The following is a 56,955-nucleotide window of genomic DNA, read 5'->3' as shown; positions in this document are numbered from 1 at the left end:
CCTTTTCCTCTCTCTTTTCCTTCCCTTCCTTCCCCCCTTCCCTTTTTTCTTTTCTTTTCCCCCTTTTCCTCTCTTTTTTTCTTCCCTTCTTCTTTTTCTTCTTTTCTTTCCCCTCTTCCCCTCTTTTTCTTTTTCTTTCTTTCCCCCTCTCTCTCTTTCTTTTTAGCCGAAGGGGGGGGGGCAAGGCCCCCTCGGCCCCCCCCCCCCTATGGATCCGCGCCTGCTTGAAATCACCCATTGTATAATTCAAACAAAAAGACAACAAAAAGAAATGGTGAGTGAGGGACATAATCGATTCTATCATTTGCATATGACTAAATTGTGCATATATATAAAAGAGCATTCTCACTGTTTAGATTTTGCAAATATTTTATCCACTTTATTAGAACCGGAAAATAATAGTCACTTACATATTGTTTAGGTCATTATATGAAATTTAAAACTTAGCTCACGCTTGCAGTTGCAGGGGCTAGCAAAGCTACATTGAGCCTTCGTTGTAAGTATGTCGGCAAATTTCGAACAATGCATTCGCCCAACATGTTTTATTGACGTGGTGATAATGCTAAAACGTCCCCCAAGCCAACATAAATTTAGGAAATTGGACCAACATCAACGGGGGCCATCATTGCATTATGATACGTACTCATATATTTGTACGCATAAATAGACCTCTATATTGTGATTTGACATTTTATTTCTTCTTTTTACATTTTAGGCACCATGGATCATTCGGGAGTGCCCCACGGAAAGTGCAGAAAAACGAGCGGTGCTGACCCTTTAACGAACACAGAATTTTACGACATTTATCTCTGGGCATCGTCTAAAGACACAGACCATTTTCGTAAAATGAAAGATTGTTTTCATTCAAATGGATGGAAAATGACATCTTCTTTTGATCATAAGTTGGGTGAACTAGTGACGCAAAGCATCGAAAATGCTCTCTTGAAATGCTCCCACATGGTATGTTTGATCACGAAAGATGACTGTAAAACAAACAACCTTGAACAGCGTATGACGATAGAGATGGGGTTTCAGTCGCTTCCAAGTACGACAGAAAAAGGATTAGAAAGCCGGGTTATTCCTATTCGTTGTGACGTTCCAGAATCTTCCCTTCCTCCTAAACTCAGAGCCTTGACAGGAGCGAGTATTGATGATCGCGACCTTGAAGAAAGACTACGGAAAAGTATTAATAAGAATATCCGGATGAAGAGAGAAGAAAATATTCGGAATGTCACAGGTAATTTGACAGACTTATTATTTTCTCCATTAACCCTTAAAGGGATGGTATGGGCTAAAAATGTTCATTTTTAGATAAATAGAGTAAAATTCATAGGGCAAAATGTTGAAAATTTCATTAAAAATTGGATAACAAATATAAATATTAAATACCATTATTTTGTGAAAACAGTTATATACACATCGTCATGAATATTCATTAGGTGGGCTGATGATTTCACATCCTCAATTTCCGTTTTCTTATGTTATTATATGATATCATAAATGTTCATTTTTTCATATATGTGTATTAAAGTGATGTGTCTCTATTTTGATTAAATAAATTGCGGCAATAAAAAGCTATTCAGTTGTCAATTCAATTGTTTTAGTTCTTGGTCATGTTGGTAGAACAATTTTTAATTAACCTAATTTTCATATAGTAAACTATAAACGAATAAGTGGGGATGTGACATCATCAGCCCATCTAATGAATATTCATGAAGACACGCCGAGAACTGTTTCACCGGAATGAATGAGCATTTTGCTCAATGAATTTTACTCTTTTTATCGAGATATAAACATTACATATTACATACTTTTATTTGAATAATATGCAAATTACACTATAGAAACTTAGCTGAATACAAATTTATTCAACATCCTTAGTGATAGCAGCATGTAAATTTCAACATTAATGAAATTTTCAAGCAGTTAATGATAGAAAAATCACAATACCTAAACATTTTTCCATATACGGATGCTAATTTGCATATTATGCAAATGGGTAGATTTTTGTTTGCATTGTTTGACAAAATATTGAATACAGTTATTTATCATTAAGTTTCGCACAAATTAAATTGTTTTGGACACTAAATTTGTAATCTTTGATCTATTTTCCTTATTTTTCTAACTTTTTTAATGGCTAATTTGCATAATATGCACATTTCATAAATTTCCACTGCTTGGATTTCATGGAACTTTTAGTATGTTGTTCAGGGGACCTTCCTTGAAAGTATTGGAGTGGAATATCTCGTGTTGCAATTAGTGGTGGGTCAAACCCTATATTGACTGGACTATTTATATTACGCATGTATCCATCTTTTTAGGTGTGCAAGGCGCTCCTATTACCGTGTTCACACGCTACATCGGTTCATATTTCAAAACCGATAGTCCATGCAGAATCGGCTTATGTTGCTTGTAAACGCAATTAACTTGCATCGGCTCTCGGTGCAGAATCGGCAATTTTGCACCACCAAAGTAGTTGGGTCAGAACCGCGATCCGATGCAGAATCGACTTTTTTCTACATGTAAGCAGAAAACCGATTTTGCATCGGAATTTGGTTTTGCACCTCCAGCCGATGCAGCGTGTAAACACGGTATCTATTACTCGGTTAGATTCCAGATTTCCGTGCTCACAGCTTTTTGAGGAATTACCTCTTGTCGGTACCCATTTACCTCAGCAGGGTTGAATGCAGCAAAGTGTGGGGGAAATGATCATCCGTATTATTATTATCGAATGAACCGAAGAAGCCTTTTTAAAATAATAATTAAAATAATCATAATTGAAGTATTTTTTTTCATTATTATTCACGATATAGATTTCTCTGTGTCCCAGCTTGAAAGAGATGTAAAAGGAAATCAACGCAGTGTCAACATGTCTTCTAGCCAAGGCTACGAACAGAAACAACGTGAGCTAGATGAGATGAGGAAGAAGCTAGATGAAAAACGAGCCATGTTAGAGGAAACAAAACAAAGACACAAGAAAGTTGAATCGAAACTAAATGCCGTTTCCAATTCATCAAGTAAGCATCTTCAAACGATCAAAGATGATATTCAAGAGATATTGGGAAATACACAACTAGATTTAAAAATTAGAGAACGGGAAAATGCTAAATTGATTAATGAGATAAACAAGGAGGCAGACGAGAAAATAATAGCCATAAATAAAATGCGTAAAGAAAAGATTGAAGCTTATAAAATCGAGATTGAACTCGAACGAAAAATAATAAAAGCCAAAGAAGCTAAATTGCCATCATGCTTATCAGACACAGATGAATTCAGCAAAAAAGTTTCCGAGAAGATAATGGATCTTACTAGTAAGATTCAGCATGCAATAAAGAATATTGAATTAAACATCACACGTATAAGCCAACATGATGAAACATTGGTGAATGATGCTCCTAAAGTACTTGCATCTATTGATGAAAATTTAAGTTTGAATGTTCATCAAGAAGTTAGCGACTGTCTTCACCGAATACAGAGTGAAGTTGAGAAAGTGAAGTTTGTAGAGGGGGTAGTAGGTGGAGAATACTATGGTAGAATTGATGGGTATATCGGTAAATGGGAACTTGGCAAGTCAATCCACATTCCATCGGTTGTTAATAAGCCGTGTGTGTGTGGTTTAGTCAGTGATGATGAGATATGTGTGCGAGGTGTAGGTAACAAGGACATGTATGTTACAAACATCAACACTCAACACACAGAGAAAGTCATTGATGGAGGTGGATGGACTACATCATGTGCGCCGATAGACGGTAACGTAATAGTATGTGGTAAGTTGAAATATTATAAAGAGTTTGAGATGTTTGATGGATGCATCACTCTCTATGACAGACAATGGATGGTAATTAGAAACATCAGCATACCAATAGATGGATACAATATTAACGTGAATGTTGATGTTGACAGGGATGGGCTGATTATCGCTGCGCAGGAATCTCTGTCTAATATATATGTCATCAACCCTGCTAATGATAAGATAGTAAACACTATTATGATGCATGCTAAGAAGGTGTGGGGTGGGATACAAGCCTTGTCATCAGGTGATATCGTTGTGGAGACAGGTAAGAAATCCACTGTCATCTCACGATCAGGAGAAGAGAAGGCTGTCATACACTGTGATGAGTGGCACCACTCATCACAGTGTCGCGTTGACAAACTGACAGACACACTCTACATCGCTTACTTGGATGAAGCGCGTAAGACCATCGCAGTTGATCAGGTGTCACGTGATGGTATCATCCAGGCAAAGAGGATCGTGGAATACGTGAAGTCAGATCGCACTCGCGACACGGCGAGCTTTTGTCTTGTTACTCCTTCTGGTAACCTTGTAGGGTGTGATGGAGACAAACTTCTTATTTACAAAAAAACATTCATCTTGTAAATCATCTAGAGTAGATGTTATTCTTCTAATAGCGATCGGGTTATCCCTCGATTAAAATTGCTTTCAACTTTGAAGGTATTTGGTCGCAATCCATTTATCAGGACCCCATTTCATAAAAGGTTGGCTATGATAGCAGCACTTGATGAAATGTCAACTACCATGACAACAATGGAATTGGCTCTTCAAATGAAGTTTGACATTCCAACTTCATAGCCAACTTTATGAAATTAGGTAGCGATTGAAGGGGGGTGGGATCTCGTAAATATTGGTGTTTCATAGAATTCTTGATTGTGGGTTCGAGGCCACCCCGGGCGGATGACTGAAGCCAGTGCGTTATGTGTAAACGTCTCTCCTCTGTTTCATAGATGCAGGCTATGTTACAGTGGAAAACACTCCGTCCCTCGGATAGGACGTTAAATTGAGGCCCCGTGTAGAGGAGAATTACCACCTTTGCTGTTTGCACGCTAAGAACTGGGCGTTGTGGCGTGCGCCTGTAATCCAAGCTGTGGGGAAGTTACAAATTGATGCAGAGGTTCGAGCCCTGGTCACGTCTTTCGGATGGTGACGTTAAAGGTCGGTCCCAGACGTAAATAATCATATCTGATTGATACACGTCTGACAAAACTCAAATACACACGAACCCACTGCACAATTCGAATAAGAGTAGGGGGAAACCCCGGTGTAGTGGTCCACCTGCATTCCCCAACCAGTTATCATGGTTATCGGGAGGAGAAACTTGCGTGTCACAGTTTTGCGTGCGGGCCCTCCTGGGCGACCCAGATTGGCTGGCTTCCCCAATGCGCCTTTGAATGTCTTTGACAGATATATGGCGCTATACAAATGCTGTGCGTCATCATCATCATGATCATCATAATCATCATATGACAATAAATGAAAATAAAGAGAAAGGGGCAATGTTCCCCTTATAATTCTCTATTCACAACTGAATATTTTCTAATCATGTGTCATCTGTTCAATCCATCTCAATGTGATTCAACACAATGTATATACATTATATTCCTGAAAGTATTGCATCATATTACTTATTTCATTCAGTTCACTTTTCTTCGCTTGTACAGCTTTCACTTTATTCTCATATCGCTTATTATTTTCAACATAGATTACTGATATAAATGTTTCCCCACATGACTTATATTATCTTTAACATTGGCTACCTGACTAGGGAATCTAAAGTAACAATCATATGGAATTGATACATTTTTTTAAATAATTATTTGTGTCGACGTACTGTAATGATATGTTCGCGCCTGCTACGTTCAGTTATGTTTATCAACATCATGAAATTATGTCAAATTAATTTCATAATAAAGATCATATTTCAATAAAAGACATATGAAAGGCTAGCGTGCCATGCTGTAAATAAATAAAACAGGAATCTATTTTTGTTTAACAAAGAGAATTAGATTATTTGTCAAATATCTGCCCATAATGTAGTTGTTTGTTCGTCGTTTCATGCTAACATAATATTTAACTCGATTCAATTCATTGGTTTATTTCGTTTCTATTTTAAATTGTGTTTAGTGTGTAAACTTGAAGTCTATTCCAGTGAATATTTTAAAGATGAAAATGGTTGTATTGTTCTGATCATAATTGATTCACATTGTGGTTATCCATATACATCTACACCCCCCCCCCCCCTCTATCTCTTTTTAACCCATAAATTAGTACTGTACAATAAGACACGCGTATCCATGTTGCTACAATAAGTTGTGTATAAATCGTTATTGTCTACGGTATGTTGTTTTAATGTAGGAGTATATCACTTATCCCCCCAAATCCAATTGAATTTATTCTTACAATAATCGAGTTTGTACAAGTTCAGTTTAGCTAGGGTTTATGCTTTATTTCAACATGTTCAACTATCAATTCAATTGCTCGTTATTATCTATATAGTATAGGTTATTGAAAATTCGTTCCTAAAAATGTAATGGGAGAGTGTGCTTCATACCAAAATTTTCTTCCGGCAATATGTCAGATCTAGCGACTTTTCTTGATTTTGATTGCATGAGAAACGCTGTTACTATGGGAACTGTTGAATGAAACGCTTGACAATCAAAGCTTTTTTTATTTGCTCAATTTTTGTTGTTTAATATATACAGCTGATTACAGATCGCTTCATAAAATTTGGGAATCATTGTACATATCGTGCATAATAAATTTCTATTATGATATGATGTGATGATATCATGATCTATTTTTTTCAAGTGTGTATTGCAGGATGAGTAGAAAGTATACGCTTGTTTTTGATATAATATATTTTCATTATGCTTTGTTGTGAATTACTAACACTGCTGAATGGAAAAAAGTCAATGTTTGTTGTTGTTTAGACTTAAATCGAGACGAAATTATTCTTAAATACTTAAGAGCTGAAAATAGTCATGTGAAAATAGTTCGGAAATATCTTTCTTTACTGTTGGTTAATGTATTTAGTATATTTCGAGAAAGGTGTGCCGATGCAATATATAGTTGAATATAAATTACTGATAAAAACACCAATTTTCAATCCTTATCAACCGATCTGAATACATCTTCACTATGGTTGTGGTTATCTACCACATTTTTAGAAAAGTTTACCAATCCACAATCAGTTGTATGCACATTACTCATCTACATGTAACAAGTGGAATGCCTCTGGCCGTCTCACCTGCATCACGCGGTTCAATATAGCAGCAGTGCTGACTTTGAAAACTACTCTAACTCGCACAAGATGTTCAGTGATACATGGTTACTCTTATGTCCACTTTTTATGAACTAGACCAACAAACTTACAGAGATATGATGGTTATTCAACAAAAAACCCCAACATGGCCAAAGTTCATTGACCTTACATGACCTTTGACCTTGATCATGTGACCTGAAACTCGCACAGGATGTTCAGTGACACTTGATTACTATTACATGTATGTACAAGTTTCATGAATCAGATCCATAAAATTTTAAAGTTATGATGTTAATTCAACAGATACACCCAATTCGACCAAAGTTCATTGACTTTTGACCTTGTTCATGTGACCTAAAATTCGCACAGGATGTTCAGTGATACTTGATTACTCTAATGTCCAAGTTTAACGAACTAGACCAATAGACTTTCAAAGTTATGATGGTAATTCAACAGATACCCCCGATTCGGCTAAAGTTCATTGACCCTTAATGACATTTGACCTTAATCATGAGACCTGAAACTTTCAAAAAATGTTCAATGATGCTTGATTACTATTATGTCCAAGTTTCATGAATCAGATCCATAAATATTCAAATTTATGGTAGGAATTCAAGAGATACCCCCATTTCAACCAAAGTTCATTGACCCTAAATGACCTTTGACCTTAGTCATGTGACGTGAAACTCATGCAGGATGTTTAGTGATACTTGATGATGATTAACCTTATATCCAAGTTTCATGAACTAGGTCCATATATTTTCTAAGTTATGATGACATTTCAAAAACTTAACCTCAGTAAGATTTTGATGTTGATTCCTCCAACATGGTCTAAGTTCATTGACCCTAAATGACCTTTGACCTTGGTCATGTGACATTAAACACTTTAATAGGATGTTCAGTAATACTTGATTAACCTTATGGCCAAGTTTCATGAACTAGGTCCATATACTTTCTAAGCTATGATGTTATGTCAAAAACTTAACCTCAGGTTAAGATTTGATGTTGACGCCGCCGCCGCCGTCGGAAAAGCGGCGCCTATAGTCTCACTCTGCTATGCAGGTGAGACAAAAACCAACTCTAAACCGATCTGAGTTAATTCCTAATATTTTTGAATTTATCAAAATATTTACAGGTTTTTTAGATCATTATCATGGTGATGGGGAGGGTGATTTTAATGCAGAAAAATCATGTAATTTTATAATCAAATAATTTTCTCAGCATAAACGAAATTAAATGTATAAAAACCCCATCTCTATGCAGTTCATATTTGTGATTTACAATTGATTTTATTGGACATGTAGGACTGATGGTGACAGATGAAGGGGGAAAATAAAAAGATAAAGGGAAAAAGAGAGGGGGTGGCAACGTGGGGGGAGTGATAGATTAATAAAATGGAGAGACGAGGAAAGTAAAGATGGAGAAAAAGATTGAGGAAAAAAAAAGATCAAACTAAAAGGAAAAGAGACGGAAAGGAGAAGGATAGCAAAGATGAGAGAGAGGGAAAGAAAAATGGAAGGAGAGAGAAAAAATAAAGAGACTGGGGAGGAGAGTGTGAGGGTGAGGAATACGAGGGAGAAATGAATGACCAATTGTCGTTTTCGGTGTAGCTTTTGTTCTTTGTTTCATGTTAATATATTTAATTCAATTCATTTGTTTATTTCGTTTCCATTCTAAATTGTGTTTAGTGTGTAAACATGAAGTCTATGCCAGAGGCATTAGCTTAGGTGAATATTTCAGATATGAAAATGGTTGCATTATTCCGATCATAATTGATTAACATCGTGGTTATCCTTATACATGTCCCCCCTCTATCTCTTTTGCTAACCAATAAATTACCCCCTGTACTGTATAATACGACACGTGTATCCATGTTGCTACAATAAGTAATATATAAATCGCTATTGTCTAAGGTGTGTTGTTTTAAAGTAGGTGTATATCATTTATCAACCAATCAAAAAAACTAGAATATATTTTTACAATAATCAATTTTGCAGAGGTTGAGTTTAGGTAGAGTTTATGCTTTATTTCAACTATCAATTCAATCGCTTGTCGTTGTTTATATAGTATAGTTTATTCAAAGTTCGTTCCTAAAAATGGATGGGAGGGAGTAATATATATGAACATTTTCTTTCCGGCAATATGTCTGATCTAGCGACTTTTCTTGATTTTGATTGCATGAGAAACGCTGTTACTATGGGAACTGTTGAATGAAACGCTTGGCAATCCCAGCTTTTTTATTAGCTCAATATTCGTTGTTTAATATATACAGCTGATTACAATTCGCTTAATAAAATTAGGTAAACTATTGTACATAACATGTATACTGAACCTTATTATGATATAAAAAATTATGATGAATCAGATATCTATTATTTTCAAGTGTATATTGCAAGATGAGTAGAAAGTATGCGTTTGCTTTTGATATAATATATTTTCATTATACTTTGTTGTGAATTGCTAACACTGTTGAATATAAAGTAAGCCCATGTTTGTTGATGTATGGGCTTTTATCAAGACGAAATTATTCTCATCTACGTAAGATCTGAAAATAGTCATGTGGAAATATATTTCTTAAACTGTAAGCTACGGTATTTAGTACATTTCGAGAAATGTTTGCCAATGCAATATATAATAGTTGTATACAAATTACTGATCCGATAATCAACCTATCAGATCAGTAATATCTAAAATTTTAAATTGATCGAAATCTTTACATGGTTTATTTTGAGGTCACCATCACGGTGATGAGGAGGGTGTTTTTATGCACAAATAATCATGTGATTTTATAATTGAGTAATCTTGTCAGCATAAACGAAATTAAATGTCAAATCCCCAAAACCCGACTCTATAGGCAGTTCATATTTCTAATCTACAAATGAGTATATTGGACATGGAGAAATGGTTGAAATAATATATAGAATGATGGCAACAGACCAAGGGGAAAAAGATACGAGAAAGAAAGAGAGAGGTGTCAGCAAAGTGGTGGGGAGTGAGAGAAATCAAAATGGGGAGAGGATGAAAGTAAGAACGGAGAAAGAAAGAAAAAAGATAAACATAGAAGGATGAAGAGACGGAAGATGGGAGGGAGAGAGAAATAGAAGGGAAGAAAAATGGAGATTTAAAAAAAGGCTTGGAGGGGGAGAGAGAAAGGCAAAGAGAGAGAGGAAGAGAAGGATCCCAACGCTTCTTACATTTTTTGTAAAACCAGGAAATATGTGATACTATTATATAATATTGAATTATATCAAATGTGACCATTATGCTACTTCAATGTATTCAAAGAACTACAGCACTAACATATTAAATTTATGTTCAAGGCTCCAACTAAATGATATATCAAACAATAATATCACAATACAAGAAATACATTTGATTATATACAGAACACGGAAGATTATGACAATTTCAATTAATGGAAGTGAAATATGTGAAAGAACCTGCATAAAATGCTAAGCTTGTAATGTCTGAAGGTTCCTTAATATGTCTCCGTTTTCATGGTACTTCCTCACGGGGGAAGGGGGCTTTACGTATATCGAACAAAATACTGTATATGCATAGACATACTGAGCAACTCGTGTCTGAAGATTTGTTTTCAATGTCTTAAAAATCCCATTGAAAGGATTTTCTTCTTCATTAGACATCCCAGTATTGTTGGCCTCCATAAAGTGGCAGTGATCTGAAGGCGGCCACATGTATTGGGGAAAATCCCCTTTTAACCCTAATTCTCCCGGGGGGGGGCATAATGACCCACCCCCGACAATTTTCGCGATATATCCGCTGCACAATTTTTTTTTACCTCGCCGCTCGCTGATTTTTTGCTTTCAGGTCTCGCGCAAATTTTGAGACCAAATTTGTGACGCCCTGGTACGCGGTTAACATATTACGCAACATTATGTAAGTGCATGTCAGAGTCAAAATTGCTCATAAATGTGATTTTGCTTTGTTTCTGATCAGAATTAAGTCTGGAACGATTTCCATAAAAAACAATAAAAAACAAAAAGTAGAAAACACGAAAATACACAAGAAATAAAAAAAAACAATAAGGTACATAAGAAATCGGTCTTGGTACCAGGATTTTTTTTCATTCACAATTGTTAGGAATGCTATAAAGAATATTTTCACCAACAATAGCATTCTAGAAGCTTTATTTAGTGAATCAGAGCAAAAAGTATGATTTCATGAATAAATTAGCATAATCAATTCATATAAAAAAAATAATTCAGTAAAATTTACTAATGCAACTGAGTAGATTACGTCATTCTCAACCACTTTTTTGTCGTGATCGCGCAGTCCGCGGCTGAGATCTTAAGGGGAATGGCAAGAATCAAAATACCCCGGGAGATTTGATAATGCTCTTCCATTTGGTGAATTATCGGATTGTCTAATACCAATTGGTCTACTAATCAGTTCATCTAACTTCACTTAGTCTAAACTCATTTCGCCTACAACCAGTTGGTCTAATATCCACCTCGTCTAATCAGCAGTTGGGCTAAAACCATTTAGTCTAATTTCCAGTTAGTTTTACACCACTTGGTCTAATTTCCACTTTGTCTAATATTCAATTGGTCTGATAGCCAAATGATATAATGACCAATTGGTCTAATACCAAAACCGACTAATGACCACTCGGTCTAATCGCCAATTAGTCTAATACCCATTAGGGCTAATCGTCACCTGGTCTAATTTTTATTTTATCTAATTCACGCTTGGTGTCATGTCAATTCATTATATTATTACATCATTTATTATTATTTTTGATATAGAATTAACACATATGGTACGTAGTGGACAAATACCATGCATCAGTTAATACATATCACCAGAATCCGGAGGGGTAGGGCTGGTTAAAAGACAAGCTTTCTTGACAATCTTCTGCGAAAGCACGAGCCTTGTTAACCCGATTCAGCACAAGAACTATTGGCAAGCAAGGTGCATTATACCTTATTCAAGATTTAGGCAAACGAACGATCGAAAAAAAATCCGAATTCCCAAAGCCTTTTATAATTCAGTCCTGCCCAGATTTTGAAATATAAGGTCAGCGCCATACAAATACTTCTTTAGTGTTGATACAATATGGTCGTCATTTTCATCACAGCGTATCATTGCAAGATGATGGTCTTGCGCATAATTTAGACCAGAATTATCTACAAAGATCAGCAAACGCTCATCCATATGTGAATAGAGCTCAACTACATCAGAAGTTCAATAAAGTACAAATGATGATCCAAGGTGGCAAACGCGAGCATGTTTGGTGTGAGACTCACCATGTAGCACCATTTGCATTTGATTTGTCGCGGGAGTTTGATTGGAGCAAACGCCTTCTCCTCTACGAGTCTTGTTTCTTTGATCCTGTAGAGCGCTAGCTTGAAAACGGTCGATCTCTCACGAACTCTTGCCACCAGAACCCTGTCCTCGCTATCCACAGCAGCATACAGATATTCATGGTTATCACTTGCAGTAAGTGAGATACCGACATGGCCTTGCCTATCGTAGAGGTTGATCCGACTTGGTGTGATGCAACACGTGGTAGTGATCATCCACCCGCATGTGGTGACACAAATGTGTTCTGGCTTGATGTTACCCGTCGACAAGGTTTGATGAGGATTAGCATTAGTGCCTTCGAAGATGTAGATCTCTGGGTTGTCATTGACTGCATATATTTTGCCACTGCGGTCACTGCATAAGCTGAAGTAGTTGTTGCCTTCCTTGCGGGTATATTGAAGACCGGTGTATATGTTGTTGACGTCGTACACCTTACAAGGTTGAGCACCGTGAGAAACGACGGACCTCCCATCGCCTAAGAAGGCAATGTCCCAGACCTGCCCGACTTTACCCTTCAAATATTGTTTCTTTTCCCCAGACACCGAAAAACGATCTGCACCGTTTCGGTTCAATCCATAACCGACCACGACAGAATCAGGGGAAAGTGCAGCAATGCCTCGCATGTACCCCGCTAAATCTATCTTTCTTGCGATACTCAACGTGTAGGTTCTTATCTGGGCTGGTACGGACAGTGCAACCGCTTGAGCATTACTTGATTCCCCGTTAGGAACGGCATTTTCGCGACTTTCAATGCTAAATTCTACAGGAGCTACAGCTCCAAGAACAGTTGAGGTGCTCCTATCATCTTCTTGATTACATTCTTTTGAGGAGATACTATCGTCTTCTTCACTAAACTGATTTTCACCGTGGGTCTTACTAGCTGAGTAACTGACTTCCTTGAAAACTAGACAGCCAAGCTCAAGAACTTTGTCATCTGCTGGGCAGAAATGTATTCTCCTGATTTCTTGACCAACATCACTGAAAGATGTTCGTTCAACACTTTCTGCTAGTAGGTTCTCTAGGTTACTACAAAGTAGGTTATGGGCCTTAAGTGTGCTCAAATCAACAAAACGAGTCGATTTACGTCGTATCTCCGACAACGAGCTGTTTATGTTGTCTATTAGCCGTTTGTTGTGACCAACCCAGTTATCACAGGCCTTGTTTAATGCTGATCTATGTTCATTTACAGTATCCAAGAGCAATGTTTCATTCTGCAGGAGTATGGTTCTCTTTTGTGCAAGTTGGTCCCTGATCTGTGATTCCAAAGCATTCAGATGTGACGAGATTTTGTTTTTATGTTGCTCGGTACTATAGATGACCTTTTCTATCTGGGACTTCCTGGTATCGCTTTGACGAACAAGAGCCCTTTCCTTGTCTTCAAATTCTCTATCTAACTCCTCTTTCTTTTTGATGACATGTCCCTGATGGCAGTCCAAGAAGCAATGGAGGCAAACAAATTCCTGACAATCTTCACACAAGATATCCCTGAAAACCCTACTGTGTTCTAAGCAAACGTTTGGCGAGAGAGTTTCTGTCAACAAATGCAAATCGTCCTCCAGATTCCTGACCAGGTAGTTAGGAGCGAGTTCTGCAACCCGTTCGGCCCCAAGATAAGTACAATTCTTGCATACAGGACATACCATGTGGTCAAGATGGCGATTTTTGTCATCGTACACCTCCAAGCAGTTCTGGCAGAAGGTATGACCACAGTTGAGGAGAGTTGCCTTGTTGAAACTTTCGAGACAGAGAGGACAAAAAAGTACCTGAAGTCGGACGTCTTTTTCGTTGGTGGCCATTTTAGTTAGCATTCCTGGTGATATCCTACATGTAAAAAGAAATAGAATTGAACTTTGAAAACAGTCTCTCATTGAGTTGACCAATCAGAATTATCCCCCGCCTCTCTCTCTCTCTCTCTCTATATATATATACATAAACAGTGCGTAATAGGACGAACTTGCAATCATAATGAGAATAGTTACGATCAATAAACATTTTTTCGTTGCATGTGTGCTGATTTTTCAAGTATAATTTTCTTTGAGGGGATCGAGACCTCCGTTTGCTCTTCAAATGACACTAAGCAAAAACATGCCATTCGAAGGTTTTTTTTTCTTTTCGTCAACCCTATCAATAATTTTTGTTAAACCCTTAATAGAATGTGAAAAATAAAGTAATGATACAAAATAAAAGTTTTTTTTCGTCCTAGTTGTAGATTTTGTCACGAAAAACCGTAATTCCCCGCATAGTCAAAAGGGAGGTTCACTCTGACAAAATTTTATTGTAAAAACTAACACAAGATTAATCATAATTGTTAAAAAAAGTTACTGAAGGCTAGAGGAAAAAAACATCCATGAATGAAAAGTTATTAGAAATCCAGTTGCATGATTGTGACGTCATACGAGAGCTGCCTTCCTAAACATTGTATGCCCCCCCAAAAATCATTAAATGCCAATTTCTCAGAAAATTATAAAAATATTTGTACTGTACCCTTAAGTATCAACAAACATTTTTTTTATTAACCATTTAATCAAAATTATTTATTTCATATAACATAGGATAAAGGGTTCCTGCTCCTATGACGTCACAAAATTCAAACCTTGGTATTTTCAAAGTTGATAAATTTTCCTCCAACGTTCACTTTATTTGTAATCACTCTTTTTTAATTCTAAAACGAACTTTTCTTCAGGGCGAATTTCCCTTTTAAACCCAGAACAGCCAATGCATAATGCAATGTCGGGTTATGTATTAATTAACCATTTAATCAAAATTATTTATTTCATATACATAGCATAAAGGGTTCCTGCTCCTATGACGTCACAAAATTCAAACCTTGGTATTTTCAAAGTTACTAAATTTTCCTCCAACGTTCACTTTATTTGTAATCACTCTTTTTTTAATTCTAAAACGAACTTTTCTTCAGGGCGAATTTCCCTTTTAATCCCAGAACAGCCAATGCATAATGCAATGTCGGGTTATGTATTAATTAACAATTAAATCGAAATCATATCTATTCAAATACAATTGTGGATTTCTTATCTCGTTCTCTACATTTGATAAATTTTACTGGATAAAACATATTTGGTCCGCCAACTTTGCTCATTTAATATGCCTGCAGAACATCATATAAATATACATTGTGAATAAAAAATGTATTTTGTTCGTTAACATTGCTGGCTTTCCATAGTTGTTGCTGATCGGATCAATTGCTCCTTCTTGTAAGACGGAACTGTGAAGGCAAGGATTGTTTTATGTTCGTTTATTGGTTGTGATACAGTGCATTGATCTTGTAGCTTATAACGACTAGCTATAATGCAGGCGGCTATTCACCATTTACCGACTACTGTTGCCACGTAGGATATTGAAGTACGAACGGGCAAATTGAAGACAACTACCCTCTTTCTCTAATTTTAAGATGAATGTTATAATGCTTACCCGATCAGGGATGGACGATGGCTTGTGTTATGAGGCTGGATTCGGTCACGTCAGAAGACGGCAGTGGCATCATCCATGGCGCACATATATTGCATTGTGATCGTTCAGTGAATGCATTGCGTTGAGCTCACCATAAATTCGTACAAGCCACACATCCACACACACAAGCACACATTTATCCACCGTGGACGTTCGTCACGTGACCCGCAAATATCATCAGTCAAGTATGATTTATGCTTCAACACAGCACAGGCGTACAGTTTACGAGGTAAGAAGTGCCTTGTCACGTGGCAGGCGCTCATCTGTAGAACGTTGCACATAACTTTCAGATGCGGTGCAGAGGGTGCAGCGATGTCTTCTTGAAACAACTCAACTATTTTTTTTTTTAATAATTGTTTTCTCTACATTGCTGTCTATCGGAAAAGCTTTGAGAAGAGGCTGTGCAACGATTCCCCTTGAAGATTATCAGCATTTGGAACATTTCGTTTGCATTTTTCTATCTTTATATGCATATTATGAAAAAAATAAGAATACATATCATGCATATTATGAAGAAAAAAAGCATCAATTTCCCTACGTCCGTAAGTTCTTGTCCAAATCATGACATCTCCCATTATAGAGTGGATTATATTTAAAACATAATTTATTTAGTACAACGCCTAAGACTGGAATCGATTTTCAATCATGAAAAAGGCATACATGAGAAATACAAAGATTTTAATAGTGTATGATCTTACAAGCTTCGTTCATATGTCATTGATGTCCTACGTTGGCCATGCTGGCCTATAATATTATTCATTTATTTATTCAAATATATTTATTCAGGATGACAAGATCGGTTAAGAAAATGTTTTTTACATCATGGTTCTCACATTAAAAACATAAATACATGTAAATCAATGATATATTTAAGATATGATAAAAATCAAAGTAATATCTAAAAAATTGTGCTTGAAGTGATAAAATGTAAGACAAGAAGATTTACAATATGTTATACAAAGAAATAAAGTAAATGTAAATAAATTTAAGTATTTAACAACAAATTAACGTTGTTCTTTTAGTATTCCTTCACCAATTAGTATCAGATATTCATTTTCATCATTATCATTGTTATTATTATTATATTCGTCCATATCTTCATGCTTATCATTATCATTCTCAGCATAACCAATCATATAGGTTGAGGAAAAGTACCTAACTCTACATAATCACGGCAATATCAGTGATCAACTTCATTATCGTGGTAGAAGCGAACACGAAAGGACAACGAAAGGACAAAGAAATCAGAAACTTATAATTGTGCTTCAAGAGGTAAAATGAGCTTGATGACGTATGTGAGAAGCGTACAAAGGTTAGCGATAAATCGCTAAAAGAACTAAACCATTCAAGACCATTTAAACATGCGCATTTGGTTCAAAATTAAACTAATCAAAAGGGTATTTGCTATCCGTCGCAAAATCCCTGGGGCCCATGTAGTAAAATATAAAGTAATGTATTATGAAGATGGCAAATAATCTCAAAATGAGCATAAGAATGAGATGTTTCAGGAAATGAAACAAAGAAGAAAACATTTAGGGGGTAGTAACGAGAACAAATAAGATGCAGAAAGGAAAAGTTAGAACGAGAAGAAACTCTGTAGTAATCAAGAAAAGGTTGTTGAACTGTTGAAGAGCATACTTTTCAATTTCTCAAAGAACAATGAAAATAAATACTTACCCTGCTGAATACTAAATTATATTATTCCCATAAGTTTTGTATAGGGATCATTCAGTTGCAGTATGAAACGGGTTGCAATAATTCCTTTTAAATAATATATATTTCAATTTTTTTAGTAAAATAATTTAGTGGCCGCTTTACCGATCCTCTGATTTTTACAAGTTGAAAATTCCTTTGCCGAACGCAGTCTTCGAGAGTATGACGTCGTTATTACTTATTGATTAGTCTCCTCAATGTGTTTTGCCTGGTGTTGTGTGTCATTTTTTACATCTGAAGGATTTGCTTTGCAGATGAGCTCCTCCATTTCTTCCTGAACAACGGCCGAATCTCCGTCGTCATCCAATTCCTATTTCCATAAACGACAATAACAATAACGTTTTATTTACCCTGGGTAGCCACTTCAGTTAGGAAACTGCTCTAAAAGCGGCCCTGTATAACATCATATGTTATTATCCCCCTTCTACAATCTAAATGCTGAACACCTAAGTCTTTGGTATGACTCGGCCAAGGATCGAACCCACGACCGTCCGGTCATGAGGCGGACGCTCTATTACTGAGCTACCGGTATGCTTGATATGTTACATCATAGAACAAATAATGCATGCATCCTGTGATAATGTGATTATAAAATAGACTACAGTTGTACGGTTGAACAAAAGAAAACAAACTTGTTTTAGTTTAGCTTCCATGATTTAACATAACGTATTGGTTCAGAGACGGTTAAGAACACACGAACTGTAATACCTTATTATCTAATCTACCTTAATAACTACACAGTACATACATAATTCAGTTAGATGTAAGGTTGGTTTCGTATAAAGAGTTTAAAGTTTAAACTGAACTGTGAGTTATAAATACAGTCTTAAAACATACGTTTTCAGAAATTTACTAGTACCACAGAGAATAAACTGACTTATAAGGCGTACCTAGGATTTTCCACAGGGGAAAATAAAGAGTATTAAAACATCAAAGTAGAATGTGAGGTAGTACTGGAGCGAAAAATTAAGCGAATACAAAGCTTTGATAAAACTAACAAAAAAATAGAAGTTAAAAATAGCGTTGTACCGACCTCTTCATCGTTGATCTTATCGGAACCACCGCGCATGTTTCAAACTTTCCGGGAAACAGCAAAAGAGGGCGTCTGTGAAATGGTACTTCAATCTGTCATCGATTAAAGTGGGATCCTGGAAACCTATATACATGATGATAAATGCACGGACGAATTATGTAATTTCGTGTTTGTAATATATATGTATATAGAGATATATACATTGTATAAATATATATTTATATATAAACTTGAACATACGTACGTGTGCGAAATACAATTTGAAGCAAAAACCAGTGTTATGAAGTATGATTAGTTTATGATACAAAACATGATATTCATTCCTGCTGACAATTACCCAAGATTAATATTTATAATGCCGCCAACATCTTCTTTCCTGGCAAGAAGAAAATAACTACATTATTGCTTAATTAACAGAAATGAATTCAGGTTCAGCAGAATAATAAGGCACTCGGCACGATCAAACGAATTGATCTTGGAAGAATATTACCTAATCTTGTCATGTCATTTTACACATTTCCAATTATTATTAGCATGATGCAAAAAACATAAAAAAAACATGATGTACAAATCAGACATGACATTATTCATCTAAATTAAGCAGAGATGGGGACGGTTTATCAAACCACAAATATGGTTAATTCGCTAAATAATAAACAATAAAATGATAATTTTGCAAAGGGTACTATAATAACTATCTGCATTATTTGGTTAAGATTGGAGCTGTGAAAATGGCCTCGGCTGGCCAGGGACTCGGGAAGTTTGGACAGTTCGGGTATAATTTCTACCATTAACCTCGATAGTGTATAATATTTAGGTACTATTACCTGTTATGTAGCTGACGATCATTGCTGTGACGACACACACGATAATTCCAATAATTGCGTAGTACTGATAAGAAAGCTTGATACAGGTTGGCGATTGTTGGTCTGATATAGACAGTGGGAGAACGAGATCGGAACGTTATATTGAGAAAAAAAATAGTAGTGGTTTTTAGTAAAACCCTCGTGTACATCAAATTACAGTTTGATTTTTTAAGTCGCTAGGTATTTTCCATCTTTACACCTTTATATGACGATAAATGAAATATTAGGCACACGAAATATCACAGAAATTCTGAAAAGAAAATAATTACGTTCAGAGGCAAGAAATTTAGATTTAGTTATATTCGGTGGAGAGGTGGAGGGTCTCCATTATATCTCAACGACAATAACATAACGCAACTTATAAAAATATGAAACTATTACAATTAAGATCCAGAGTATCTGAGGTCCCATTGGAATTGATGTTCTTAATAACGAGCCCTGGAAGTGTTTCACAAAGATCTAAGTAGTCACAATTATTATATCGTAAGTGATTTTACATACCGCCTTATTGATAGTTTCGTGCGGACGGTCTAGGTCGGATCGTGCCAAGACTATGAAGAAGACAAGCAATCAATCGCAAATTTACAATTAACACTCGTTGAGGCATACTTAAATATTTGTGAAACAAGCCCTGGTTTGGTCCTTGCTGTATACTTACATCTCTTCAGGACCCGGTTTCATGGTAGAGCCAGGGAGTGTTGTGGTATTCCATTCCGCTATCGGGTCAGTGTACCTTATATTGGGTACTAGACAGTCTTCAGTAGAGAGAAACATTTGACCCCTTGATGACGGATATACGATGGATCCAATCTTAATCCATGACAAGACTACTGTACTGGATACGAAACCAGCAATCGCACCCTGAAAAAATTGAAATAACACACACACACACACCCTCACACACACACACGCACATACATATATATATATATATATATACACACACAAATATATATGTATATGTGTATATATATATAAATGTGTGAAGTTATACATGTACAACAGCCTTGGCAATTTTTCAGAGCTAACATTATTCAAGAAAGAATAACAAACAGTCATTTTCAGGACTACATACATGGTGTTTACCAAAAATCTTGGTTCCTTTAATAATACATTTTATCAGGTGAACTAAATCTTCCGTTTAACCACTTTCTGATCGGGAAATATATATATATATATTTATATTGATATTAGTTCCAAAATCCACATGTATGTTGAAAAGTTTACGATATATAATAAAAAGTCAAATGCGATTTTTTATGCTTTTCCATCATGCTAATCATTTGTAAATATTGTGATTGTTAAAAACTTAAATAAAAGAAGTCAGATGCGATTCTACAACTATTGTTATGGCGTTTTTTTCAGCGTTCGTGCTCGGTTGACCACATTCTTATAATCGATTGTTTCCGTAGGTTGCCATTTTTTTATTATTCTTCCCTTACCTCATAATTGATTCGCAATGCATGCATAGTGCCGTACAACCCTTTCATTCGGAACCAAATCGTTATTTGAACGATCATGATTCCCGTGGAAAATAACATATAATGATGTATTTTAGCACGTGTGAAATCCAAATAAAATCGCGTTTTAGACTGTTAGACAGCGTATGCCCGACGTATCAACATTTCTCTAAAACGTCGGCATACGCTGAACTTCGATTTTTTTTTTCAACTCTGGGCGCATACTTAGCGTATTCATAACGAGTTGGACGTATTCATAACGTATAAGTAACTTATATCGAACGCTTCGTTAACTTATAAGTAACGTATTCCAACGAATGCTTTGCGTATTGCTGGCGTACACAACTTATGCCCTACGATAGCCTAACTTACGCATAGCGCGCGGCAGCGTATCGCTGACGAACTCGTGTCGTAGCCTATAAAAAAGGCTGCCGCTCGACTATTCAAATCATAACCGCACGATACATCACCGTATCAACACCAGCGCCAGCCCATGCCGAAGAAAACCCCTGTGAACCCCTCCTTTATATACCAATTCCTATAAACGTTGTCAATACGCCATTATACGGTAGCTGTAAGTTATAAACACGTTCAGTAAGTTTTGTGGTCGTCCGGAGCACGTCTTCATACGTCAATATACGTTGGGGTTAAGTTACACATACGTTCAAAGCACGTTACTCATATGTTACAAGTAAATTTTAGGGTACGTTTGACATTATCTCGACGTATATCGACTTATGAGTATCTTACGAGTAACGTGTGTCAACGTGTATCAACGATCGCGTAACTTGCCTACAACTTATGGCCCGCGTATGCGGGACGTATGAGCCATACGCTGACATACGTCGAAAAAATTTGTGCTTGCACTTGCACAAAATTTTTCGACGACCTCGCCGTATGACGAGGTATACCAGCGTGTTTTAGCGTACTCATAACGTATGCAAACCTACCCGTAACGTATTTGACGTACGCCAGCGTATTCGGCAAATTCCTCATACGTCGGGCATACGCTGTCTAAAAACGCCAAGGTGTGACAGCGCCACGAATCACAATTAAAAAAAAACATTTTGAAGAGCGGAGCTTACGTAACTTTTCAAGCGCTTTCGTACAACGGTCATACACTCATCATACTTTTTTTTTGGGGGGGGGTGATGCAGTGGTTTGATTGGATTTGATCGGCAAGTCACTGCTTTCTTTACCTTCTTTCTTTCTTTCTTTATTTTGTGCACGTGTCTCGAAATAATAATCAGTCATTGCGTATAAAATGCCCATTTCGTGCAATGCGCCAGAATCAGTGTACGCGCGGCGCCCATGATATTCTTTCCGCATAAGGAACACTTCTATTGGTTAAACTGCCAATATAAAGAGCATTTTGATTGGTAATATCTTTAAAAGGGGCAAATTAAAGATAAGAAGGAGGCAGTCCTTACAGAGATAAGAAAGTGTTAAGAAGATTTTCAGAATACCGATTTGCAATGATTTTATCGTCTTCTTATCTCATTGAGATGAGAACAAAGATAAGAACGTTTTCAGAATACCACCCGAGGGACACAATACCGCCTTCGCTAAGGAATTAGAATTCAAATCACAGCGTTCGAGTGGACGAGTGAATTGTACAATGATTCTACAGACGAATTTTAATCATCATCACTAAAGCACACATCATCACTAGCCTCCATCTGGACAATGGGTAATCCTTTAAAGCTTGGTTTGGTACAAATGACCATCGGACACAAATCATATTCATATCGAATACAGCGGAGAAGCAACTTTCGGTGTTGCTCCGCTCCAGAGAATGGAAAAAAATGGGCGAAAAATGAATTCTTCTAGTCTAGTAGTGGTACAGTCCAGCCTGGCGTATTATCGTACCTATTGTTTGTAAATTGCTGAGTGTACAATGCCTTACATTTTTTGTTTATTATCTTTTGAACTACTTGCAAATGTTATAAGAAATGATATAGGGTGTTAGTGGCATTTTATTGGCTCAGAATGAAGTTAAACAAATGCTGTACGTTGATAATGTATCGAGTTGTGTCCGAGATGATCGGTCCTTTGACTTAAATTACGTTTTGATGTTTTAGGTAAAGTGTTCCCAATGTCTCATATTAAACAAGAATTAAACAAAATCAGTGACATTATGAACCAGCACAAACCAGGACTCTGGATGGAATATGGTTAAAGAATTGAATATTTTGGGAATATGTTTTACCATGGATGCAAAGGTTAAAGAAGAAATAAAGTACAAAGAAATATTAAGCAAAATATTAAAAAAATTGAGTTGGTGGAAGCAAATAGATTTGACCATATCAGAGAAAATTAATCTTCTGAAAACAAATGCACTTTCAAAATTGGTTTTGTCTCGTCTTTGATCGTGGTACCGAAGTTGGTTCAGGTGGAAATAGAAAGAATCAAATTCGAATTTATTTGGAATTGACAAGATAAAATAAATATAAACACGATTGTGTCAAAACTATGAAAATTGACGTTTACAAGACAAGTAGCAATCTTTGAACGGAGTATGATGTGAGTGAAAATATTAAAATTTTGTGAAAATCAGTTAAAATGGAAAATGATGTTCATTAGTTTGCTTAAACCAATTGGTGGTGTGTTCATTTTTTAATGTAATTATAATACCACAAATATCAAAGGAAAGATAAAGTTGAAATGTTAAAAGTTTGGCAAGGCATGGAAGAATGGGAAAAGGAGAATGATTGTGTTCAAACACTATAATATTTAATAACAAACGTAGGTATTGATAGCAATTGCATGTATAGAGTATTTTGATATAAAAATCTATACTAAAACTCATTCATTTGATTGGTTGAAAAAGGCCAATATCTTATTTTGCAAACCGTGGTTTGGACTCTGATATTTGGAAAAATAAATGGTGTACACCGACTGGTGTATATAATGCTCTGCCAATTGGGTGGAAACGTTCATTTAGGCGTAATCCATTAAAAAGTAATCAGTACCGTGACAACCATATCTCTTTAGAAGTTTAGGATATTAAAGATGGAATATGATGGAGATGATTTCCTAATTATAAATTATGCTCTCTCCTTGTTCTACTCACCAATGGTCTGACTTCAGTTCATCTGAATTCATATCCACTAACGAGGACTTGAATTGGCCCACAAATTCACAGTCCGAAACTAGTGAAGCTTTCGGAGAAAATATGAAGCCAAGTTTATAGCGGTGTACAAGGTGCGTTAGCGATTAAGTAGTTTGACGGCGTACAGCGAATCGCGACTAGAGCTCTAGTTGATGACCGCGGAAGATAAATCCAATGGCGTAGCTACAAAAAATGGCAAAGTAAAAAAAGTGAGAAATGACAAAAGAAAAAAAGAAAAGAAAAATACGAGGAGGAAAACGAGTGAATGAAACATAAGAGGGAAAGCCTTGCAAACGAAACTTTAATGTTACTACATGAAATGTTTGTTAGCGCTTCGCGCCAGAATTGCCTGTTTGATGAGATTCATATCTTGCTCAATTGGCTGATATGGAGCAAGTTGTAAATTCAGTATACAAAACATATTTTAGCTCGAACTTCGAGCTTTCATCATTTATTTTTTTTATTTACAAATGTAAGTCCTCTGTAAAATGTTCGTTTTATAGTCTACATATCAGCGTTTTAAGCTCACGCTGCGTGGTCACATTGTTTGATTTGCCAAGCTCCTATTGTCTACGTGTATTCCATAATGTTCCATTGAACAAATGCATTCTGGGGACCGTTCCATCAACATTTTTGTCCGACAAGTTGTCAGATCTGACATCTTTCCTTGATTCTGATTGGCTAAGAGGTACTGTTACTATAGTAACTGTCGGATAAAATGGGACTTGTCTGATAAAACGTCCGACAAGTCCTTTCATGAAACGCTCCCCAGAATGCCCAGATAGGTCTAAATCTAAAACATGCACGATAGACTGCACGCTCTTTATTTAAAGTAAACATAATTTAGCCGCTTTCACATCAAAATATCAAAATTTGTCTGTTCACGCTTCACGATCGCATTACTAATGATACCCAATTAACTATATCCTATAACCGTAAACCACATCAGCAATTATATCCTATTTATGGTTTACAAAATATGAATGAGTTGCCCCGCTTTTAGGTATAAAATCTCGATTTTCTTCCTCTCGCGCTTCGCGCTCGCATCAATTGTTTAGTTAGATACCTATCCCATTTATCAATAAAAAAAGTGCTTAAGAATGACAATTTTTTTTAGGTCGGAATGCCAACAAAATTTGCTCCCGCTTCGCACTCGCATTATTGAAATATATATTGTCTTCGTGGGTAACTTCCGAGTCAAATTATTTCACTCGGATTCCGAATCACTATGCGAGTCATTTCAGTGGCGTCAAATTAACTTAGAAAGTGTCAAATTTGACTCGGAAATGGAGTCAGTCATGTGCCATCTATTCCAGCAAAATGACATTGATTTCCGAATCAAAAGATCACAATTTCAATCTGATACGGTGTCGTTTCCCGCATTGTAATTAACCCATTTTTGTGTAGTAATGACTCGGATATGGTGTGAAGAGCTACTCCTCGTCGAGTCGCACAATTTTCTCAAATCGCTCAGAAACTCTCGGCTCTCATTTTCAAATCGTGCCATAATTTGGAACAATATGTGTTCAATTACATTTAGACAAGATATGACGTTACCGAAATATTCAATACCGTGCCCTTCCCTTCCCCCCTTACATCAGATTTGAATTGAAAAAGAAGACGAAGAAGATAAGGAATATACGCAACAACTTTAATTCTGAAACAATTCAAAATGGAAGAGAAATAAAAAAGAATGCTGAATATATTAGTTTTTACAACAATGAAATATAGGATTTTCAAATAAGATTTTTTTTTCAATATAAAATTAAATTAAAAAGGTTTAAGTAATTCTTAAATTACTGTCAATGCCAGTAAGCCCCCCCCCCCTTCAAAAAACACACGAAAGTTTGCCATGAACACATATCTGTGCATCCACTGGAGTGGCAAGAACACATTTTCGTGAATTGGTCATACAGCTAGCTATTGTTATGTCTATTGAATTTTGAGGAGTGCATTGCATTCATGAGTGATTCCATTGTTCAGTTCAGCTTAGGTCAAAAGACATTGTTTCAGGGGTGATAAGGACGTACAAAACAAGCGTTGGCAGATCGCAGCTTGGTCGATGGTCTTGTCCAAGATTTTTTTTGTTAACTTCGTACGAAACCCTCTCTTCGGAAGGCGGCCGTACGAACGTCGTAAGAACATCGAAAGAACCACGCAAAAATGTCTGGGATTAATAAACAAGTCTAGAAGCCTTTGATTCTTACGATGATCGCAAGAAGGCCTTAATTTTTTCGTAGAGTATTCTTACTCCGTTCGTAAGAACGCCCTACGAACAGATATTCGTAAGGAGCTCTTACAGACGACTCTTGTTCGTAAGGGAATCATAACGTTCATTGTGGGTATAAGAGGGGATACAAAGCCAAAGGTGCATACTTCAATTCGAACCGCAAGATTATTTCTCAATTTTTGGCATATAATATATTGTTATCTTGATTTATAATACAAAGAAAAAAATGTGTCTTGCACATCGTTAAGTCAATCCAAATGTGAGTGCCAAATTCATGACATTTTCAAAAAAAACTGAGTGAGTAGTTTCAAGTACAAGGTTTTCACCCTTTTTTGCCAAAAAATGCCATTACTATGGGAACACTATTTCCGACATATGCGAAAATGTGTCTTGCACACAAGTGGTGGACCGTGACCCGGAGGGGACAAAACATTGAATGAACACTGTATTTTTTGTGAACAATGATGTGCCCCTCCAATGCTTTGTCTCCTCCGGGTCACGGTTGCTACCGCTTGCAAATCCTCACCCAACACCAACATTTGTTCCGAGTTTCATGATAATTGGTTTTAAACTGAGAAAGTAGTTCGATCCGCAAAATTTGCAACGTACCAACCGGCCTATGTAAAGAGTTACTTCAAATGAAGAGCTCACTTGCGAATGGGGTTTCATCAATATCATTATATTTCATTTTTTTTGTCCCAATGTTTAGAATTTTAGTAGCCCTATAGGGTAGAAATGAGTTGTTTTTTATTGGAAAGAGAACCAATATGGCAACGACAAATCTTCTATTTTTTAAGGGTGAGATCCGTTTTAATTTGTTTACAAAAGGGACAAGATCCACAAAGGTAATTTTTGGAAAAAATTATCTACCAAAAAATGAAGACAGGCAGATTTGTTTATACCAAATTTTATGTTTACATGGTAGGGCTTCATAAAAAAATAGTTTTACATGAGAATTTTGCAGTTGTAGTCTCATTGGCATTACTACCATTTTGAAAGTTTCAAAATTTTAACAATTACAGAAATTTTCGTCATTTCAAGGTAGCGTATTCCTTACAATCCGACAAAATTTACACAAATTCGTAAAATCTTTTGTACGAATGACCTGAGAGTGCCGTGAGTCTCACGAATAAATATCTTGCGAAATCAGAAATCGTAAGGTGGTCGTAAGTCTCACAAAAGAATGCTTCAAGGCATTCTTACGAAAAACGTACGAATTCTAGGGCTGTAAAATTACACAATGTACCAAACACAATTTCGTTTCTCAAGAAGGCCCTACGAGGTTCTTCGGAATCAAACTTCACTCGTACGTTAATTCGTAAAAAGGCCGTGGGAATCTACATGATCTATGGCCCATCTACATGATCTACGAATGTCTACGAACTCCAGAATTCGTACGGACGGTGAGATTCATACGAATACATCGTTCGTACGAACCTTTGTAGCCGTGGCTTAAGTAATGACCACAAAATACAAGTGTGTTACAGAAGAAGCATCAAATATGAACCTTTGTTGAAATAGAATATAGTCTTTTATACATATTACTTCATAAAGCACAAATGTGCTGACGTGCATGTTACGTAGGCCACTCTTACAAAGAGGCATATAGAAAATAGGTATGAATTATGTTATGATCGACCTAATTGTGGCAATCACTGCCAAGAGTTTTAGTGAAAGAATCCTCACGTCTGCCGCTAATTTTATCATGGCATTGAGCTTCCTTTCTCTGTCTCGATGACATCATTGCTATCTTCGAGTGGTTTAGCGTGCACGTTGATGCCATTGTAATCGATGTCCTGATCATCAACATGATCATTGAGGAATCCATTGACGTTGACCTCTTTCATCTCTTTCTGGACGATCACTATGTCTTTATCATCGTCCTGCGTACACAAATAGGAATAGCACATTTTTTTTTAACTGGCCCAAAACAAGTTGAATAGAGCATATACATGTAACTTCGTTAAGAGGAACTGGGAGAGACAGAAATCACATTTTCACCCGTGTAAAAGCATATTGTCGTCTCTATGGTATCGTCATACAACGGATACATAGATCTCTGACAGCTGATTGGACGAGTGAGTGTCACGTGAAATTCAGATAAATCAGCTCCCGCACGCCAACGAGTGAAAGCAGTGCAACAGATCCCATACACTCGATGGCCAGACGCACGGTTACATACACATACCACGGAAATAGGATACACTGTAGTGACTTTACATGACTGTGTACATAATGTTGGCGTACAGATACTCCATACAAAACTATCCGTACAGGATAACAGTGTGAAGGTATACTTACGTGTAAAACTAGTCTAAACGTAAATTTACGTGAAATGTAAGATTTTTTTGTACCTCTTGGTATTTGATCTTTTCAGAACTGCAGCGCATGTGACGTTTGAGACTTTCGGGGAAACAACAGAAGAGGGCGTCTGTCAGGTGATACTTTAGACGATTATCAATCAAATCAGGATCCTGAAAACCTAAATGCATGTAAAAGGCAACAGAATGTTTGCATCAAATTAGGTTAGTGCAATATCTTTACATTGATGAAACATTCATTATTTCATTTCATGATAGCCAAGGCGGATTTAAAGGGATGGTCCAGGCTGAAGGTATGTATAACTTAATAAATAGAGTAGATTTCACTGAGCAAAATGCCGAAAATCTCATCAAAATCGGATAACAAATAAAGTTATTGAATTTTTAAATTTAGCAATATTTTGTGAAAACAGTCGTCATGATTATTCATTAGGTTGGCTGATGATTTAACATCTGCACTTGTTCTTTTGGATCTTATTATATGAAATTAGGTTTATTCATTTTTTTTCCTCCAAGAACTAAAAAAATTGGATTGACATCTGATATAGTGCATTAGAAATTTATTGCTGTAACTTATTTCATTATAAGGGAGAGATATTATTCACAGAAGTATGACATGTATGAAATAATGAAAAATATGATTTTATGTAATAACATAAGAAAACGGAGAGTGGAGATGTGACATCATCAGCCCACCTAATGATTATTCATGACTACTTTTTTTTACAAAATATTGCTAAACTTAAAACTTCAATAATACTTGTTATCCGATTTTGATGAAATTTTCGGCCTTTTGCTCAGTGAATTTTACTCTATGTATTAAGATATAAATATTTTCAGCCCGGACGATCCCTTTAATATGATACGTGATTAGAGGTATTTTTTGTCAACAAAGGAATTTATAATACATATATATTTGATGTTCACATTGATGTTACTTCAAAAGAGATTCTAGTTATTACTTTCCAAGACTTGTTATCGTTTGGCAAGATGCTAGTGCGCAATACTATGTGCCTTGTTTACGGAAAGCTTCAATGGATCTAGAAATACAATATGTTTAAACCGTTTTGTAAAGTGGAATTTGGAAGTATTATGTGATATTCCACACGGGGTACCATATGAGACTTAATCGTATATCATTGTGGTTGGATACTCAAGGGATATCCTTTTTCTTGTAGTTGACATGGTTGATGTTTCCTGATCAATGTGATGATGAAGGTGTGTTGGCTCATTTCGCAGAGCGTCTGTTTCAAAGCCGGGAAATCAGGGGTTCAAGCCACGGCCGCGTCAGACTTATACCTTGGTCACATTTGCTCTATGGCGGTCGTACGGCGAGTCGAAAACAGCCGTTTTATTCATTTTAATTCAAACCACCTATATGTAGCTGGTATAAAAATGTAAGGCTGTTTTGGACTCGCTGTAAGGCTGCCATAGAGCAAATGTGACCAAGGTATAAAGGGCGTAAAAAGATAGGAGTTGCTGCTACCCTGTTTAACGTTTATTATTTAAGAGAACATGGAGAAAGGGCCTCGTCAATCTGGCGCTGCGCAATGGCTGCCAGGCTCACGATCAAATGGGTAAAAACAATTTTAGGAAAATTTCTATTCTCAGATTTCTAATTGAACATTCATGGATTTATAATTTGTTTAAATATGTCATTAACACTCCCTAAGCTGAAAGAATGCAATCATCGGCTAGCGGAAAAAACGGGGGGGGGGGGAGGAGAAAAGGTAGCGGGGGTGAAAAAAAATATAGTGTGTTATATTACAGTATATATATCATATAAGATATAATTTTTCAAAACTTTATGAAACATAACTTGCTTAATTTCTTGAAAATAGTCCTGAAAAGGAATGTAAACCAGAAGGAATGTTGAGTGAGGACAGCTTGAGTAGTAGAGCTGATGAGGAAATGCTGGCTTGAGTCGGCGAGTAGAGATGATGAGTAGTAGAGAGACTCGACGTTTCGGACAGGTTGACTGTCCGTCTTCAGGAGTGAATAACTCGAATTGGTTCGGAAATTATTGATGTTTGTTCAAGGGGGGACTTACTTTTTTGTTGTGTAATATATCCCCGCACTTTCAGTTATTATTGTGTCATGTAATAACATATACATCTTTTTCCATGACTACTTAAAGGGATTGCCCCCTTTCAAGGTCTGAGTATAAAATATTTCCACCCCGTTCTTACGTTTGCATTAGTGGATTGGTGGGATACATGTAAGTGTGCTCTTCATGTATTCCTCAAACAGTCTTGTGGTCTGAATATCAAAAGTTTTCAGTTCGCGTTTCCCGCCCTCATCATTTGGTAAGTGAAATGCATATGGTCTTACCTGATTACTGAATCCCTATAAACAAGGCTTAGAATGCCCCTCTTAAGGTTTGACTTATAACAATTTTCAGCTCGTATTTCGCGCTCACAATATATGATTAGTGAGATACGTATCGTGTTAATAATTTCAACAATTACAAATAGTGCTTAATCATCTGTTTAGGTGTAATTCTAACAAAATCAGCAAGCACTTGGCGCTCGCACTATGCTGACTATGGAAAGATATCTATGCTCCTCACGAATTCCCCCCAAATAGTTCTTAAAAGGTCCCTGTTTGTGGTCAATTTATCCAAAATTGCAGCTCAAATTTTGGGCTCGCAATGTTTTTCAGTGAGACAGATACGTATCATATTTGCAAAATTTGTTTAAATGTCAGTATTTTAGGTCTCAATATAAAAAATAATACAGCTCGCGCTTCGCGCTAGCATTCTCTGATCCATGAGATACTTGTCCGTTTAATGGCACAGTCCTTAAAATGTCTTCATTAGGTCAGTATACCTGTCAATTGAACGCGCTTTGCAGGCCCACTAAATGACTCGAATCGTTTGCTGGTTCCCCCCCCCCTTATGTTGTGACCCACGGCACGCCAGTGTATAGACTATTAAAAACAAAATTCACAATCGCGAGTTGCAGGAGTATAGGATTACCTCTTTCAATTTTACCCTTACCAGTTCTCTCTCTAAGGCACTGTAAGAATTTTGCATAATCTATAATTCATTTGTACATGTTTACCTGTTATATAACTGACGATCATTGCTGTGATGATACACACTATGGTTCCGATAGCTCCATAATATTGGAATGATATATGATACAAGTTGATGATAGCTGGCCTGGAGAGAAAACGGACAGGAAGATGATTCTCGAAAGAACAACATAATTGCGCATCGATTATTATAAACGCAAAGGATTAAAATATATATAATATAAGCAGAGACGAAAGAGAGAGAGAGAGAGAAAGGACTCACACAAAAGTATTATCTGCAACCATGGATGGTGCAGAGGTATTAGAATATGATTTGTTTTCATCGATTCTTCCACTACGCTAAAACTCACCACACCCAAACATACACCCTCAAGCACACACGAACACACGCACACACACTTCTCACCATAGGCGGCGGAAGCGGGGGGGGGGGGACGTGTCCCCCCCTAAATTTTAGGTGGGGGGGACGGTCCCCCCCTAAATTTTGTTTTGATAACCTTTTTTTTTTTTTTTTTTTTTTTTTTTTGCTTGTCAATTTTTTTTCCTGCGTCCCCCCTTGACACGTGTGTTGTCCCCCCCCTAAAATTTAGGTTGATGACCTTTTTTTTTTTTTTTTTTTTCTTTTTTTTGCTTCTCAAAAATTTTTGGGGCGCTTGTCCTATTTTTTACATGTGCCCATCCAAAAATTTCAGGTGGACACCCCATAAATGTATTGGCTTCCGCCGCCAATGCTTCTCACACCTAAATTTAGTAACTGATTTTATAAACACATGCATATACCACGTATTAAATCAACAGCGAATCAAAACTCCTTCAAAGATGTTTTTTTCGAAATCCCAATCCCGGAAGTGAACCGCGATGCAAGACTACTTCCAGGTTCTCAGACCCTGGTTCCATGGTCGACCCGGGGAGTGTTCCCGCCGTCCATTCTGTGGTTGGGCTGGTGTAGGTCGTGTATAGGACATTGGGTACTGGGCAACCTTCAACCGATAAATGCAGTTGGCCCCTTGATGAGGGGTATAGAACGGACCCTGTCTTGATCCACACCAAGACGATCACACTGGCCATGAACCCAGCAATAGCCCCCTGATGAAAGGAGAAAAATCATTGTAATGTAAGGGGTTTTCTTCTAGTTCTTAAAAGTTAAAGGGAACCATTGAGCATCGGAAGACTATCAGGCCCCCCCCCCCCAAAAAAAAAAGTACACTGGGCTAGGGGATGAAAATTGTTTTAAAAAGTAAGGCTAAAGAACAAGTTTCATTACGTTTGGTTCTAAATAAGATGTCACCTGAACCGCAGTTACGGTAAGAGGCCAGAATTTTTGAGCCAATCAAAATCAAGGATTTCATTGAAAATGTTAGTGATGAAAATTTATTACTGACAATTTTCATGAAATCCCCTCTCCCGTTGTTTGTGTGTAGCGCCCAGTTCTTCACAGCGCTACCTTATACAGTCAATTACCTATAACCCAGATGATTTCAAAGTGCGATTTTCATCGTTCCTCTAACTGTAGCTCTTGCACAATCACATGGATCGATGTCAAACGATAACATTAGATCAGCAGCTGAGATGGTGCAAGAGTCCGTTTCTGAACATGAAACGGACGACAAAAACTTGCAACAAAAAATCCCTTCCATTGCAATTGACAATGCTCTTTTATCCTGTATTCAAATGAAGGGAAATACTCTATGCCATATGGGTAACTAGGTGTGCACTTGTCAAAACGAACGTCTACATGGTCTAGGTCAGCAACCAACTGCCGTGTGTTGCTGCCCTAGGCGTTCGTAGGTATCGATAACATAAGAGAAAGAGAATCCAAAGAATACAGCTTAAAAGGAAAAACAGAATCTACCTTAGCATTACAACGATGGGCGAATACACCTAAGATAAAGACACCAAGGACACCGCCAGAGATCAATCCGACCATACTTAGGGTAAACTGTGTTGAGGAAAAAAAATATATTAATCATGGTTCTTAGTAATTCCAATAGATATGTGACACTCACTAGCTTTGTTTTAATTAAGAAAATATATTGGCTTTTATCTGTGTATGCAGTGAGAATGTCGATTAAGAATTTCCCGATGTGCCTCTAGCCGTCATCGATATAATGTATCGTTCATGTTTACTTTGATTGTCATAATCTATGAATTTTATTTAAAATACGGTTGCAAAAGTGTCATCGAATAACAGGTTATTAGTAGTAATGTATTGTCATTCATAGATGAATTTATATAATCTAAGTTTTTACCCCGACTAAGTAAGGTACAATTTACCCATTTTGAACAAAAATGATATTGTTACAGGAAATACTCTGCTTTCGTAAGTAACTGCAATAGTAACAAAGTGCATTTATAGCTCATTCTAAAATAAACTGTACATCTTTTAAACATATTTTTCACCGAAAAATAGGTATATGAAATGAAATACTCTCTGAAAATGTGAAAACGTCACTCCACTTAACTGCGAGAGGAGTGTAAATTGGAACAAGACTACTCTTTTGCATTAATTTTGGAGAGAACGTCACCATTTTCAGATTAGTTACTGTCTGCATACCTGTAAGATTCCGGACTGCAAGAAACTAATGCAAAATGAAAAGCCAATGGCTAACAGGCCATACACAAGGGCTGTAATACGAAAGACCAAAAAAAAAACACAATATTTTTAAATGTTCATACCACAAAATATCAAATAAAATTTATCTGACCATGCAAAATTTGCTTGTTATGAAAATGAATATGAATATTGAATATTAATATCCAATTTTCAATGCGGTGAATAATAGATATAAACGGAAATATGTTACAATATATATCATGCTTATTCCAGCGTAATTTATTCATATATTTTTACGATGCCCTATCATATTTTTCAAGTGACTGCCAAGAGTGATGAGATTATGTGTACAACTAGTTACTAGGCTCATTGCCATGGAGCCACCTTGACAACATTGTTCTTAATACATACATGTAGATAATAGTAAAACGTCATATATATATAAATGTGTAAAGCTTTACATGTACAACAGCTTTTGGCAACTCTTTTTTATTTAAATATTGTAAAGAAATGGATGAAGAGAACAATGGTAGGCGTAGCTTAAATCAAGGTTCCCCAGAGCTATCTACCCTTTGGAAAAATTGGTGATGCCGAAAAAAATGTCTCTGCCGGGAATCGAACCCGGGCCCCTAGCTTTGAACGGCGGTATATATGTATGTATGTATACAAGTGCAACGCCCCTGGCAGTCTCACCTGCTTTACGCAATTCGATATAGCAGCAGTGCTGCCTTTGAAAACAGCTAATGAATAATTATTCACAGAAGAAAATACTAATACGATAATAATATATTATGTCCAGTAACCCAAAATTACCTTAGACCATGATCATGCGACCTAAGACATGTTCAAAACAATCATTCATACTTGATTACCCTTATGTCGATGTTTCTTGCGCTAGATCCATAAACTTTCTAGGTTATAATGCCAATTCAACACAAATTCCCAACACGGCCACAGTTCATTGACCTTTATATGATTTTTGACCTTAATCATGTGACCTGAAACTCAAGCGGGATCCTAAGTGATACACTATCACCCTTATGTCTACGTTTTATGAACTGGGTCTATATACTTTCTAAGTTATGATGACATTTCAAAAACTTAACCTTGGCTAAGTTTTCGATATGGAGTCCCCACACAGTCATGGTCTAAGATACAAGTGATATCGTTAGTGATATCCATAGTGATACAAGTGATATCACCCTTATATCGAAGTTTCATGAACTGGGTTCTTAAAACTTTCTAGGTTATGATGACATTTCAAAAACTTAAACTTGGTTAAGATTTCGATATGGATACCCCAAAACGGTTTAAATCCATTGACCTAAATGACTTTTTACCTTTTTCATGTGATCTGAAACTCGGGCAGTATGTTCAGAAATATCTAATTACGCTTATGTTTAGGTTTCATGAACTAAGTCTATATACTTTGTAAGTTATCATGACATTTCGAAAACTTAAACTTGGTTAAGATTTCAACGTTGTTGACGACGCCGCCGCCGCCGTCGGAAAGAGCGGCGCCTAAAGTCTCGCTCTTCTATGCAGGCGAAACACTATATATATATATTTATATATATATATATATATTGTAAAGAAATGAATGAAGAGAACAATGGTAGGCGTAACTTAAATCAAGGTTCCCCAGAGCTATCTACCCTTTACACAATTATATTTATATATATATATATATATATATATATATATATATATATATATATATATATATAAATGTGTAAAGCTATACATGTACAACAGCTTTTGGCAACTCTTTTTTTATTTAAATATTGTAAAGAAATGGATGAAGAGAACAAAGGTAGGCGTAGCTTAAATCAAGGTTCCCCAGAGCTATCTGCCCTTTGGAAAAATTGGTGATGCCGAAAAAATGTCTCTGCCGGGAATCGAACCCGGGCCCCAGCTTTGAACGCCGGTGCCTTAACCACTAGACCACATAGACGGGTTAATGGCTAGGGCGAGCCCGATCCGATTGACCGTCAGATAGACAGATTTTCGACACTATACCAATTATGTTTTCCTTTGTCGGGTGAAGGTGAGTTTTGAACAATGACAAGCCGCCATGCCTCAGCTGGATCAAAGCTATTGCTTTGATACAGTACACGTATGGGAAAAGAAATACAAATGTGTAAAGCTATACATGTACAACAGCTTTTGGCAACTCTTTTTTATTTAAATATTGTAAAGAAATGGATGAAGAGAACAAAGGTAGGCGTAGCTTAAATCAAGGTTCCCCAGAGCTATCTGCCCTTTGGAAAAATTGGTGATGCCGAAAAAATGTCTCTGCCGGGAATCGAACCCGGGCCCCCAGCTTTGAACGCCGGTGCCTTAACCACTAGACCACAGAGACGGGTTAATGGCTAGGGCGAGCCCGATCCGATTGACCGTCAGATAGACAGATTTTCGACACTATACCAATTATGTTTTCCTTTGTCGGGTGAAGGTGAGTTTTGAACAATGACAAGCCGCCATGCCTCAGCTGGATCAAAGCTATTGCTTTGATACAGTACACGTATGGGAGAAGAAATACAAATGTGTAAAGTTATACATGTACAACAGCTTTTGGCAACTCTTTTCTATTTAAATATTGTAAAGAAATGGATGAAGAGAACAAAGGTAGGCGTAGCTTAAATCAAGGTTCCCCAGAGCTATCTGCCCTTTGGAAAAATTGGTGATGCCGAAAAAATGTCTCTGCCGGGAATCGAACCCGGGCCCCCAGCTTTGAACGCCGGTGCCTTAACCACTAGACCACAGAGACGGGTTAATGTCTAGGGCGAGCCCGATCCGATTGACCGTCAGATAGACAGATTTTCGACACTATACCAATTATGTTTTCCTTTGTCGGGTGAAGAAAAACGAAGGTGAGCTATATCAAGAATACATGATTTATTTTAGTAATTATGGTTCTAGATAATTGAGTACTTCATCAACTTTAATTTGACTCCTTATTTGCGTCACAGTTATCGGGTCACAGAGTTGTCGTCCATGGATAGCGAAATGTAGAAAACCCACGTTTTTTCCAAGTGTTGGGTTTCACTGTACATGTACGAAACCCAAACTTATTGTAGGGTTTAGGTTTCATCAGAGATTTCCCTGCAAATTTCAGTGATATGTTACCCTTATATATACTGTAATGTAGTGATTGTATAAATCACTACATATACACAGTATAGACTTTATAATGTATATGCCCCCTTCTCAGAACCATCCTTTTTAACCCCCCTCTCAGAACCCTTATTCATTAATTTAATCCAAGCCATTAAAACCCTTATTGTTCATAGTCAAAGAAACTCCAATCAGAGAGCAAAGAACTGCCTTCCCCTTCCCAATAATTAAACCCCGTTTCGTCCTATATCCAAACCCTTGGATTATAATTTGTGTCTAAGCTTTAATATATAATGAGTGTACACCCAAGGGTTGAGGGTTAGATAAGTTAAGATCATGACAGAGTTAAGATCTACATCGTCGTACGTGATATGCTTTTCACTCTACATATATTGCTGAAGATTGATGATTAATAAAGTTTCTTGATTGAAATGTACATCGAACGTTCCTGCGTGGTTATTGATGCTCCCAACTAAGACATAAACGATCCCAACACAACATTGTGGGGAACCCGGCTTTTACTCAATGGAGCAATAGAGGACTGACACTTATTTACCCTTGAAATGGGTGTCGAAAGCCTGTAGAGTTGTGTGTTAGAGGACTTATCATCTTATCGCGTATATTTTCATCGAAATTTAAGAACTCAATAATGAAATACTAGAAAAGACAGACGGCTTTACAACAGAGAAGCGGCGACAACCCGTTTTATTTTTATTTATTGAAAAACACTAAATTGTGGTCATGGCTCAATGCTTCCATAAAAGACTGAGGATTTCTCTAATAAATTGCTATCTCAGAGAAATTGCAGATATATTGAAATAGTTAACCAGCACTAAAATGAACTCGATCGGCTAACACAAACTTCTGAACATATGTTACTGCAACAATACATGTACGTACGATGACGATGGCAGAGACATTACTCAAAACGGACAGACAGACGGAAGAACAGATATACGATACAGACATGACAGACGGATGGACAATAGGACAAGGACGTCAATGACAACATAGATGACAACCACATGTAGAAGCATGACAAGACGCCATCAACGCCATGACGCCGACCATCAATACAACCAACTCCAGTCTCCGACAACAACATAAGTCAAGAACTACATGGAATGAACGACTGTGACTCTTTCCCTGAATATATTATTAAAACACTGGACATTACTTTAATACTGTGCTATTTTCTTATACTCTATTTTGATTGTTGTTAGAGGACATCTCTTTCATTTCTGATTGTAAGTGAAACCATTTTCATTGTTGTTCCACTACCGAATGAAAGTGTGAGAGAGCGACTAAATTTAGTTTTTTTTTACATCGTATTTGTATTTTATGGTACATAATTTATCTAATTTGTGATGATAGCATCATCTTTATCCTATACTGCGTTGACTTCTGTAAGAAAAGCATTCCAAATTTGAAAAACACTGACCTTCATAACCATATTCTTAATTAGCAGTATGTTATAAAATTGATTTTGATGAATATTAAACTACCTTAACTTATGACTTAAGTTGAAACCACTGATATTGATAATTCCAAAGAATATCGAGCCAAATAAGGATTTACCAAATTAATGTAACATGATGTTCCATCATTTCTCAAACAATATTGCCGATGTGATGTAATCAAGGTAGATGATAACACAAAGCAAAAATGTTTTATAGTTCAATCAAAATCATGATGATGTTGTATTTGGTTAACATTAACATGTAAAGCAAAGCATTTTCCAGTGATGAATGATACTGGACTACACATAGTCCTTGTGTGTAAAGAAATGCGTTTTTATTTTGGGTTTATTAGTTTCTTTTAGTATTTCGCCGCTTTGTGTATAGCATGAAGTTTATCAAGTTTGAATAAGCTTGAAATAACCATTAAGATATTATCAGAGCAAATTAGGATTAAAACTCATATAGAAGATATGGTGCGTAATCCTATGACATAGTTATACTTTGGAATTTGAAGTGAAAATAGAAGCACATTTCTCTATGATGGGGACGCCCACCGCTCAGATATTGGTTGGTTTGTATTATATTGTTGTGGAGTGTATAGAAACTACTTTGGTAACATCACTATTCTCTGAAAATTTAAGTGTTAACAAACCCTTAAAAAAACAATCCCTAAACACAGACAAGCTGTTCCCCAATCCACCTGATACCAGATTTGTTTCAATTACATTATAAAAGATTTGTTATCCATTGCTGAATTTCCTTGGCTAGTAATAAGAATGTTTGAAACATATACTACATTTATTGCTATTGATAATTCATTGTTATTCTAGTTTTTACAGTTCACTATATTTTTACTTTGTCTTTTAAGTGCACAAGTCTGCTCAAATTATGATTATTTTTTTAGTTTACGTGCATTAATCTGCACTGGTTTCTGAAAAATGGAATTTATGTTTTTGAATTTTGAGTAAGGTTAGCATTATGTCTATTTATATCGTTACCACAATTATGGAATGATTTATGCTTATTATTTAATATGAATTTACTGTAAACATGTATATAGTTGTGAAGCATTTGTTTGGGAGAGAGAATGAGTGTAAGAGAACACAGAACAATGGTCAATGTTTCACTTATCGTTTTCTTTTCTATTTTTCTGTATTTACTCTATGTTGTATATATTATCATTTCTATTGCTTTGTATTGACTTCATAATGTATATAGTTCATTTACCCCCATGGTATCTATTCCTCTGATTTTGCTTTCTTTGATAATTTTTTTTCCACAAGGAGGGGAGCCTCGATTTTCCAAAGAAAGGGGATGTAATGTAGTGATTGTATAAATCACTACATATACACAGTCTACACTTCATAATGTATATGCCCCCTTCTCAGAACCATCCTTTTCAACCACCTTCTCAGAACCCTTATTCATTAATTTAATCCAAGCCATTAAAACCCTTATTGTTCATAGTCAAAGAAACTCCAATCAGAGAGCAAAGAACTGCCTTCCCCTTCCCAATAATTAAACCCCGTTTCGTCCTATATCCAAACCCTTGGATTATAATTTGTGTCTAAGCTTTAATATATAATGAGTGTACACCCAAGGGTTGAGGGTTAGATAAGTTAAGATCATGACAGAGTTAAGATCTACATCGTCGTACGTTGTGATATGCTTTTCAACTCTACATATATTGCTGAAGATTGATGATTAATAAAGTTTCTTGATTGAAATGTACATCGAACGTTCATGCGTGGTTATTGATGCTCCCAACTAAGATATAAACGATCCCAACACAACAATACACAATATATGTATGTATGTACAATATATATAAAGATATATATATATATACAGTCGTCCTCAAAATTATTCATACCTTTGTTGATATTTGTGATTTTTCATGTTTGTGATGAAATAAATGCATTTTATCAAGTTTCTCTATGATTTATGTGTGACCTACTAGTGAAAGAATAACAACAATGCACAATTCAAGAAATTTCTCTTTTCAGGGGTATTTTATTCATAGATATTCAAACAATGTCATGTTCAAAATTATTCATACCCTAGGTTTTCTGAGTCCAATGTCTTTCATTAATAGTCAATAGTATAGCCTTTGTTTTTTACGACTGCTTCTAGACGATTCCTGTAAGTGTCCACAAGCTTCCTGCACGTCTCCTGCGGGATGTTGGCCCATTCTTCCTTGGCGTAGGCCTCAAGCTGGGTCAGGTTGGTCGGGTTCCTAGCCATCACTCTGACTTTCAGGTCTCGTCACAAGTTCTCGATCGGATTCAGGTCAGGACTCTGACTTGGCCATTCTAGGACGTTGACATCATGGTCCTTGAACCATTTCTTCACCAGCTTGGCGGTATGCTTTGTCTTGTTGGTACTTCCAGTTGGGGCCAAGCTGGAGTTTTTCGGCAGATTCCTTCAAGTTCTCATCAAGGATCTGGATGTAATCCTCCTTTTTCATGATTCCTTTGACTCTAACGAGGTTCCCTTTGCCACTGGAAGAGAAACATCCCCATAGCATTATGTGCCCACCACCATGCTTGACGGTTGGCACAGTGTTCTTTGGATTGTATGCTTCCCCTTTCTTCCTCCAGACGTATTCAACATCCATATGGCCAAATAACTCCAACTTCGTCTCATCAGACCACAGGATGGTTGACCAAAAGCTTGGATTTTGCTTCAGATGACCTCTAGCAAAGGCCAGTCGAGCCTTCAAGTGTTTCTTCCTGAGCAACGGTGTCTTCCGAGGCCTGCGTCCATGGAGACCTCCTTTGTGCAAGACTCGCTCGATGGTGGACCGGGACACCTTCGTCCCTGACCGGTCAAGCGTTTCAAGTAGGGCCTTGCTTGTGGTCCAGGGGTTGTTGTTGACCTCTCTGCAGATTTTCCTGGCAAGTTTAGGGGACACCTTGCACTTCCTGCCACGCCCACTAAGGTTCTTCACAGTGCTGTACCTCTTGTGCTTCTTGATTACGCTCTGGACTGTTGCCAAAGGGACGTCATACTGCTTTGAAATGGCCTTGTAACCTTTTCCCTCAATGTGGAAATTCACAAGACGTTGCCGTAGGTCCTCACTGAGCTCCTTCTACTTGGCCATGATTATCAGAGACTGAGAATAACCAGAATGCTTTCCTCTATCTATACCCTTTTAGAAAGATGCTATTTTCCATCATTGTGCAATGGGGTTTGTTTAACAAAGAGGGTATTTAATTCATTGGAACATCTTGAAATAACTATAGAACAAAAAATAGCACATTCCCAGACAGTGAAAATAATGCGCATTGTCATAAAGGGACATTTTTGTTGAGGTATTGGCAAGGGTATGAATAATTCTGAACAAGTGCAAAAAATAACTTTCGACCCTATCTATTATTATGCTAATGAAGACTTGCCAGCTCATATGTCAAATCATGCATAGCAACAAGCAGACAAAAGATACAAAGAAAGTTACATCGTAATAGCTTTTACAAGTAAAGAATCTACCGAAGAATGTTTTTCCACAAGGAATATGAATAATTTTGAGGACAACTGTATATATATCTGTGTGTGTGTGTGTGTGTGTGTGTGTGTGTGTGTGTGAAGCTATACATGTACAACAGCTTTGGCAGCTCTTTTATTTAAATATTGTAAAGAAATGAATGAAGAGAACAATGGTAGACGTAGCTTAAATCAAGGTTCCCCAGAGCTATCTACCCTTTGGAAAACTTGGTTATGCCGAAAAAATGTCTCTGCCGGGAATCGAACCAGGGCCCCCAGCTTTGAACGCCGTTGCCTTAACCACTAGACCACAGAGACGGGCTAGTGGCTAGGCCGACCGAGATCCGATTGACCGTCAGAAGGACAGATTTTCGACACTCTACCAATTACCTTTGTCGGGTGAAGGTGGGTTTTGAACAATGACAAGCCGTCATGCCTCAGCTGGATCAAAGCTATTGCTTTGATACAGTACAGGTATTTGAGAAAGTATACGAATGTGTGAAGCTGTACATGTACAACAGCTTTGGCAACTCTTTTATTTAAATATTGTAAAGAAATGAATGAAGAGAACAATGGTAGACGTAGCTTAAATCAAGGTTCCCCAGAGCTATCTACCCTTTGGAAAAATTGGTTATGCCGAAGAAATGTGTCTGAGACATTTTTTCGGCATAACCAATTTTTCCAAAGTGTAGATAGCTCTGGGGAACCTTGATTTAAGCTACGTCTACCATTGTTCTCTTCATTCATTTCTTTACAATATATATATATATATATTTATATATGTATATATATATATATATATACATATATATATATGTACATGTATATGTACATATATATACATATATACATATATATATATATATATATATATCAGGGATGCGAAACAAATTCACGAGTAATGCAGTTTTTGTAATGCCAACAATTAAGTTCTTTTATTCACTCTCCAAATTTTCGGTAGACCTCTACCTTCTTCAGGGAAGATTCATGAATTGTGACAAGTTTGAATGACAGTTGTTTTTATTAAAGCGTGTGCGATCTCAGCGGGACTAGGGTAACTACTGCTAGGTGCGCAAAATGCTGTTATTAATGTACATTGCGCGCTTTTTGGTAAAATATCATTAATGACGTAAGTTACGTAATATACGTAATAATAAAAGAATATGATTTAAGCTTTGTAACAATGAAAAGATTTCGTAATAAGAGTGTCTAGCTGAGATCGCGCACGCTGCACATTGCATAGAGAGATCATAATAAACATGAAAGCTGAATTAAGGAAATTAAGGCAAAGAGGAGAAACATAATTGTTATCTATAGAATGTGAATGGGTTGAGCCAAGACAGATCTTTGTTGAGGCCGTTTTCAAACGTGCGGCTTTTGACAATACATGTATGTCTCAGCTCAGCCCATTTCCGTTCCTCTGCCGATCTGTATCCTCCGCCGAAGATGCAGACTTTGATATCTTTGACAGAGTGATTAGGGAGGTTGAAGTGTTCGGCCACAGGAAAGTCCTTTTTGTTTTTGGTGATGGAGCTTTTGTGGTTATTGAATCTAGTGCGAAATTTGGTGCTAGTTTCACCTATGTAAGAGACCCCCGGGCATTTGGTACACATTATGCAATATAAGACATTCTGTGCGTCACATGTGTGGTTAGGGGGGTGGACAGTAAGGGACTGAGAAATTTTTACTGTGCTGTCGGTAGTTAAGTGAGTGCACACTTGGCATCGTGGCTTGCCACATCTTTTGTTGCCTTTTGGGGGCGAAGGCTTGGGCAGTTCGCTGCTTACTAGTAGCTCTCTAATGTTTGGGTGCTGGCGTTGCGAGTGAAGGGGAGGATCGCCCATAGCTGTTGAGAGTTTAGGGTCAAGGTTGATATTGGCAGACCATTCCCTCTTTGTGGTATTGGCAAACCTTTTGGCCTGGGGATGGTACGTAGTGACAAAAGGGATCCTCTCATTATTCCCTTGTTTTGGTTCTGCAGATAGGAGATCCTCTCTTGATTTATTTCTAACCTGGGCAAGGGCATGGTGGACAAGTCGAGGTGGGTAGCCTCGTCTGATGAAAAGTTCACAGAGGTTCGCAGCGTCAGCCTCAAATACTTTCTTGGCTTAACCCATTCACATTCTATAGATAACCATTATCTTTCTCCTCTTTGCCTTAATTTCCTTAATTCAGCTTTCATGTTTATTATGATCTCTCTATGCAATGTGCAGCGTGCGCGATCTCAGCTAGACACTCTTATTACGAAATCTTTTCATTGTTACAAAGCTTAAATCATATTCTTTTATTATTACGTATATTACGTAACTTACGTCATTAATGATATTTTACCATAAAGCGCGCAATATACATTAATAACAGGCGCGGATCCAGGAGGGGGCCGAGCCGGCCCCGGCCCCCCCCCCTATTTTTTGACAACCTGCAAAAAAAAGTGTACTCTTTAACTTGATAGAAACTATGAAAGACAGAAAGAATAGTAAGAAAGAGTATCATACCCATGATGTGTAATTTACAGTCTCGTAACGGCCGGCCCGACCCCGAAAGGAAACAAGAAAAAGGTGAGGAGAAGAATTGGAAAATATATTTTATATCAAAATTTAGGCTCGCGCTTCGCGCTCGCATTGCCTGTGTAATGAATCCCATTCAAGATGATTAAATGGCACTTATATATATCCAGTTCTGCAATCAATTTTCACACAATATTTTAGCTCGCACATCAAGCATTCATTATTTTGTTTGATTTACACAAATTGTTTGTATGTATCAACATTTGTGAGTTACCTATCCTCTTTGGAAATTCTTACCAAAATTTGTCAAAATGCTCCTTTATCATGTCAGTATATCAAAAAATTAAGCTCGTGCTTCGCGCTAGCATTTAATAGTTTGAGACACACAGCTTGTTCTTTATTTCAATAAAAACGCACTTAGACTGTCCAGTTTTCAGGTCGGAATATCATAATATATTGAGCTCGCGCTTCACACTCTCATTATTTAATTGGTGATACTTGTATCCTCTTCATTAATCACTAAAAACAGTCCTAATTGACTCCCTTTTCACGTTGTTTTTGTAAAATTTCGACTCGCTCTTCGCGCTCGCATTATTTATTTAGACCACATGAGATACCTTATCTTGTTTATAACAATAAAACAACATACACTTAAAACCTTTTGTCCTTAATTAGGACTACCCCCAGAACCCCCCCCCCAAAAAAAAAAAATCAGATTATAGCGGTCACTCGAGAAAAATGTTGATCAAAATATTTTCGGCCCCCCCCCCCCTATTGGCGAAAGCTGGATCCGCCCCTGAATAACAGCATTTTGCGCACTTAGCAGCAGTTACCCTAGTCCCGCTGAGATCGCACACGCTTTAATAAAAACAACTGTCATTCAAACTTGTCACAATTCACGAATCTTCCCTGAAGAAGGTAGAGGTCTACCGAAAATTTGGAGAGTGAATAAAAGAACTTAATTGTTGGCATTACAAAAACTGCATTACTCGTGAATTTGTTTCGCATTCCTGATGTCTTTTTATTGCCAATACGTGGAAAACCAAGATGCTTTTATATATATATACATATATATATATATATATATATATATATATATATATATATATATATATATATATATATATATATATATATATATATATATATATATATATATATATATATATATATATATATGCATTTATATAGCATACTAAAATTGGTTTAATGCATTCTACATAAAAGGCATTTATATGTATATACATTTTCCCTCTTTTAGAGTATTGCATAATGAGAAATCACAATCATATTTACAAAAAACCTTGACGACTCTGGCGTAGTTCCGCTCACTAATGTTCGGCCATATTGCTTTCACTCCATCTTCTGCCGTGATAGCTGCTAAGGAGTTAACACCAGATGATAGCGTGCTGCATGGTAGATTAAATCAAACTCTTAAATTATCCATCTACGTTTGGCTTCTCCAACATTTTTTTCAGATTCCTTAAGTTTTTAGTTTCTTCCCCTCTACGGAATACCATAGAAAAATAGAACAAAATGAAATAAGACTATTTATGGAAGTATTCATGTTAAATGTAAAATTGAAAATGTTATATTACTTTTATCATTATTACTACTAGTAGTAGTAGTTGTTGTTGTAGTAGTAGTTGTAGTAGTAGTAGTAGTAGTAGTAGTAGTACATGTAGTTGTAGTAGAAGTTGTATTAGTACTAGTAGTAGTAGTATTGTTATTATATACTTGTGCATTTTTATGCAAATAAAGAGAACATTAAATTGCCTATCAGTAGCCTATGTTTACATCCTACCTCAAAGATGCACTGACGACTGATGATAGAAATACACCAGGCACCCCAGGTAATTTACCAAACAACTCCATCACAAAGAGAGGCATTATCTATAAAATCGATAATTAAAACATATACGTATATTTGCAGATGAAGGGCATATGGGTTTATAAAATTGAACATCGATTGAAGAGGCGACGAAGAACCGATATTTAAGAATATTTTTTGATGACCGGAACCGACCATAGACCTCGTTCTTAAAAAATGCGTAAAGATTGGGATGCCGTGTTCCTAACTTGACTTTTTTTAGATCGAGAGAGGGGATGGGGGTTGAAAAAGTAAAAGTGCACGAGAGCCGTGCAACGGAAAATACAGTTCGCAAGCAGCACAAAATTGATCAAATAACATGATATGTTATGCAGGGCAAGGGCGCCAGAAGCGGGGGGGGGGGCAGGGGGGCACTTGCCCCCCCCCCAAAAAAAAAAAAAATGTGCCCCCTGAAAGTAGAAAAATGATAAATTATTTAAGGACAAAAGTAAACGAAGGCACTTTTGTGCCTGAAAATTGTCATTTCCATTGTCAAAAATAAAAAAATTGCCCGTGACGGGGCAAATACATTATCATAGTAAGCTTCTCGTCTTTTGACGAACAGTTCCTCTGTGAAACATACCTTTGATAAGCCTCTTTTCCATCTTATTACAGTGTGAAAACGTTTAACCTTTAATGAATACATTTCAGACTAAAAGCGAATGGCCAATTGATAGTGATCCACCAATTATAAGGTTTATAACTCTATGATGCTGGCTATGTCGTCTAACAAACGCGCGGTTGCCTGGAAACGCTCATACCGGACCCGATATCACTAACGCGCGTGAACACTAGTTACTCGAGCAACATATGGAATCTATGTGATTGGTGATTGATTGATTGGTGGTGATTTTTTACCTGATTGCTAAGAAAGCATGAATGCTTGTAAGCAAGAAACCAGATGACCGACGGCTTAATGTCCTCTCCGAAGGACCTGGTACTGAGGATTAATGCCTTACCAAAGGGCACTAGCGCACCAAGTGGGAATCGAACCGGGTCACCGGAATACGAATCCCCCGCTCTACCGACTGAGCTATCGCGCCTCTCTATGTCATAGCTGTCAAGCCCAAAAACCATAACATCTCGAGAAACTTGTTTCAAATATTTTATTAATACAGTGATAACAAGTCAGTGCCCTAAAGAAAATATCAAGGTCATTTCAACTCAATATAGACATGTTATCAGAAAATTACACACAGAATAATTATGTGTAGAGGATTATAACTAATAATTTGTGAAAATGGTGAATCACACTCGAAAGCAACTTTGAGATAATGTTTAGATATGAAAAAAATAAAATCATCTGTGAAAGTGTCTTCTTGACCGGACTCATATTATCCGAGATATGAATAAAAATGTAAATAAAGAATATAAAAGAAAAAAAATTAGCGTTACAGTTATGCTCTACTATAAAAAATATCTTAAGATATTTTCACAGCCCCTCTATTCCTTTTCATTGGCATGATTGGAAGGCGTTTTGTCTGATACTATTTCAGCTCATATGATATAGCACTTATATATATTGTAGATTCCAAAACTTCTTCCCATTACCTGTTACTAATCAAATCGAGATGACAGCTATGTTCTCTGGTTCATCCCGGCTTTTGTTATTCATGGACGTTTGCAAAAAAAAATCCGGGAGTGGATGGGGCTGCAAGACCTAAATTTTCGAAGAAACTTAAGGCAAGGGGGTTTGTGATGGGGGAGCTTTTGCATTTTCTAAAATAAAATTGAAGGATTTCGTTCCTATTTTTGGTGAATTTTGTGATTTTTTCCCTCTCGGTCATGTCTGTCATAAGTCTTTAAAAGGCCTATATTACATTGGTTTGAAACAATTTCGTTTGCAATAACGCTCGTCATTTGCTGGAACTGGGACCCTGATCATGAAGAAACACCATTCTGGGTCAGAAGGGAGGAAACAGAAGGAGCAAAAAACTCCAAGACTGTTTAATTCTCAAGAAATTTATTTTTGGATGCTATTAGAATGCAACTTTTATACTCCATTTTTACACAAAGTCCTTGCCGGGGGGGTCCCACAGCCTCTCCTGCTCGATTGCTTCGATATCTCGTGCTGTCAAAAATATTTTGCCCCCTTCGGGATTTTGCCCCCCCCCCCAAAAAAAAAAATGAAAGTGTTCCGGCGCGCCTGATGCAGGACCCGCTGGTAGAGCAGTTTCCTAACTGAAGTGGCTACCCTGGGTAAATAAATCGTTATTATTATTATTATTAAATATTGAATTGTTCCCATCCAATCAATTGCAAGAATCTTTGTATGAGTTGTATAACCCCTGATATATGACACTATAGAACCCTATTCAGGGGCCGATCCAGCCTTCGCCAAAACGGGGCCCGGAATTTTTTTCAGCCATATTTTCCCGATCGGCCGCTCGAAGATGATTTTTTGGTTTCTTTGAAGGGGTAGGGTTAATAGTCACGTATTAGCTTTATTCTTATAAACATGATGAATAAACATAGATATATATAATATCATACATCCTTATGTACATATACATATGTATAATGCGAATCAAGCAATATTATCTTTTATCATGAAATTTAAAGCGAGCACGAAGTGCGAGCTTAAACTACTTGATATTCCGATCTGAAAAAAGGTAAATTTCAGCTCTATATTTCAAACACGTCCTATTCCTCTTGCTAAGCACGAGATGAAACAAAAAGGACACTTTAATTATTAAATTGATATCATATTTACTAATTAGTGACTAATGAGGACGCGAAATTTGATAATATTATATCCTGAAAAAATTGACATTTTTTTGTTATTATAAATGGGATGCATCAGTTTATATATTTTTTACCATTAATGCGAGCGCAAATTGAGGGCCAAAAATTTTATAAACTATGTAATGTAATTCATATTTTGATCAATATAGATTGAAAGAAAAAAAAAACTATCTTGAAAAGGGGACTTTAGAGACGTACATAACTCGCCAACCAAAATGCGAGCGTACAGCGCTAGCTGATGCGTTTTGAAAATCAGACCTAAAAAGGATATTTTGAAAACTCTATGGAATACACGAAAATATGTAGGTACCTGATGAATCAAAATTTGCGAGCGCGCATTGCACAGCGCGAGCAGAAAATACTAGTGTTCAGACTATAAAACTTACATTTTTACAGAGCACTTTTAAAGAACAATTCCACATAAAATAACGAAAGTTAAGTTTCCGAGGTGAAATATGTTTCGTATATTGACCTGACTTGATATTTTGACTCCATATTAAACATCTAACAGGCAATACGAGCACGAAGCGCTAGCGAAAATTTCATATATTGACATTAAGGATTATTTTCATTTCATTCACTCGTCTTCCTCCTCTTCTTCTTTCTACTCTCTCTTCCCTCTTTTTTCTCTTTTTTCCTTTCTTTTCCCTTTTCCTTATTTTTGCTCCGCCAATGGGGGGGGGGCCGGGCCCACGCCCCCCCCTTGAATCGCCTATGCTTTTCTTAAAATAAATATTTCCATTCATTTTCAGGATTTTTTGCTCTACATGTCTGATGTTGATGATAATAAATATATTGACTGGCTCTTCTTTCAGGAAACGTGAAATATATTGCCCTTGAATCAAATTGCTCTCGACCAAAGACTCGGCCTAAGACGTTTCTGTTACAGGCAATATATTTGCCCTTCCCCTCAAGGCCAGTCAATATTATATAATTATATACCTGGTCTCTTGACAAGACGACTTCCGACTTCCACGGGTCGCAGCTTACGTAGTAGGCATACATTACCAAACCTGAGAAGATGCATATGGTAAAATTATACCCTTTATCAGAACCGCAAGAAACAAGGCCCTACAGTTGTGAGAAGACAAGGAAAATCAATGTGAAAAAAGTAATAAAACCAAGATATGTAGTTTTTTTAGTCAGGCCAAGATTTAGAAAGAGTAGACTGCCTTTTAATAGGCAAATAGTGTAAATGCTGAATTGAGAAGTGTTTTTAGCATAATTTGAGGGCGCTGAGTCCAAATTAGTTTGTCAACCTTGATTTTGATGTTAAAATCCTCTAATTGGCAAAAAAACAATATGGCCGCCATTCTACACCCATTTTTTATACTCTATTCTGACCCCCGAAACTTGTAACAAAATATTTGCCAATGGTTTTTGGTACTATTTGATCTCAGGAAAAAACAAATTAAAATCATCGGCAAAGTGGTTATTTTTAAGACGGCGTCTAAGATGGCCACCATTAAATGAAAATTGAAATAACGTGCACTTGTTCTACCCTAAACACATTTTCAGTGCATACATGTATTCAATGGTGTAGGGGTAAAAGGAAAGAGTGAACATAAACACTCCAGTGTACATGAAAATCCAAGATGGCTGAAAATGGCTAAAAATTGCTGAAATGGCCTAAAAAAACACAATTCATCTTTTCTATATTTTAGTGTATTTTATTTGGGTTTTATTCATTGGGGATTTCAAGGGTCAAGAAGAAAACAGGGACAAGTAACAAGGACAGTCAACGGTCCATTATGTCCAAAAATCCAAGATGGCTTTCAAAATTGGAGTCTAAAATAGGTGTTGTTATCTAAAAACCCTAAAACCTGACATAGTTTTTTAATATCTGCCTTTGGGATATGGTGTTGATGTCTAACCCATGGTTTAATGGGGCAAGAAAGTCTATGGTCCTCCATGTTTAAAAATCCAAGACGGTTTGCAAAAATGGAGTATAAAATGTCTGTCGTTAATTCAAGTCGACACAGTTTGTTTAATAACCGCTTAGAGAATATGATTTGTTTAGTATAATACACTACAACGCATGGTTTAAAGGGTCAAGTATTATATTGGGACAATTATAAGCACAGTTACTGATTCCAGTATGTCCAGAAATCCATAATGGCTTCAAAAATTGAGTCTATATAGACCGTTCTTTAAAAAAAAACTGACATAGTTTTTTAATATCCGCCTGGGGTATATGGTTATACTGTCTAACCCTTGGTTTAAATGGTCAAATATTACATTAGGATAAGTAATTACAAGGGCAATCAATGGTCCTGTATGTCTAAAAAATTCAAGATGGCTTCGAATTAACGAGTCTAAACTGGCTGCTGATACTTAAAAATTGGCATACTCTATTTAGAATCCATCTGGGAGATATGTTGTTGGTGTCTAAACTATGGTTTCAAGGGTTAAATAAAACGTTTTGATTAGTTACAATTGTATGAAGCTGTCCATTTTGCCTATTATTTAAAGATGGAAATATTTAGGTGAAAGTGTACCTTTTTTACGTTTGTTTTTCGGATGTTCACTTATTGCTGCACCACCAACTAATTATGCCACTATTTTTTGTAAAACATATTTCCATGAGTCTTAAAAACAGAGACACCAAAATAGTGGCACTAGATTGGATTTGAAGTATTGTTATATTTGTATCAATGGTGGTCAATTTGAATTTAATTGTTAGAGCGCTCTTCAGCTATATTATTATTATTATTATTTGACCCTTGAAATCACGAGAAAGACAGAACACTGTTTCTCGGTAGATAGTAGATGCACTTTGCAAGCCAGATTTTTAAGAAATAGCAACTATTTTTCAAGCCATCATCATTTTTTGTCGCAAAACTGCACCACTGATAAACCTTAAAATGTTTCCAATGTAATTTTTCCCTTTGGAAACATGATTTGTTATATGTTTACGCCATTTGGATGGTCATCTTGGATTCTCTGATACACTAACTGACTATCATTTCAACATGTCCTGATTCGTTATTTGCCTTGAAATTTTTGATGATTTTGATGATTTATTAATTATTAATCAGCAGCTGTGAATCATGGTAGCCAACTTGGAATAAAGATGGCTGACGAATCAATCGGACACATAGGCCCGAATTCACAAAGGTGGACTAAAGTTATACCCGGGGTATAAAACGCGTCATTTGACGTCATTTTAATCCATACCTGTAGACTAAAGTTAGCACCGAGGTATAACTCAGCCGTGGGTTAAATTTAGCCACCGGTGCTAAAGTTAGTCCATGGATTAGTAAGTCCACCGTTTGTGAATAGCGCGGTGGACTAAATTTATACCCGGGTGTTAGTTAACCCCCGACTAAATTTAACCCCGGTATAACTTTAGTCGACCTTTGTGAATACGGTCCATTATGTTTGCAACCCTGGGTATCAAAATAACGGATAGTTCCCATTTGTGAAATATAATCACCCATAAAAATCGTTTAATGTGTGACACTGCATTTAAATGCCGCCATTTTGTTTTTTTGCCGATTTGAGGACGAACACGTCGGAATCAAGTTTGGCAAACAACAGTTTTTATTTTTGGATTCAGCACCCCGAATTACCTTAAAACAATTGATAAATCAGCATTAACACACAATGCCTAAAGCACCTTTTCTTAGCACATTTTTTTTAAATCTGGACCTGACTATTTGGCTGTTCCGTGACTCCGCCTGAACAATACTTCAACATCACTGTTTGCCATTCCATTCTTTATTACAGGTCAATGACATCTTAATGTTCTCATATATTCACTATTGATCTATATTCCATAAAGGTCAAGACTACATCAGACAAATGTTGAATTGAGTCAACAGACAAAAATCAGACAAGAATAATGCAGAAAATTTCCATTGAATTGGAATGTAAAATAGTAAAGTTTCACTCATTTTTCACAAAATAGTTTTATGCACAATTTAGTTACATGCAAGTGAGAGAGTCGATAATGACCCTCACTCACTATTACTTTTTTATTGTTTGAGTTTGAGCTTTCAAAAAGTTAAGTTTGTACAGATTTCAAAATAAGTTTCTATTTGACACAAACAGAGTCTTTAGCTTTTAGTTTTTATTCTGGGTTCTATTGCTTAAAGTGTAAAATATGAGTCTGTGCTTGCAGTTTAGGAGAATACTAATAAGAAATACAATAAAATAAAGAAACTAAATTGAATAATCGCGGCGTGGGTGTGGCATCCCTCTGGAAACTACTTTTTTATGTTTTATTTTTATGTTCTCATTTACATCGTTACTGTACATTCAACAAAAACAACCAGCATGATATACATTAAAATTCAACATGAAATAATGAAAAAAATATATAAATATAGGAAGAAAGAATTTTAGTTACATGTTCAATAGAAAGCAAACATAATGCATATAAAATTAACTATTTAATCTTCGTTTTGCAGTTTTTCCATAAAATACTTTTTGATATTTGCTCTCCACTTGATTTCTTCTAAGAATATTTCAAATATTTATTTCAAATTGGATTTTCTTTTATGTTGAAAAATTGCTAAATTAATTAATATATAAAACTAAAATATGTTTTGTGTCCATTACCACCGTGTCTACCAATCACAATGTCTTTATAACCTATATCAACATTTCTAATACTCAGAACACAAAAATCTACTGAATTTTAACCAGAAGAGTCTAGAATAATGGCAATCATAAAATAAGTGATGAAAGTTGTCAATAGTTTTATATTTAAAACAAAGTGGAGATTCTGCCAGATTTAATCGGATCAAATATTCATTTGACATCAAAAGTTTATACAAAAAAAATAAAGTTGAATTTAGCTAAACGGAATTCTTCAATAAAAGTCACTTTTTCTTTCCAGATATTGTTCCAAACAGATTTCTTCACAATAAGGTGACCCATATTGTTCAACATTTGGGGTAATAAATTTTTAATGAACACGAAAATTAGATAATCTTTTAGAAAGTTTAACAGATGATTACTTTGTTTTATATGTAAAACAGGATCATGGTCCTTCAATTTAAAGTAGCTAACAATTGAATAATTTGAGCAATATTTATCTTTCACCAAAATGTTTTTTCCATTTTTCTGGTATACAACTCCAAATTAATTTCGATTTAGATAAAAAAATGCTTTTTGTTCTTTAATTTTTGCCTGAATACAGAGTATATCCAATAGTCCATCGTTGTTAACAATATATTCAATAACAAAAATATCTGAGCATACCCAATGCTTTCAAAACATACACTTATACAGAATGTTTTTAATACCCACCACAATAGTTGCCTAATATCTTCACCTGTAATCTCAAAAGAGGGTATGTAATTACACATTTTCCAAGCAGTTATACATTTAAGATAAAATAATGGAAGTTGTTTCATGTCAGGCGTTTGACATTCGTTTTTAGAAGACATTATAAGAACAAGTGAATTCGGTCCAAAGTAATTGAGGTGTAGTTCAGGAAGGAACTTCCACCGAAAATTGTGATCCTTGTTTTCTAATAGATTGTAAGCCAAACTGTTTAAGGGCTTTACATTGTGATACAAAATCAAGCATATTTATTCCTCCTTTTTTCAGTTCTACCAATCATTCTTTTTCTTTTATGTTTTATCACGCCATTTCCATAGAAATTAAATGTAATAATTTGTTCACCTTTTTATCAATGAGATCTAGCATGGGAAATACAGTCAAAATAGGTAATGTTTGTTAACCACTTACTGTATGGCCCTGGTCTTGGTTCCACAAGCAATAAGCCGTTGAACCTCTTCTTGGTTTGGTCTTGCCCCGTTAACAGTAGCCCCTATCAACATAGTCCATAGTGAATATACGATCCTCGGATCTGGTTTGTCCTAAAAAATACAGTCAACATAAGATAATCAATGTTTTTCTTCTTTAAAGCACAATACTGGGTAAGGAATAAAATGATCGTTGCAGTCTTTCGTTCGAGGGAATCGAATAGGTGAGGACAAACAATGAAAGAACTGTAATGCAAACTTGCCACTACAATAACAATTTGAATCTATGAATAAAAGGGTAATGAGATGTAAAATATTCTTCACATAAACGATTTATAGATAAATTCGTTAACAACGAATAAATAAATGAGAGAAATAATAATTTTGGTGATGATGATGACGATGATGATAATAATTGTAATAATAAAGAAGATATTAGTAAAAAATAATGATAAAATATTCATATTAATAATAATAACAAATAATTATACAACAATTATGAGTAAGGATGTGAATAGATAAATATATAATGTATCAATAAGGAATATATATATTTTTTTTATTAAGAATAAATTGCTGTTTTATATCACCTACATCGAATAAACGAATTGAATTGATGGACGTTCTTACAGGGATAAATGACTTATGACTTAAAATCCACAATTCAATTAATACAATTAGTATGTTAATCATCTCAAGTGGGAGTTGGTAAAATTGGCAAAAAAATCTTTACTCGAGAAACTGGATCCGATCCCCCTGTTCAGCAATTTGCCAAACTTTGTCGAGACCGCCGACCACCATGGTGCCTTTGATGATTAGGGCGACAACACCGACGATCATGATGATTCCTTGGAGGGTGTCTGTCCACACAACTGCTTTCAACCACCCTGTTCCAAAAAAATGAAAAAACAAAACATGTTTGATTATGAGCCTGACTTTACCCTTTTCATATTTAGTATCATCGACCATAGGGTTGTTGTTACCAGGGTTACAGAAGCGACATAGGAGGTGTTGCAAGAATATATTCGCAATCAATTGCAAATATTCTGTTGCAACTTTACAACTGATAAATCAACGTTAGTTTTAAAAATCAAATTACACTGTTTGTTTCAAGTAGCAGATTAGCTATCAATCATTACTTTGTAATCAATTTTAAGACTTATGAATGATTTAGGGACCAAAACCTGACTTGCAGTTGATCTCAAGTTACTTGTAACACCCCAATAGTCATGGTTTCACTTTTACTGATTAGAATCCAACAATATTTTAGAAATCTAATCCCAGAATGTTAACAGAAATTGTCAAATCAAATTCATAAAAAAAGACAGATAAGTGGAAATTGATTGTGCTTTTAACAATTGTTCTATTGATATGAATACAACTATTAGCGATGTACATTGTGATGATCAGAGTGATAACGTAGCGTGTAACATAATAACCGCTAGTAGATACTTTAAGGTTTTCTCCCGTAAATGAAGACATGGTAACGAATGTTTTGAATTCGTTAGAAAGAATCTCGTGCGGCTGGATGGCATCGGAACGAAACCGGTCAATGTCAATTCAAAATATTCTACCCTTTAATAGATTACAAATTTCATCAATAAATAATTTTTAGGGAGCGTCTACCCTTATGAACAGAAATGCGCAAAAGTCTTACTTATTCATGAATAGGGTGTCACTTCAAACCTCAGAAATTACCATCCAATTTTAATTCTCCCCAGCATAAGCAAAATAAATGAAAGGAATTGCCCATCAACAATTCAACGATTTCCTCAACAGTCTATCTTGAGTAAAACTCATTTTGGTTTCTGACCGGTCTCTCAAACGAACCTGGCCTTCGTAATAACGAACCTTATATTGTTTTCGGATTAACAAACATT

The 56,955-nt window shown here is 36.3% G+C and overlaps 3 protein-coding genes and 1 long non-coding RNA gene across 4 annotated transcripts; all 4 read right to left on the bottom strand.

Moving 5' to 3' along the window:
- Nucleotides 1-11,401: 11,401 nt before the first annotated feature.
- On the bottom strand, nt 11,402-15,933 carry LOC121416926. Its single transcript, XM_041610459.1, has 2 exons — nt 15,813-15,933; nt 11,402-14,204 (listed from the first exon to the last, which is right to left on the bottom strand). The coding sequence occupies exon 2, from the start codon at nt 14,189-14,191 to the stop codon at nt 12,251-12,253; it is 1,941 nt and encodes a 646-aa protein (XP_041466393.1). The 5' UTR covers nt 14,192-14,204; nt 15,813-15,933; the 3' UTR covers nt 11,402-12,250.
- A 1,723-nt stretch (nt 15,934-17,656) lies between these two features.
- On the bottom strand, nt 17,657-20,186 carry LOC121416478. Its single transcript, XR_005970179.1, has 4 exons — nt 20,122-20,186; nt 19,425-19,526; nt 18,598-18,720; nt 17,657-17,874 (listed from the first exon to the last, which is right to left on the bottom strand). It is a non-coding gene; the product is annotated as an uncharacterized LOC121416478 (long non-coding RNA).
- A 7,026-nt stretch (nt 20,187-27,212) lies between these two features.
- LOC121416477 lies at nt 27,213-31,743 on the bottom strand. The gene is made up of 3 exons (XM_041609972.1): nt 31,649-31,743; nt 28,620-28,747; nt 27,213-28,148 (listed from the first exon to the last, which is right to left on the bottom strand). Exons 1-3 carry the CDS (start codon nt 31,668-31,670, stop codon nt 27,969-27,971), a joined length of 330 nt encoding a protein of 109 aa, XP_041465906.1. The 5' UTR covers nt 31,671-31,743; the 3' UTR covers nt 27,213-27,968.
- Nucleotides 31,744-32,435: 692 nt separating this feature from the next.
- Nucleotides 32,436-40,997, bottom strand: LOC121416760 (sodium-coupled monocarboxylate transporter 1-like). Its single transcript, XM_041610217.1, has 5 exons — nt 40,875-40,997; nt 39,663-39,684; nt 34,177-34,247; nt 33,475-33,561; nt 32,436-32,708 (listed from the first exon to the last, which is right to left on the bottom strand). The coding sequence occupies exons 1-5, from the start codon at nt 40,995-40,997 to the stop codon at nt 32,436-32,438; spliced, it is 576 nt and encodes a 191-aa protein (XP_041466151.1).
- Nucleotides 40,998-56,955: the final 15,958 nt, after the last annotated feature.

This window comes from Lytechinus variegatus, chromosome 6 (genome assembly GCF_018143015.1).
Source record: "Lytechinus variegatus isolate NC3 chromosome 6, Lvar_3.0, whole genome shotgun sequence".
Lineage (NCBI taxonomy): Eukaryota > Metazoa > Echinodermata > Echinoidea > Temnopleuroida > Toxopneustidae > Lytechinus > Lytechinus variegatus.
This window is presented reverse-complemented; position numbering and strand designations above follow the sequence as displayed.

Coding starts and splice junctions, on each gene's coding strand:
- LOC121416926 (XM_041610459.1), bottom strand. CDS start 14,191: ATGCTAACTAAAATGGCCACCAACGAAAAAGACGTCCGACTTCAGGTA.
- LOC121416477 (XM_041609972.1), bottom strand. CDS start 31,670: ATGATCGTCAGTTATATAACAG. Junction 28,748..31,648: donor GATCGTCAGTTATATAACAG/GTAAACATGTAC, acceptor ACATGCATTTAG/GTTTTCAGGATCCTGATTTG. Junction 28,149..28,619: donor AAAAGATCAAATACCAAGAG/GTACAAAAAAAT, acceptor TTGTGTACGCAG/GACGATGATAAAGACATAGT.
- LOC121416760 (XM_041610217.1), bottom strand. CDS start 40,997: ATGGCTAGGAACCCGACCAACCTGACCCAGCTTGAGGCCTACGCCAAG. Junction 39,685..40,874: donor GGAATCGTCTAGAAGCAGTC/GTAAAAAACAAA, acceptor TCCATTTTTCAG/AAACCAGTGCAGATTAATGC. Junction 34,248..39,662: donor ACCAGTGCAGATTAATGCAC/GTAAACTAAAAA, acceptor TTCGTATTACAG/CCCTTGTGTATGGCCTGTTA.